The following is a 71,173-nucleotide window of genomic DNA, read 5'->3' as shown; positions in this document are numbered from 1 at the left end:
GAAGGAATGACACCACCTTCAGAAGATGTAGTTCTTGCTACGTACTGCTCAAAAGATAATATAATTTTACTCCAAATTAATTGCCATTTTAAGTAGATTCCAGATGTCTTCATTTAACAACTTATTTCAGAACAGGTTTTCTTATAAAAGCTGGTTTTTTTGAGAGCGTTCCTTGGATGTAGTTAATGAACCAGGCTTACAGGTTCCCAGTGGAGATGGGCCCGACACTTGCAAGAGGAAAATGAGATCTCAGCTCTTGGCCTGCAGTACAACAGGAGAGAAACCCACAGGTCTGACTTACAGAGTCAGACGGCACTGATGAGGTACCTGCTGCCAGGAAGGATGCCTCTGGGGCCACAGATGAGGAATTTTGGCATTTTGGCCTGAAGGACCCCAAGGCTGCACATCCTCACTTGGTTCCCAGCCTTTAGCAGCCCTGCAGCAGCAGGTGGCGGGGACAGACGCACTGGCCCAGCAACACAGAAGGATGGAAATCCCTAAGGAGCCTGGGGACATCGAGATGAGCTCTCCCAGCTCAGCTCTCCCAGTCGTTAACACCCCGCAGCAGACTGGCCCGGGCTGAGGACAGTAACAAATGGCTGCGTGTTTGAAGCTGAGTTTTAAGTCTTTGTGTTGTCACTGCAACGCTTTGTGCTGTTATCTGTGACAAGAGCCGGGAGTTCACATCTTTATCTGGGAATAAAGACTCACAGATCGCGGCAGTGTTTGACAATATGACAGCCTTGGGAAATCTGGAATACAGCAAGAAACAAACAGCCCTTCCAGCAGAGCAGTGGTGGCAGACTGATGCTCCCTTCTCAATCCCAGTCTGGATTACTAGGTTCTTTGAAGTGTTTTAATTATCTACCTTTCATGTACTTGTTACCAACCACTCCAGAAGAGAAGTGAGCTGAGATATCTGCAGGCCATCCCTCTAGGACAGGGGACCATGACCAGTCAGTGAAAAACTGGTAACACAGGCAGAGAGCTCTGGTCACCTTCTGAAGGGCACCAGCATTTGCCCTTCAAACACTGCTCACAGCAGAGCCACCAGTGGAGTTACTGTGTGTCCTGAATTTAAGCAAGGGCTTAAATAGTACTTCAATCAAAGTTTCACCGAACTAGGAAGTCTGCCATGGGCATTAGATTGGACAATATGCACAGAATTTTTTTCTAGTGAGAGCTGAGCCCCTCTGCATAAAGAGGATCTCTATTCAGAGCTGTTCAGCTACTCAGAGAGCCACATGCTGGTCTTAGATCTACAGGAAATTTTAGTGATATTTTCTTACTTCTGTCTCTTTTTTAGACAGTGAAAGTGCCAGCTTGCTCCAACTGATAACTTTTTTTTTCTAAAGACCTGTGACTGAGAAGTGATGTTTCTTCAGTGCCTTTCCACTTCCACCCCCGTATGCTTGTTCTGCAGTTTTGGACACGGAACACACAACTTTTGTACTGCTAAAATGGAGACAAGATTCCCTTGTCTTGTGCCCTGGTGCTTCAGGGATGTTGTGATAGGGAGAGAAGCACATAGAAATAGGTCAAAGAAATGGTGTTATATTTGTCTGGGAAGCAAGCATCCACCTTTATTCATTTGCTAAAATAAAAAAAAAAAATCAAGCCAAAAAATATCCAGGGTGTAAGTGGCTCAGATAGCTTTGGATCTAGAGGGGCTTTTGATGGAGAAGGAAAGCAGACTCTGGATGTAGCTTGTACAACCTTTATCCTGGCAAGAGCTATAGGAATGTGACATATATTTAGCCAGCATGCCTTGAACTTTAGAGGACGCTGCTATGTAACTCATCACTCCCATTCCCTCATGTTTTTATTGAGGAAGGCTCCCAGAAATTGCCAGACATCTGATGTATTCCACTGGGAGTGAAGATAGTCCTTCTGGCATGGAGACACCTTTTGTTTTCACAGAGCGCTGCTGGGCTGAGTGCTGAAGTGGCTGTCACGCTGCAGCGGCCGGCTGTCCCCGAGCTGAGTGACATTCCTGTCCCCCTGGCAGCAGAAGTCATGTTTCCCTGTGGTGGGAGCATTTGGAGTAAAGCCCTGCATGCCTTGGCAGTGCCAGCTGGGGACCTGGTGAGGATCAGCCGACACCGCCTGCCCTGGCTCCAGCCCACACGGTGGTAACGGGAGCCTGCTGCTCCTCCCGGCCCCAACCAGGACAAGGGGAATTGCCTCCATCTTAAGCAAAGGGAAGCACATCACTGTCCAGAGGGATGAGTTACAGTGGCTCGGGACAGAGGGAACAGACCACAGTTCCACCTCTCCAGTGCACAACCAGTGCTCTGGTTTCAGTATGAGCAGGATTGATTGGACAAAGGCAACAGAGCTGCCACTGCACATCGAGTTACCACACAGAGGTCCCACCAGTGCAATTAAGACTCTAACAGAAGCAGTTAAAGATGTTTTTCTACACCCCACTACTGATGGGCAGAGATTTAACATTGGCATTTGGCTGCCAGCTCACCCAGGAGTTGAGAACTAGTCTGAAAACACCTCCTGTGTTCCTCTCTCCAGCATTGAACTGAATAAGTTTCTTTTTCCCCTAACCAGAGCTATTTTGATTTAGTTTAACAGAGAAGGATGACTTTGAGGAGTTAAAAACATAGTATTGCTTTGTTCTGCAGCTTGTCTAAGTCAAATCTCATCATTTCAGAATAGACATATCTGCACCAAGCCCACCAAGACAAGAACTGGTTTTTGAGTTCCTCATCTTCAGAACCCTCTTGCCCCAGGCCTGCCTAGAGCAGTAGTGTTGCTCAGGTGGTGGCAATGTCAGGTAATGAGCTGGCTGCTGTGCGAGGATCACAGGGCTGACACCAACTCACCAGGTCTGAAACATGAAGAAAGCTGGAAAAAGTGCATTAAACCCATGAAACCTCAGTTAAGACACCACGGGGCTTTGCCAATCAGTAATTAACTGGCTGCCATAGACCAGAAGATCAGCTGCAGTAGGTTACTACACACCAGAGCTGAATTGCTCACTGTCACACAGGCACTCAGCTTGCCACAGCTGTGACAGGAGAACCAGTGAGAGCCCTAGGATTATGTCCTACACATGAAAAAACGCCCACATTATTAATTTAATTTGATAGAAGATGGCTATAAAGCAACAGGAAACAACATGAGAAACATCCAAAACTGTCATCAGGAGCCACGGGAAGGATTAGAATAAGAATAATCGCTTTAAAGTGCTCAGCTGTTATCACAACAAAACTACTAAAGCAGCCAGGACTGCCTGCATCACCCCAGTAACCCCAAGTACAGATAAATAGCTACAAGTACAGCTCAACAGGTGAGCTTCCCTAGGCCTCTCCTGCCACAGCTGAGCCCAGACACCCTGGAAGTGCCCTGTCCTCATCAGCAGTTTGGGAACAGGAGCAGGGAGGTCAGACCCTGTCAACACAAGGGAAGGGAGATTTCAACCTTCTCCAACAATGAATGAAGCACCTCTGGAAGAAGCCAAGGTTACTTCAGACCCTGAAGCTGCACACACAATTTAACACACTGCAGGGGCCCCAGGCAGGAGCAGGTCCATGGTTTTCACTCTCTCCCTTGTCCTGAGCTTGCTTGGACTCTGAACCTCAAATGCTGCACACCAGGAGAGCAGCAAGTGCTCACATCACTGCTGCTAAATGTAAATGCTCCATCACTGGAGGTTGCTGCTTACCTGAGCCCACCTGGGGCCAGCAGTGCTTTCATCTCCCTGCTCCAGCAATGTCCAAGCACCCAAATAACCTCCCCCAGGGCTGGGGGACATCCTGCTCATGTGCCCACTTCTCATTTGGGCCACACAACATTGATGGAGCATTCTCTGCTCCCTGTAGGGAAGCACAGAACTATTATTTTATGCATAATTTGTAACTGTCATTCATTGCCACTTTTATGAAGTGACTCCAATCTACAGAGAATTTAGCTGTAGTGAAAAATAATTTCAAGTTCCACTTTCATTGATTTAACTTTTTTCCAAATAATCTTCCCGGTCCTTACATTGTTTCCCTACCTGTCATGGTCTTCTTTTAGACATAATTTTGTTATCTATTACTTTAATCCCAAAATGGTGAGGGAGTGCTACATGGAAAAAAAAAAAAAAAAAAAGAAAAGGGAAATAGGCCCGGCAAATAGAGTTAAGGAGAGATAGGAAGGAGCCAGGGTCTGTCAGCTCCCCGGGGCCCTGCAGGATGCCTGGGAATGACAGACAGCATTTCCCTCAGACAGGGCCAAACACATTTCTTGATAAACTAATTAAGCAAATGTGTTGAAACAATGTGAGTGTGACTCGGTGTTCGCTCCTTTGTGCATGGCTGGGGCTGCTCCCAGGGCAGGAGGCAGCCCTGAGGGGAACAGAGCATTCTTCCAGGGATGTGAGACCAAACAAAGTGCAATTTGGGAGTCAGTCATGACCACTGTATCCACAGTGCCTGCTCCAGGTACTCAGTGGGCACCCACCTCTGGGACCATCACCCCTCTGTGTGGAACAAGGATCACCTTATGGGGTTTGTCTGATAGAGAGTGGGGTGCTGAGTTGGACTGTGGCATGTCACTGTCCCCATTAGCTGATGTAGCCCCCCCAATAAGAGTTCAGCCCCAACAACAGATGTGGCATTTTGTGGGTCACAGCAGCAGATGAGTGAAAGCTCCTGGCCTGGGGCAGCTGAGCACTGGCACCAGGAGTATCGAGGGATGGGTTGCAGGGACTTTTGGGCAATAGCTCTGGGTAAAACCAGCTGCGGGTATATTGAGTTACTGGTTCTGCTGGAGGTCCTGGTGGGAATGAAGAGGAGGATGGTGGTGGTACCCTGGGGAGAAAGGAAGTCCAGTGCACCCATCAGGTGAGCTGGGAGGCAGCTGCTTTGGGGTACCCTGAGCTCATTCTGTGTCCATCACTTCAGTGCTGTGCCTACAGCCTTCCTCCTCCACTCACATCTGGGCTCTGGACCCTGACCATGGGACATTTGTACCTTTAGGCCTTCTTGGGCTCACAAGAAGCATCACTGAGTTCAGCTTGATGTCCCCAGCATTCCCTGCCCCTGTATTTTTCCTGCAGCCAAATATAGAGAGCAGGAGAGCGGTGCCAGGGCGGCTGCTCCCTGCCTGGGCTGGGGACTCCCTTCCTCCACCCCGTTGGAGCCAGACCATCAGCAGCAGCAAAATGAAATATTGCCATCCCACATGCTTGCTCTCAGGATGAAAGATTACATCCTATCCTTCCTTCTCCTCCCTCTTGGTCCTCCACTGCCTTCCAAACATGACGTTGAGCCACGTGTATCCGGAGCAGCGTTCGCTCAGACATGACAACCTGGACTTGACCCCTGAGGTTCTGGCTCCACCGAGTCTTCCTGGCCATTTTGGGCAGCAGGAACCTCTGTCAGCGTCGGTGATGGATGGGTTCAGTGGGAGAGAGGCCTTCAGACAAAAAGTCTCTCAAACACAGCGACAGAGAAAAGCAAAATAGACTCTGAGCAGCAGCAGCTTGTGGCAAACAGGGTTTGTGGTTCACAGCTGCAAAGGGCAGTGACACTTGGTTGTCACCATCCTGTTCTGCAGCCCATGGTATGCTTGGAGAGCTTTTTCTCTTGCCCAGGCATATGTTGGCTTTCAGGCTTTCCCACTCTTCATCTTAACCACCAAGAGTTGGAAATAAAGCAAATAGCAGCAAATCTTTCTCTAGTGTGTAAAGAAGCAGAGGTGTTGAGGGACTGCCCAGATGGAGGGACTGCCACCACAGACACAGCTCCTGCCCGAGGCCACACCTCTGGTTATTCATAAATGAGCTCCCAGGAATGAAGGTGGTCCATGGGTATCTCCAACTAAATGTGATCAGGCTGGCTTGTGCAGCAGATGACTTTATTATGTCAGACAGGGTCAGGACAGCTTCTGGATGGGATCCATCTCCTCAGGGCTGTGCTACTTGCAAGATGTCACTGAACTCAAGGTGATCTGGCATCCCTGCCCAGCAGCCCCCTCTTGCAGCCCTGGCTTGGAGTGATGGATTGCACTGCAGGAATCCCTGGAGAGAGACAACCTGGTCTTGGAGACATTTCTGCAGCATTGGGGAAGCTGGTGCAGCCAGAAGAGGAAATGAGGGCAGAAGAGAGAGGATCTGACCTTGTGTTTCTGCCTCCTTTTCCAGATTAAGCCACTTCCTTATAAGAGGCACACACCCTGCAGTCCAAATATTAGCTGAGTTTCCATTTCAGGCAATGCCATCAGCAGCAAACCCAGCCCCAGCATGCGCCTGTACCTGCTCTCCACTGCATGACATCTTAACATTGAAACCCCATTAATTGTCCAGACAAGTCTTTCATTTGTGTACCCAGTGCAGATGGCAAGGTCATTCATAGCACCAGTAGCCTGAGCCCTGGACTGGGGGAAACATCAGATTGGATGGACAAGTCACAGCAACCCTTTACTGCCGCCCTGACTCTGCATGGATGTGAGCAGAGCAACTTTGTTCCTGGGGACAGCTGAATTCGTGTCCTTCTTTATTCCACCACCTTTATTCCACCACCAAACCAGCAGCAAGCAGCCACATTGTGCAAACCATTTCCTCCAACCAGGAGTTCAAGGATTAATCCTTTGGGAATATTGGCTGTGACCAAGGAATAGGGGTTGCTGCTGGATGGTGACTCTGTGTGCCCCGAACCCTTGCCCTTATTGCCCGTGCCCCTCATTCACCTGGTGCTTTATGATGGGCTTTGCTAACATACACGAAATTTAATTTCCGGTTATTAACCCACAAAAAGGCATTGCTGTTTTCAGAATTACACTGCTTCCAATTAGTGTTGCCCTTTGGTTTATGGTATGTTGTTTTCCTGGAAAACCTTTGAACCAGGCTGTGCACCAGCTGAAAGGCATTCTGGGGCTGTTAATAAAGATTAACTCTTTGGAGCATGTACCTGTTCTGATTCATTTGTGAGGATTGCACCCTCACTAGGGAATGGGATCTCAGGAAATCCTAGATGTCTCTTTGCTTTCCCTTCGATTTTCTCCATATATATTTTTATGCTTTCCAATTCCCATTTTCCTGTCTTCCCAAAGGCATTATCCTTCTTTCCGTTGTCTCAGTAGGATGGTCATGACAAAGTAAGAGTTTTCTTCAGAAGCTGGACATTCATCATCTGCACTCGTGCTGGAGAAAGGCTTTGGGCTGGCTTTGTCCCATCCCTCCGTAAAACTTGTAAAGAGAAGAAAACACTTGTGACAACAAGAGAAGAGAAAGTGCTTATTGTCACTTAGGAACAGTGATACACAAATTTATTTGATGTCTTGCTCATTGTTTACTCTCAGTGCTCACCTTTTCCCATGCAATCATGAAAATTTGTGCCTCAGAGTCAGCTTTAGTGTTTCTGCTTGCTGGCTATCATTTACTCCCCTCCTCACCCTCAGACTACCAAATACAAAGACAAAAGTGTCCTCAATATATGTATTTGCACTCTGACTGGCTTTCAGCTTACGTTTGTTATTGCATTACACTTCTATCATGCTGCCAAATGCTGTAGTCTCCCATGTTTATTTATTTTGTCCTTTCATTGGACCTTCCCCAGGCAAAGTTTTTAAAACCAAGGGAAAAGAAAGAAAATTTACCTTTGGAAATTTAGCTTTCTTTCCTGACTTGCAGCCAAGCAGTTCTCTAGACTTCTTGCAGCTCCCCCAGGAGACAGATGGTTTGCAATGCGGGTACTTGTGCTGTACCTCTGCCAGGAAAGTCCCATCCCTGAAAACTCACTGCTGAGTTCTTGGAGTGCCAAAGTGTGCAGAACTCCATTATCTCTAATTTCAAGTAAAAAAGTGCTAATTACACTCGTTAGTGAACAGGTTTGATGTTTAGGAAGATAAGGTCCACATGGATTTCATTGCAGTTCAGGAGCATCTTCCCCTGCAGACACAAACCCAAGACAAGATCTATGTGCCATGGATCAATATAATCCTTGGCCATGCTCATTCCTTATGGAAATGGGTGCTTCATTCTCTGTCTCTTTGAACAGCCTTGTTTAATCAGCTCTCCTGGACCAGCACTTCTCCCAAAATCTGGTCTATAAAGCAACGAGCCCAAGATTCCTGAGTGGGAAATCTGCGGCGGTTCCCTGTTTGCAGTATGGCTGTATATCTGCAAGGACGTGCAGCGAGCTGAATGACTCCAACCTTGGTGGGTCTGAGGACATTTATTGTGAAAAGCAGCTGGGGAACCATCAAAGTGATTGCTCTGGGCTGATGTACATGTTTCTAATGAGTCTCACTGCAGAGGGACTTACTCAGTGTCTGCGTTATTTACACAGGACAGCACTATCAGTAAAAGGCCTTATTATCTTCTCTGTATTTGTTTCTGTATCTTCCAGTTTAGCAACTCTCAAATTCAGTGTGGCTTGTGTTTTTTTATTGTTTTTTAGCTTGTTTCCTCTTTAGTGATATTATCATGGAGCCAATAAAACTGTTTTCCTTCTACATCTGGTCAAGGGAAGATTTTGCTGGGTACACGAGTCATATTTCTGTAAATGCCTCCAAGTGAATATAAAAAGCCGTTGGAAGCAATTGAGTTTACTGTTGCCTTATGTACTGTCATTAATTAGGAAATAAAGTGAACTGCGTTTTATATCACTTGTAATCAAAATGTTACAGTCCTAATGTGAAGTCTTTCCAAGTGCAGAGTCTCAAAGCAGGCTCTGTTCTCGTACAGATGAGCAGAGGGGAAAAAGGATACAGAGCTTCTTTAAATTTTAAAATTCACAGCCCAGATTTTCAGAGTGCTGCCATGCAGTGAGGCAGGAAGGAGGCAACTGCACCAAAGGGGTGGACAGGCAGGATACCTGCACCTGGATAACCTAGTGGCCATTGTGCTTTATGCCACCACTTCAGCATCCCAGTAACTCTGGTAAGAGGCTGGCTCTGGTATTGGGTACCACAAAGCACCCATCTTCAGCAACCACCCTTTTCCTCTAGTTCAGATTAAATTGATGGTTTCACCCCCTAAGTCTCTTTTCACAGAATTCAGAGTTTTCTTGATCCCCTTTCCTGCCTCCCAGTTTAAAACACCAAGCAAGATAAAATATAAATAATAAAAGAAACACAAACAAAATACTTGAAAAGAAAAGAAAGCAAAAAAAGTATTTCATCAGCAACCTTTTTTTCATAACCTTTAACATTAGGTGCCTTTGTCAAGTCCATTAGGACCATATCTGCACTTTCCGGAGTTTGAATGCTTTCATATATTTGGCTCCATATGAACAAACTGGTGGAGCAAACATATTAGTAGATCATTTGCCATGTACATGATTCAGATACCCAGACATGTACAAAACCCAGGCAGGGATTAACCAAGTCTGACAGCACTGAAGTGACTCCAGTTCTGTGTATGTATAAGCGATAATGAACCAAAGGCCCTGTTTGCCTTCAAATAACACACAAAATGATTAATTAGACAGAGGGCATGAGTAATAATCACAATATTATATGCTCCACCATAATGGAACGTTGCTCTCTTCTTGCTTTGTTCCTCTAATCTCTGAGAAGCAAATATCCACAGGGTGTTACCAGCAGAGTGGGAGGCAGATTGTAGTTGCTCACAGGTTATGAGCAGCCTTCTTTCCCACTGTGATTTTATACCCCCAGGACATACAGAAAACCTCATTGGAAAATACATGATTGCTAAAGGATTAAAGGGATCTGCAGGGGAAAAAAAAGCAAAGAGTTCTAGTTGCAGATTACAGACTTGAACATGTTTCCATTAAATTAAATGGCAAAGTTTTCTTTGATTCAGTGCTGGATCCTGAACGCTTTATCATCAAGATATTCTTTGCTAAAAGTCATAGTTTGTCGTAGACATACATAAAGAAAAGGAGCAGTTGCTCAACCCCTTATTTCCTGTTTATTCATCTCTTTCTGCTGTAAGGCAAAACTGCCCTTTTGAGTGTTTACCAAGCAGCTCTTCTGGCAGGGGGTTCCCACCCTGGCGATGCTCGTGGTGAGCTGGGCACAGGCACTGCTGGGTCTCAGCCCTGGAACTCGCCCCGGCTCAGCCTCCTTCCTGCACCCAGAGTCGGCAGAGGGAGCAGCAGCCCTGACTTGCTCCTGTCTCCTTGTCCTTCCAAGGAGCAGCATGGATGGCAGGTTTCCAGCAGGGACTGGAAAGCTAAAGATGATATCAGGAGCCACTTTACATGTTGGTCCCTGCCCAGAGACCAGGTAGCAGCAACTGCACAAGCTCAGTTCCAAACTGTCTCCTCAATCCCAGCCCTGCCCTCCACCCCTCTCCCCTCCTTGGCTAAACAGCAAACAGGAAAAGGGGGTGAAATCCCCCACTAACACTCAGTGTCTTTATGGTGTGATCCATGTTTCTCCCCAGCTCCCCCATGAAGCCCACACAGCGTACAACAGCCTGAGAAGAAGTGCACACAGGTACAGTGCCAAAAAAGTGTTGTTAGGTTTGAAATTGAACCGACACTAAACCAGCTACCCAACTAAACAGACACACTCTTTGTTTTCCTCATTTAAGCAACAAAACCCATTTTTCTCTATTAGCTATATATAACTTTGCCATCCTCCAAGGTTAAAAATATTATAGGCAAATTCCTGTCTTTGCCTATTTTTAGTTGCTATTGTCCCCTCCGACGTTTTGGTGCACGTATTGACTTGGATGCTCATGGAGCTGGCAGAGGTTCTGCAGGGGTTGTTCAGTAGGAAGTGACCAGGGAACACAAGCTGTGATGCATTTCTGCATTTTAATTCATTAATTAGGGCTCAGCCCAAGGGAAGCTGGTGCACTTCCTCAAGCACTGCTTTATCTTCTCCCCCAGGGAGCCTTGGGTTTGGATGGGGAGAGGAGGCGATTGCACTGCCCGTGTGGGACCCAGCCCCAGATGGGCGGTCTTGTAAATGGAGTTTACAAATGAATATTTGCTTTTTGCTACTGTATTTTTCTCCTTCAAATGACTCCCACCTCTCTTTCCTCAGACACTACCTGGTTTGGGGGTGCACTGTGCAAGCTGTCTGTGTTCAAGTGAAGCAGCATCAAGTTTTTCAGTCCCCAGGGTATTCCTGTTGCGTCATCACTTTTTGGTGAAAACTTCTCTAGGACTGCAAAAAGTGCTTTCTCATTCAGCCAGTGAAGTAAGATGTTTCCAGCATCACCTCTTGGTGCCTCTCCGCCTTTGAAGCACCTTTTGAAGCCACTGATGGACAGTGTAAACGGAGATGTGAGACCCTCACAGGCTGTACCAAGCTTCTGCTGGTTTCCGTAGAATCTGAGGAAATAAGAGTGAAGGTGTCCACCAAGCACTCTAGAAACACTACCTGGATAAGCTTGGGAAAACTGGTAACTATTCATGATTTAACTGTCTTTGTAACATTGCAGCAACCTCTGAAACACAGAGCCAGGCAGCTCTGCCAGCATGACTCATGAAAATCAGATTTATCCTCACCACGTCTTGATGCACATTATCCCAGTCCCAGCCACTTCCCTTTCCACAGCTCTGAAGCACCCTGCATCCCACGACTGCCCTCCTTGCCAGACAAATGTCTCCCTGACATTTGCACACTCTCTCCCGTGACCGACTTCGGCAAAGTTGGAGTCTGATGCAGAGGGGAAAATATTCCCTTCACTTGGCATTCCTACGTGTGGAAATGAAACAGGCTCGTACAGGGAAAAACCCTCGCCCTTATCAGTGTGACATTGTGGAGTCTCACGATCATAATCCAATATTAGTGTGTGATAGAGGTCCTGCTGGTGGTGCAGCCCATGCTGGGGGAGAGGTGGGACCTTGTGAGTGACCTCTGCCTGGCTCACCTGCCTTAAGCCCCTCAGACAGGGGGATTTTTGACTTTGGGAGGGGAGAGGAAGGTCTAAGGCACTCCCTTCCCAGTCACTGCCCCTGTGCAAAGTGCTCCGCAAGAAGGACGAGCCATGGTGTCTTGGGGTGACGTTATGATGTGTATCCCATATCGCTGCCTATGCCCAAAATTAATTTTTGTGCCTTTCTGTGCCTCTAAACTGAGCCTGAGAGGGGGAAGGAAAAAACTGAGCAAAACTTTTTCAGGGCAGTTTGCAGCTTGTTCAAGGTCACACAGAGATAGCAGGTTTTTTTTCAGCTGCGGGAGGAGAGCGAGGAAGCACCCGGCTTGCTGCTTTCCAGTCAGCTTTTGACCAGTTGTTTCAGCTTCTTGTTCTCCGGAGAGAGAGAGACTGAGAGCTGGACTTTGTTTTTCCTTCTCTGGAATTCCGGATTTTCTCCCTTTTATACTGGACTGTTTTTTTTCAACCTCAGAGCACATCGGGAGGACTTTCCACCGGGCACAGAGGGCCTGGCCCTGGCCCAAGCCCCAGCGCCGAGGAGACCAAAGGGAGGACTCTTAACACTTTCCCAGGTTTTTTTTTTCCTCCACAGTGAAACATTTTATTATTTAGCCTTATTTTCCTTTTCCCGTGTGTTTGGTAAATAAATAGTTTTATCTTCTTCACTTTCCTTCGAGGAAAATTTATTTTTTCCCGAACCTGGGGGGAAAGGGGTAGCTGTGCCTTCTCTCAGAGGATATATTTCTAAATTTGGCCAAACCGGAACAAATTTAGTGGCGCCCAACTGCGTGGCTCGAAGGAAAGTGAAAAAACGGTGCTAATTACATTTTGGTTTGAATTTGCTTATTCTGTGTTGGGGTAAAGTAATCACCATGGTGGTTGAGTTCATAATGTCTCTCTGGCTTGATGTACTCATGTCTTTTTGGTCCTTAGGCTTCATTGAGGTACTGGTTTTTTTTTGGTCCCTAGGGTTGTTTGCCTATCCACAACTTGCTCAAATCTTGTCCCTGATATGTAAATTTTACAGAGCAGGGAGACGAATCAGGATTTCTATCTTGCTGTGCTCGGTGATAATGATTTATAAGAAGTTGACAGAGGTACGGGCAGCTGTTCGGAGTGTGTATGATAAGTGGTTTCTCCGTCCTAACCCCAGTCCTAGCTTCAGTAGCCTGTTTTGGGAATTTATTAGTAATTGCACCCAGATTGTTAGAGGAGGAGGAGACGAGGTTTCCCTTCCCTTTAAATTTGATAAGTTATCTTTTGAGAATGTTCAGTTTCCCCTGGATGTTAAAGACATCATCTTCGTGGTATTGTATCTCCTAAGCTTCCTCCATATGTCTCGCAGCTTGTCTAGAATGAGAGCTCAGATTTCCAGGGTGACTGCTGAGACACCTGACCCAGAGGTGGAACATCCTGAGTGGTGTGGGGAATGGGAGGATATGGGCCAAATCTTGAAGAAATTCTCTGACCCAATGGTTTGCAAGTTTCCCCCTGAACAAGTTCAGAAACCAGCTGAGGTGGCGAAATATCTGAAAGAGAAATATAATGACAATTCCAATGAGAACAAGCTCCTTGCAATATGTTGGGCTTTGGCATATGCCTATCGCACACTGCAGCATGTAATGGTAGAGAGACAGGAAGATAAATCAGCAAAGCCTGCAGATACCCCAGTCACTCAGGCTGCAGATAAACCAGACAGCAAGCCCAAACCAGATGGAGAGTCTAAGCCACTGACAGTGGCTCCTGTTACAAGGAAAAAGCACATAACCAAAACTGATCGCCCAGTGAAAGATGAGGATAATGGAGGGGAAGGGACCTCAAAAGATGCAGGGGAAGGAACCTCAAAACCACCATCTGACTCAGGCACAGAAACCATTACTGAGTCCATGTCCATAAAGGACCTTCACAGCCTAAGAAAGGATTACACCCGACGGTCCGACGAATCCATAATAAGTTGGATGGTCCGTATTTGGGATGCGGCAGGTGATGATGTGATGCTGGACGGTGCTGAAGCGAGGCATTTGGGATCCCTGTCACATGATCCAGTGATCGACCAAGCGATGAAAAGGGGGGCTGATTCTACCAGTGTCTGGAGACGAGTTTTAACAGGCGTGGCTGAAAGATATATGTGTGGAGATGATCTCTACATGCAGCAAACCCCATGGAAGACCATAGAGCAAGGGATCCAACGCCTGAGAGAACTAGGGGTGGTAGAGGTTGTCTTTGCAAATGACCCAGGATTGAGGAGTCCAGACCGGGCCAGAGTTATTCCATACATGTGGCGAAAACTCATACACCTTGGGCCACCAGAATACGCTTCTGCTTTAGCAATAATGAAACCGGACTACGGTGCAAATGAGACTGTGAAGGATATGGCAGTGAAGCTCCGAGCATATGCAGACTCTGTGCATGGCCCAACACATGCAAGAATCGCAGCTGTGGAAACACGTATGCAGAAAATGGAAGATAAGATGGAGAAGAATCACCAGGAGATTAAAGAGTGCCTTCTCCGCGGACGTTCCCCAGAGAGAAGGCACATCCCACGAAGTGAGCTGTGGAATTTCCTGTGTGACAGTGGGGAAAACATGAGGAAGTGGGGTGGACAACCCACTTCTGCTCTGGCAGCACGAGTGAGTGAATTGAAGGAGCGCAAGTCTCAGAAAGGAGGATCTACCAAAAAGGAAGTAGCTCCAGTTGCCTGTAGCCAAACTGCTGGAAATGATGGAAAAGACGATGGCATGTCCAATTCCCATGAGGGAACCTCTAAGATACAGGCCCAGGGAAAGAAGGATAACCAGGCATAGAGGGGCCCTGCCTCTAGCCAGGTAGAGGTCAGGGAAAACCGCGTTTTTTGGACTGTGTGGATTCGTTGGCCTGGTACATCAGAACCACAAAAATATGATGCCTTGGTTGACACTGGTGCGCAGTGTACAATAATTCCATCGCAGCATGTGGGGGTAGAATCTGTTTCTATTTCTGGTGTAACGGGTGGATCACAAAATTTGACCTTGGTGGAAGCTGAGGTGAGCCTGACTGGAACTGAGTGGAAGAAGCATCTCATTGTGACTGGCCCAGAGGCCCCGTGCATTTTGGGCATAGACTTCCTCCGGAACGGGTATTTTAGAGACCCAAAGGGACTCAAGTGGGCTTTTGGAATAGCTGCTGTGGAGACAGAGGGCAGTAAGCAATTGAACACTTTGCCTGGGCTATCAGAAAACCCGTCTGCAGTCGGCCTTCTGAAGGTGGAAGAACAAAAAGTACCAATTGCTACCTCGACAGTGCATCGCCGACAGTACCGGACAACTCGAGATGCTGTGATTCCCATCCACAAGATGATCCGTGAGCTGGAGAGCCAAGGGGTGGTCAGCAAGACCCACTCACCCTTCAATAGTCCCATTTGGCCTGTGCGCAAATCTGAAGGAGAATGGAGATTGACTGTGGACTATCGTGCCTTGAATGAAGTGACTCCACCACTGAGCGCTGCTGTGCCGGACATGTTGGAGCTCCAGTATGAGCTAGAGTCCAAAGCAGCGAAGTGGTATGCTACTATTGACATTGCCAATGCATTTTTCTCCATTCCTCTGGCAGCAGAGTGCAGGCCTCAGTTTGCTTTCACCTGGAGGGGTGTGCAGTATACCTGGAACCGACTGCCCCAGGGGTGGAAGCACAGTCCCACCATCTGCCATGGACTAATCCAGATTGCACTAGAAAAGGGTGAGGCTCCAGAACATTTGCAGTACATTGATGACATCATTGTGTGGGGGAACACTGCAGCAGAAGTGTTTGATAAAGGAGAGAAAGTTATCCGGATTCTCCTGGAAGCTGGTTTCGCCATCAAGAAGAGCAAAGTCAAGGGACCTGCCCGAGAGATCCAGTTCCTGGGAGTGAAGTGGCAAGATGGACGGCGTCAGATTCCCGCTGAGGTCATCAATAAGATCACTGCAATGTCTCCACCAACCAACAAGAAGGAAACACAAGCTTTCCTAGGTGCCATAGGCTTTTGGAGGATGCACATTCCTGAGTACAGCCAGATTGTGAGCCCTCTCTACCTGGTTACCCGCAAGAAGAACGATTTCCATTGGGGCCCCGAACAGCAACAAGCTTTTGCCCAAATCAAGCAGGAAATCGCTCACGCCGTAGCCCTTGGCCCAGTCAGGACAGGACCCGAAGTGAAGAACGTGCTCTACTCTGCAGCCGGGAACAATGGCCTGTCCTGGAGCCTTTGGCAGAAGGTGTCTGGTGAGACTCGAGGTCGACCACTGGGATTTTGGAGCCGAAACTACAGAGGGTCTGAAGCCAACTACACTCCAACAGAGAAGGAAATCTTGGCAGCCTATGAAGGAATCAAAGCTGCCTCAGAGGTAATTGGCACTGAGGCACAACTCCTCCTGGCACCCCGACTACCAGTGCTGGGGTGGATGTTCAAAGCAGAGGTTCCCTCTACCCACCACGCCACCAATGCCACATGGAGCAAATGGATTGCTCTCATCACACAGCGCGCCTGTATTGGAAAATTGAATCGCCCTGGGATTTTGGAAATAATCACAAACTGGCCAGAAGGTGAAAACTTTGGTCTCGCTGATGAAGAAGAACAAGTGACACGCGCTGAAGAAGCTCCACCGTACAACCAACTGCCATCAGAAGACACACGCTACGCTCTTTTCACCGACGGTTCTTGTCGCATCGTAGGGATGAAACGAAAGTGGAAAGCAGCCGTATGGAGTCCCACACGACGGGTTGCCGAAGCTACTGAAGGAGAAGGTGGATCAAGCCAACTCGCTGAACTCAAAGCTGTTCAACTAGCCCTGGACATTGCTGAAAGGGAGAAGTGGCCAAAGCTCTACCTCTACACTGATTCATGGATGGTAGCCAATGCTCTGTGGGGATGGTTAGAAAAGTGGGAAAAAGCTAATTGGCAACGTAGGGGAAAACCAATCTGGGCTGCTGAAGAGTGGAAAAACATTGCTGCCCGAGTAAGAAAGCTGGTTGTGAAAGTCCGCCATGTAGATGCTCATGTCCCCAAGAGTAGGGCTAATGAAGAACACCAAAACAACAGGCAGGTAGATCAGGCTGCAAAGATAGAAGTGTCACAGGTAGACTTGGACTGGAAACACAAGGGAGAGTTGTTCCTAGCTCGATGGGCCCATGATGCCTCAGGCCATCAGGGCAGAGATGCCACCTATAAGTGGGCACGAGACCGAGGGGTGGATCTGACCATGGACAGTATCTCCCAGGTGATCCATGACTGTGAGACATGCGCTGCGATCAAGCAGGCCAAGCGGGTGAAGCCCCTGTGGTATGGTGGGCGGTGGTCCAAATATAAGTATGGGGAGGCCTGGCAGATTGATTACATCACACTGCCTCAAACCCGCCAAGGCAAGCGCCATGTGCTCACAATGGTAGAAGCCACCACAGGATGGCTGGAGACCTACCCTGTGCCTCACGCTACGGCCCGGAACACCATCCTGGGCCTCGAAAAGCAAGTCCTTTGGAGGCATGGCACCCCTGAGAGAATTGAATCTGACAATGGGACTCATTTTAAGAACAGCCTTATTAACACCTGGGCTAGAGAACATGGCATTGAGTGGGTGTACCACATCCCATACCATGCACCAGCTGCAGGCAAAGTGGAACGGTGCAATGGATTGTTGAAAACCACTTTGAAGGCACTAGGTGGGGGAACTTTCAAGAATTGGGAACAGCATCTAGCAAAGGCCACCTGGTTAGTTAACACCCGAGGTTCCACCAATAGAGCTGGTCCAGCCCAATCTGAATCCCTGAATACAACAGATGGAGATAAGGTCCCAGTAGTGCATGTCAGAGGTCTGTTAGGAAAGCCTGTGTGGATAAATTCTGCCTCGAGTGCAGACAAACCCACCCGTGGGGTGGTCTTTGCTCAGGGACCTGGTTGCACATGGTGGGTAATGCAGAAAGACGGAACAACACATTGTGTACCACAGGGAGATCTGATTGTTGTGTGAAATGCTTGTATACCCCTGCTTGCTGATTGTCACTGTCACTGTTCGTATATAGCTGTGTATATATATATATGTATTAATGTGTGTGTAGAATTAGAATATCTTAGTTTGGGCATTGAGCCAACAATATGGGATAAGGGGTGGAATGTCTTGGGGTGACGTTATGATGTGTATCCCATATCGCTGCCTATGCCCAAAATTAATTTTTGTGCCTTTCTGTGCCTCTAAACTGAGCCTGAGAGGGGGAAGGAAAAAACTGAGCAAAACTTTTTCAGGGCAGTTTGCAGCTTGTTCAAGGTCACACAGAGATAGCAGGTTTTTTTTTCAGCTGCGGGAGGAGAGCGAGGAAGCACCCGGCTTGCTGCTTTCCAGTCAGCTTTTGACCAGTTGTTTCAGCTTCTTGTTCTCCGGAGAGAGAGAGACTGAGAGCTGGACTTTGTTTTTCCTTCTCTGGAATTCCGGATTTTCTCCCTTTTATACTGGACTGTTTTTTTTCAACCTCAGAGCACATCGGGAGGACTTTCCACCGGGCACAGAGGGCCTGGCCCTGGCCCAAGCCCCAGCGCCGAGGAGACCAAAGGGAGGACTCTTAACACTTTCCCAGGTTTTTTTTTTCCTCCACAGTGAAACATTTTATTATTTAGCCTTATTTTCCTTTTCCCGTGTGTTTGGTAAATAAATAGTTTTATCTTCTTCACTTTCCTTCGAGGAAAATTTATTTTTTCCCGAACCTGGGGGGAAAGGGGTAGCTGTGCCTTCTCTCAGAGGATATATTTCTAAATTTGGCCAAACCGGAACACATGGGAATAATCAGATCTCTCCAGATCTCCTTCGTGCCCCAAAAGCTTCCCAAATTTACATCAGGAAGGACTGTGGGAAATGTGGAGAACTCTGCCGGGGAGATGCAGAGGGGCTGAAGAGGAGGTTGGGTGCAAATCAGTGCCTCTCTCCATCAATCCACCCACCAAATCTGGCCCTTTCCCCCACCCTGCAGGCCACAATCTCATTTGGGCTCCTGCTCTTTATCTTACAGTTTCTCAATTATTCCAGGTTCCAAGGACCTCACCTTTTTGACGCTTGAATAATCCTGTCAAGGGTAATCTCTGCACTCTGTGCCCATGGTGCAGGTGATGGCAGTCCTTGGCTCAAAGGTTATTGTGTGAAGCAGAGTTTGGCCCCTGGTCCTGCTTATGGATAAGGATGTTGGACATCAGGAGGCAGCTTTCCATGGTCACTCTCTGCTCTGAGCATGTCATGGCTTTGCTGAGGAGAACAGAGCTGAAGGCCATCAAATTCCTACATCCAGCTGGGATCCATGATATTTAACCTTGTTCCCTCATCTGGCCATCAAATCCCAGCCAACAGGACCCAAACAGACTGAATCTTTCCTCTTTTTGTAAATAAAGGGATATATATGTCAAAGCATTGTACCTGGATGTGAACCTGGAAAAGCCCTGTGCCAAATGATGGTTTATGAGCATTAAATCTCTACTGGGAGGGCTGCACTTGAGTCCTTCTGGCACCCTGGCAGCCCCCAAGCCTCTCCCAAAACCCTGCCTGTATCTGTCAGAGCCAAACTGGCCACATGTGCCTGTTCTTAATTATTTCTGTGTAATCGCTCTGGCTCGAGGAAGGACATTCAGCATGTCAATCATATTCCCATTACTGTAGTGATTCATTAGTGCAGTGGAATGAAATCCTGAGAGAAATTCTCTTGAAGGAAAGGGGTGGAAAAACAGGCTGGGAAGTCTGCAAGGTTAATTACCTGGGGAATTGCTTTACTTTCTAATTCGATGCAAATTCAATCATGTTTGCCAGCTATTTTAAGGAAAAAACAATTACCTCAGGTGCTAACACACTGCTGAGACAAGAATAACTTGGGACTGGTCTGAGTTATATCCCTAAATACAAACCAGACTGGAGCTGTTCCAAACCAGGGGCAGGAGAAACAGGACAACAAACGGCACTGCTCACACAGGCAGGCACACACCACCTCCCTGGGTTTGAGGTCTAAACCTAATGTTAAAGTTTAGTGTCACATTGGTTAGATGATGCTAGAAAATCTTCTTTTCCTTTATTTTTCACGGTCTGTACCAGATAATTCCAGCAAAACAGCAGCCCAGGCAGCAGCCCTGCTTATTTGCACCCCACACAGAACAATGGGATCCACAAGAGCTCCTGAAAGCCCAACATTTGTCCCTGGCCCAGACTCCAGCAGCTGCTGAGAGCATCCATTTATAACAGAAAGAGTGGAGATCCCTCTCAGCACTACAGAATGGCTCTTTACGTCATAAATTGTATTTAAAGACTCTTTCAAGGAGACAAGCAAATTTAAGAGGGCAGTTAGCTCCTGGCACTTAGATGCATAACTTTATTTGAGTATTTAATTTCCTCCTTCATTCATAAAGTAAACAATCTGAGTTATCTGAAAGTGACTGTATACTCCTGCAGTGTTTTCTTAAAAGAGTCAATAGGAGCAAGGCGACATAAAATGCTTCAGAGAGCATGACACAGGAAAACACGAGCCTTTAAATTATACACATTCAGGAAACGGTTGAATTCAGCATTTTAGATGGAAAGGTTAAAATGTTTGTGCTGAATTGTATTAAATCTTTCACCAGTAAATCCTGTAGGAAGCAGAACATTTGAAGGAACCTACTTATTCCCAGTGTCTAGGAAAGACTCCCAGAGTTTCAAAGGAAAACGTCCATTAATCTCACTGGACAAGTGCAATCTAATAAAAGCTGTTGTTAAGTTAAGGCAACTTGGTTAAGTGTTTTCCAAATATAGTTTATTCTCCCCCACCCCTGAAAAATCCCTTTTTGGTTTGAAATGGAGAAGCTTTGTTGCTTTTCAGCCTGAAATGACCTTTTTTTAGGAAGATTTTGCCAGTCTTTGGGGGACTATATCTGGGTGCTGGCAGGGGTGGTCAGAGCTCCTCAACAGCAGCTCAACTCCACTCCAGGATGGGTTTGTAGATTCAGGTGCCTCAGCAGGACTAACCACTGTCCCCCAGCAGTGGTTTCACTTCTCCAACAAAATCCAAACTTTATTATATGGATTGGTTTTACCCCAATTCCATGATAAAATCCAGAGCCAATTAACCAGGGCCATTTCTGCCACTGACCTCATGCTGGACCTTTTTCAGGTCACTTTGCCTCATGACATCCCAGCTCCAACCACTGATGAAGTACGGATGTGACAGATGACTTCTGACACGAAGACAACACCAGAAAGTGCCCTCATAACTCCAGGGTTAAAAGTGGGGAGCCAAGCTTGGAAGTCTGCTGGAGTTTAAGCATTTTACCTCTGTTTGACCAAAAATCTCTCTGGGGAAAGGAAGGAAATCAACTGACAACAGGGCAAAATATTCACAGCCTCTTTCCAAATTCGAACAGAATTAATAATTTCACTGGAGCACTGAAAATGCACAGCTATATATTTTTAAAAGGAATTTAGCACTTCTGGAGTCCCGAGTGCCTGATGATCCAAAGCGCTGAAATTTGTGAGCTTCCCTATGGTCAGTTCAGCCTTGGCTGGGAAGGGAAATTCTCAGCTTTCTTACAAAACAAACTAAAAGCAAAACAAACCACTTTTCCTGGTGAGACTTTCATTCAATTCTGCAGACTCAGGAAGCTCCCGAGATAAGCCTCCACTCCAAGGATCCGCTCCGCACTGAAGCCGAGACCCAAGCTGGCAATTAGCAGGAGCACAGAATGCTTAATGAATTACCACGTTTGGGCAGCCTCACTCAGGAGGGAAAAATAACCTAAACCTTTGCCTTGTGTTTTCTGCAGACCAATTGTGCACCTCAATAAAACACATCAGTGATAACAAAAAGCATGTCAGGCTCCCAAGAAAGCTTCCAAAGAAGTCGCCAGATTTCCTGCTTCTGAGTAAGATTGAGAAATCACAGTGATTTCTCCCTGACATTTTTTTTTTTCACTCCTAGTTTTGGATTTCAGTGAGACATTCAGAAGCACTTAAATACTGAGTTAAAAAAAAACTTATAAACCTCAAATTAGATTCTGGTTTTGTTTGGATTTGTTTTCTGATTAAGAGGTAAGTAGATTTCTATTTTATCCAAACCAACTTTCCATGAATTAGGGACTGATCTTTAGGCAGCTTTTCTTTGAAAAATCAAAACTAAATTTAATTACATGAGTGGAAGGCAGCTATTTAAAAAATTGTGGGTACCATTGTGGTTTTATTTTTGGCTTTTGCCTCCTGCAAGGGGAAGGGGGTTTGGTTGCTGTTTATCCAGGCTGCCTTTAAAAACCAAAAGCAGCTCCATCCCTGGTGACCTTGCTCAGCTTTCTCCAGATGTATCTGATTTTGTGGTTATGTTCCAAGCCCCACTGACACCACTGTGGCCAAAATGATTGGTGAGGTACCAACCAAGCCACAAAGGCAAAGCAAGCCAGGAAAAATGAAGAGGTATCTCCATTTCAGAGCAACCATAGGCTTCAAAGAAAACTTTTTGTGTGAGCACAGAGACCCTCTGAAACCTGGAGCTCCCAAGGAGAAAGTGTCAACATCTCAAGTAAGCTCGGGGTGTCTCCAGTCTGCCCTGGCTGTCCCAAAATGTTATAAAGCAGTGCTTGTCCTGTTTGCACTTTGGTTTAGACACATCTAAAATTTCCAGGGGTAGGAGACAAGGGCAGGCCTAACACCCCCTCCCCATGAGCCCCCCAGGGTGCTCCTGCTCTCCCAGCCTTGCGACTTCGAGGTGATGGGGCAGATGTGGCTCTTCTCTCCCCAGGTGCGGTGCCATTAACACCACAGAACTGTCACTGTCCCTGAAATCGGAGTGCCCAGGGCACCCCACGCAGCAGGGAAAGGGGAGAACACCAGGACACAGCTCTGCATCTTTTCAGAAGGTGAGGGCAAGCAGCAGTGTCAGCCAGTGACCTCAGAGCAGAGCCTGTTCAAGAAGGAGCATTGTTATTAAAACTGGCTGCTCAGAAATGAGCTATCCATTATTAATATTTTAAATTGCTAAATCCTTTCTAACCATGTGTTAATATGAGGCAAAGCTGCATGATTTAAAAGCAAAGCTCAAGCCACTGTCAATCACTCCTGGGCATGTAGCAAAGCCTGCTGCAGGAATACTGATGAGATCAGCTTTCCTTCTGGGAGAGATGCTTCTGGAACAGCTTTGCTGGGTCCTCAGCCTCCTGCAAGAGAAGCTGAGGGGTCTTTCATGTGTTGGGACTGTTCTGTGAGCCACAGACTCTGCATTCACCCTGAATGCACAGCTCAGGACAAAACTGGCACACCAGGCTCATGCTCACAGACCCTTTTCTGTGAATGCAAGGCTGGATTTGGGATCAAGCTCTGCGATGAACCAAGAGAGGAACACATTCAGGAATGATGTCCTTTTACCCTTTGTTTTTATCATGGGATTTCTACAGACTCCCATGGAACTGCAAGATTCACAGAGGAAGGGTTTTCTCTGGGGGAAAGCCTGGCTTGGGGCATGAACTGAAGAAACCCAAGCTGAACACAGGAAGTTCTGGGTTGGTGTTGACTGGGGTGAACTTAGAGATGGAGGAATGACAGCCTGTATTTATCACTTTTTCCTCCTGAAGGAAGGTTATAGCAACAATTTCAGCTGCACCTGAGTGCCAACTCAACCCCAAATCTTGGCTTGTTGTTATATCTGCATTATTTAATAAGACATATATACATATTCTATCAATAATCACATAAGGTGTTAAAAATGCTTTAGGACAGTAGAAAGGCCAGCTTAAAATGCTTCCAAACCCATTCCCATGGAGTGAGGCTCAAACACCACCATCATTCCTGACTCACCATTAGCTATCACCTTCCCTGTAACTTCCCTGCTCCTGTTTGGTGCTGTGGCATTATTAATCAGAGAGGAAAGATGTCAAGGTCAGGCTCAGGAGTGGCAATCACCCTGCAGTCCCCAAGCAGTGATGGCCTTGCCAGTGACTGAACACCCACGGCACGGGGAACGTGCTCCCACAAAGCAAACAAAGGTGGATCTGAATCAACTGCCTCCCCAAAAGGCCACTTTCTGGTGCCCTTTGAGCAGCAGCAGCTTCCCCGTTGAACATTCCTGTTGCAGATCCCTACAGGCACACACGGAGTGTCTGTTACAGCCTCCAGGGGTAAATGATTAACACCGATTCCACCTTGGCGCTCACCTTAGTCCTGCTCACGCAGGAGGGGTGGGGTCTCCAGCAGTGTTTCCCAACCCCCTGGCTGAGGCCACAGCACTAAAAGTAGCTTTAGCACCCCCCCATTCAGGTGTCACAGTGGGTTCCTGGGGCTAAATGCCCATCATTTCCGTTCATTTCATGAAGTGGAGCTGTTCTTTACTGCAAGCAAGGAGTGAACAGATGGGAGGAATGGCACCAACACCTGCTCCACCAGGCCCTGCTCCACATCCTGTCTGTGCCCACTTCTCCTTTCCTCCCAACAGTCTTTCAGGTGGTCCCACAGAAGGGTCAGTCCCATGCCTGTCCCTAGAAAAGGGAAATGTGAGCACAGGTGAAACTGGAACAAGGGCTGGAAGTTTCTACCGCTGTTTGCTAGGAGCCATTTGCTTGGTTTTGAGGAAAAAAATCATAAGAAGCACTTTACTTTGCTCTTTTCTATCCATCTTTTTCCCCACATGTGCTTATTTGCACTCATTCCCAATATGAGGGCTTCCAAAGCTTTTCCAGAACATGTAGCAACAAGTTTTACACCCAAACCAAGACAGAATCTTCTGCTTGAATGATAAAATTTTCCTACTTCCTCCTGTTTTCTTCTAGGTCATCAGGAAATGCAAACAGCATCCTCTTTATGAGGTTAATTGTTTCTATGGGAGAGTGGCTGAGCAGTATTACCTTGCACCAGCTGAGAAATTGGCCCTGGAAGCAGCTCAGCCTCCAACATTTTCAACAGCAAGGTCTGCTGTAGGCCCCATTTAACACTGCTCTGGAAATGCTTGCTATAAAATCTGTCTTGAAATCCCAATATTAATGCATTTCCTAACGATGTTAAGGAGAGCCTGCAACAACAGGGCAAAGGCTGGTAAACCCCAGCAGTCCCAGGACATTAGAAAACTATAGGTGAGGATGCTTTTTTTGCCATGTTTGACCATAAAAACTGTCCCAAACTCCTCCCCATCCTTCCTCTCAACACCTGTTGTATCCATGACATGTTACCTGTGGTGGTGCTCTTGGGTAGAAATTTCACCAGACCATGGGATCGGGGTTTTTCCAAGAAGAAAACTGGATGGGAAAAACTCCATTTAACAAGAGCCTTTTTGGAACGTGCTGCTGCTCAAGCTTCCCTTTGAGGAGGAACTTCTTTGAAATAAAAATCACTTTGCAGAAGGTGTTACTGCTCCTCATTAAGTGCATTCTATGTAAATTTGATACTGAACAGAAGAAATTCTTGGAGACACCACCTCCTACCAACCCCTGGCCACAAAGCTTTCTCCAGGAAGGACCACCTGATGTGATGAAAGGACCGGTGCTGTTTGCTTTCTTCTTCTATGCATACAATGGTGAGATCGAATATTCAGCTCTGCTTTAGCTGCTGCAGGAGTAAATAGACTGGATATTTAATTACTGCAGCACATTGACCTGAAAAGCAACCGTGAGTTGTTTCCCTGGCTGGCACATGACACCAGCTTGGCAAAAAACCCCAAAACATTGGAGAGGAGCAGTGAAGCAGTGGACAGGGACTGGGAGGGAACAGTGAATTTGTCTCTATGTATCACCAAGCACTTCCAGAGAGATTAAAAGCCAGCAACAGAGCCCTATACCCCTTAATTCCCTGGAGCACTGCTTCCACCTTCTTTCCAGGAGAAATCTCTTGGATCCACATAATGCTTCCTAGATTTTTCAACTTCAGGACCAAGGAAAGGAACTTTGATGCCCCCATCCCTTATAACCACGGTGGGCATGTTCCTCAGCTGGCACAATCCAGCCAAACCAGAGACTTGGCACACAGCTTCTCCTGGGGGCTCTGTGTCATGCGAGGAACAGTCAAACCCCTCTGCCAGCTGGGTGGGATTTGCAGTTTAGGCAGACCCCAGGCAGCAGCTGAGATGCCACACAAGTTGTGCTGAACATTTCTGTGTGCAACACAGGAAAAATGATGTTTCTGTGCTCCAGCATAAAAGTGACACTCCATTAGAGAGTCTGGGGCTTTGGGGGTCCGGCAGACATGAAACCACAACTTTCCATTTTCCATGCAGAAACCTAAAGGAAACAACCTTTTTCTTTTCTTTTTTTGAAAACAACTGCTTGGGTGAGCAATGATTTTATTGTGCTATTAATATGACCATAAACAAGAACAACATGTGTTTATAGGCTCAAGTGCTTCATTACTCGCTCGCTGACCTGGTAGAAATCACCGTGGCATCAGTTTAAAGTGCAAAATGGAGCAAATCATTGTAGTCATGTTGTAAAGTCATCTGGGCAAGCAACCTTTGAACAAAGGCAATTGATAGCTCCAAGGCAGCTGTACAACAGCATTAAACAGAATAGTTGTCCACAAGCCACCAGACCTGCAGGAGAGCAAATACACCTCATGCCTTGGAAGGGGAGGGAGCATGAAAGAGGCTGAGAAAAGTTTGGGAAAGAGAAGTAAAAGTTGTTCTCTGAAGCTGGCAGAGCTTTTGGCACAGCAGGTCGGGCAGGGTCCAACCTGGCTGGAGCCAGGAGAGGTGGGACAGTGCCTGCTCTGGGGGGAGCCCCCATCCTGGTCAGCTGCAGGGTCTGGTTCTCCCAAACCTCATTCTTCTGTCTGATCTTCTTCAATCCTGCCACCCCAAACATTCGAATTCCTGTGACAAACTGTGAGCTGAGCTCGGCTGTGCCACCAGGAGGCTGTAGGAGCAGGACTGAGGATGCAGTATGAGCTGGGAAGATCCAAACTTTCCCATGGTTTTTGTTCGCACCTATTGGGGCAAATGCTCCTCTTTTCCATGTAATGGGGAGTACAAAGGGACATGGATTCCTTAGGGAAGGACTTCAAAGTGGCAACTGGCCGGGGGAATGGATAAATATTGCATGGATCCCTCTGGGTGTGGGTCTGCAAGCCTGGGACCTGCACAGAGGCTCTGGTTCCTCTCTGGGTGCAAGGACCTGGAGGGAAGGAATTTCCCCTCTCCCACAGGGCTGGGCAGACACTTTGCTTCTGCCATGAGGAGACCAAGGCCCACAAGTCTGCAGGATGGCTCCTGCCTTGGGAATGGGAGTGAAAGATTGGAAGATGAGAAATGAAAAAATGGCATTGTGAATGATGTCACCCAGTGAGGGCAGGGAGTGAGCAGGAAGGAAAAATTACACATGTCCCAGTTGTTTCACTTCTTGTCCCTCTGCCTCGTTTCGTCTGTCACCAGCCCCTGGAGCATCCTGACACCCGGTCGACGGTTACCAACAGGCAATAAATAAAACCTCTGGAGCCACTGGTGTCAACATCTTGGCATTGTTTAGGTCTCCTTGTTTGCCTTTAAAATAACTCTCCTCCTCGGGGTCACGCAGATGAAAAAGCAAGGACCCCCTGCCATCATCCATAGAAATCATCTTGCCATGACTTGTGCTGTGCTGCCTTTTTTCCTGTCTGCAGAGTTTGGAGTTTGGGGAGCTGCCCAGGAGTGCTGCTCGTTACCCAGGGCTCTGCTGCCTCTTGCCAGCCTGTGCCGTGACACGTCACCCTGGGCGCCAGCAGGTCGCCTGAGCTCGGGCCACATCACCCATTGCCCTGACTCCAGAGGCACAGTTTGGGCTGGATTTGGGAATGGTGTTACCCTCCAGCCTTGTGCTGCTGGCTTATCTGCTGCCTGGCTGTGCCTGGCTCTGCTGCGGATGTTGGCTGGCCAGAGAGTGGAAAAACAAACAGTAGAGATGCAGATCCATGGCCAGAGCCTGGCCCTGCAAACCCGGTGTGCCAGTGCTGGCCTGGCACTGGAGGGATGCCATTCCATGACAGCCTTTGCCCTGGCACTGGAGCTTGGCATCATGCAGGCTGCTAGGGAAGCTCTGGAGGCACACAAAATACTCCTCCAAAGACAGTTTTCACCCATGGGCTTTGATAAAAGGGTGGCTTGAACCCCCACCGTGCCTGCACAGAGCAGCCCCTGCAGGGGACCAGTGCTCCCTAGTGCCTGGAGCATCTCCTTTCCTCCAGAAAGGGTTGCATGGTGGAAAGCATCATCCTCCGTCTCAGCTGAGTTGTGACTTGATGTCAGATTCACTCTCCCTGATCCTCTTTAGCCTGTTGTTTATAATAAAAATCAAGCGATCCATCTCTTCTGACAAGAGGAAGAGTTGCTCCAGGAAGCCCTGGACAGGTCAACTTCTATATTAAGGAACTATTACTTGACAGTTTCCTGGCCATAAATAGCTGTACAGAGAGGCTGGGGATTTTGTTTAGAAATAATAAATAAAGTAGGCCATAAGTAACTTCATGACCTTGCTCCCCCTTCATTTCCCACTCTTCTCTCCTCTTCTATATGGTCTATTCCTCATCCCCAGGTTCCTTGGGACTTTCAGGATCCCCTTACAGAGCATATCTCCCCATTTCCCACATCTGAGATGCTGCAGAAACATGCTGTTGCCAGCTTTTGGAAGTGTGCTGTGGCTTTTGCATCACTGAAGATTTCTGCTACAGCTCAGCTCCAAGAAATTGTTTTCTACTTGGCCTTCATTAAAATAATTAAAAAGCAATCTGCTCTGCATGGCTGAAAGCTGGAAATCCGCCGCTCAAAACAACCCCAAAACTGGATGCAAACAATTACACCTCTAATATGCCCCTTATTTTTCAGTCCCTCAAGCCTTTCTTTTAAGTTTTGGAGGACTAACTTCTGATTTTCTAATGCTCAGACTTGGCAACATCAAAACCAATCAGGAAATACAAAAGAAAAAACCAGCATTTTAGTATTCTTTTATTATTGGGAGGTTTTGACCATTTTTTTTTCATGTTGTTTGCCTAAAATAATACTAAAAACCTCTTTGTTTGGAGCTGGAAAGGGAAGAGCAGCGTGTTTATTTCATGTATGACTCATCAGCTCAGTGTTGATATGCAAAACACTTCAGAAGCTAACACTCTATAGAGATGATTGTTTTTAATATAAAACAGTAAATGTTTAAAACAACCATTGCTTTTTTTTTTTTTTTTTTCTCTATTCTTCCTGTTGTGGCCAATAAAACATAAGGCAGGCCATGTAGCTTACATTTTAATAAAATTAAGTTATTTGGTGCCATGTTATTACAGTCTTTTATTGGAAAGTGGAATAAATTGCACACAGTGGAGTCATAGGAGGGAGAAATCACTGTGAATAAACATAGATTCTGGGATGCATTTATTTGCTGGTTTCGTCTCAGAGGAGGAAGGCTTTCCCCGGGAAAACGGAGGCGGCCCCGAGGTTCCGGCCTTGGGGAGGCAGCCCTGGGCTGCTCTGGGGAAGGATGAGATTTTGGGGACCTGGTGCCACAGTGGGGCCATCCCAGCCCCATCCAGCTGGCGTTTTCCATGGGCATCCTCCAAGAGAAACCTGTCCTGTGGCTGTGGCTCGGCCCCCACATCCCGGGGCACCGGGGCAGCTCGTCCTCCTGCCCCTCGGACTGCCAAAAACATTGGTCCCGAGGCTTTGTGTTGGAGGCTGGGGGTTCCTAGGCGAGTGCCAGGGCACACCAGGAGTCCTGCCGGAGGGGCACGCTCAGCCCAGGCTGCGGGGCCATGCTGCTGGGGGAGAAGGTGTAGTCCTCGGGCTCGAATTTGAACTCGCCGTGGCCGCTGGCCAGCGCCTCGTCCGACTGGCTCTGTGCCTGCCCCGGGGAGGGAAGCAGAGGGATGTTAGAAAGCCTTAACCACTCTCATTAACCACTGGACCCTTGTCATAATGCAGAGGTAGGACTAGGATAGATTGTGACCAGGGTGGGTTATCCCTGATGCTCCAGTTCCCTTCAGAGCACTCCGGAGCTGGGCAGGAAGGCTGCTGCAACCTCAGTGCAACTACAATGACCAGGCAAAGAGGAGGCATCCCAGGGCCCATCTGCATTTATTCATTGATTAAATATATCCAGTTTGGAGATCTTTAGGTGTGTGTATATTTTTTCAGAGCACAGCACAAACCACCTTTCTTGGTTTCAAACAAAAGATTCCCTACCCCATATGGTGCTGGGGCTGATCTTCCCCTTCATACACAAATGTCCAGCTCAGGGAGGGCTTAGACTCAGCATAAAGACAGTGTTGGGCTACAAAATTTTGATGTGTGAGTTGATTTAGAGCCTTTTTTTCCTATACCAAGATGAAATAGCAACCAGCCCCTAAGAAAAACTTGGCACAAAAGTGAGGCCTCTGACAGCATCACAGCTCTGTGGTCACTGAGCACCTCAGGGCTATAAGGTGCAGATAACACATGCCCAGGAAGCCTTTTCTTGGGAGCTACAGAGGATTCCACCCTGGGCTGATCTCATCAACTCAACAGTGTTGTGCTTTCATGGCAGGAGATGGGAATTAAACTCAGCTCTGCACTGAAGCTGCAGCAGAGCTTGGACAACCCAGTTCCCCACTGCAGGATGAAAAATCCAATGGAAAGCCAACAAGCTGGAGACCTTTCTCATCCACAGCATCTTGGCTCATGCTCCCTGCTTTTCTCAGCCTAAGGGAGTCCATCAGGCTGGTGGCCACAGCACAATGAATTAATTGCTTAACCTCATCAAGGTCCCCCAGGGCAGCGGCGTGTGGATCATCCACCCCAGCAGGCGATGGCTCTGGGCCCTGCTCCTTACCTGGGACACCGACACGATGGTTTGTCCGGGGTACTGGGAGGTTGTGCTGGGCTCTGACTTTAAAGTGACCGTGCTGTCTGAGTTGGTTATGGAAGAAGGGGAATTAGTGGCCGAAGTCGTGGATCCTAGAAGAGAATTGGTAGAGGGCAGTGAAGCAATGTGGGTGCAAACCTGCTCTTAAAGAAATTTCTATTTTAATGGCAACCATGACATCTCACAGCATGATTCTACTATTCTCTTTCTACTATATCTCTGTCAGAAAAGGTTTTGTATTTCTATGTCAAGAGTCTGATGGAGGAGGAGGGAACCCTTTCAAAATCTGGCAGTGGTTTTTCCCCTTTATTTAATTTATCCCAAATCTGCTTGAAGATGAGCACTGCTGCACTGGAGCCAGGTGCCCACAGTCCAGAGGAATCTCACAACAACATGACAGCACTGAGATTTCCTACCAAGCATCCTCCTATCAAACGAGGTCTATGCATAAATACAGGCCCTAGATCTAAAGCAATCATCAGGGAAAAAAAATCCCATTATTTTTAATTGTCATAATTTCCTGCAGAAGACATGTTGAAGTGAACTGTGCTCCAAGGCCCCAGGATGGATCATAGCAGCACTGTACCTGTTGAGGCTTTGCCTTTGGTAATGTTTTTAGGCTTCCTTTTCCTCGTCTGGATGCTTTCCTTTTTCATGGCCAGAGGTCGTGGTACCTTGACATTCATAAAGTTTGGAATCATTAATATTGTATTTTATTCAGCTCCTTCCCGCATGTGTTGCTCTCCTATTTCTGTGCTGTAGCTCATGCAAAGCCCCTAAAGTCCTTGTCCTTCACTAAGAGCTATTTTTCTCTGCATCAGGCCTTGGCTGGAAGATGTATAAGGCTAACAGCTAAGGCTTTCCCACAAATTTTGTTTTTTCCTTTATTTCCTATTTTTCTTTTCCTGATTTATTAGTGACCTTTATGACAGGGCCCTATTAAATTACACTGACAGACTGAGAGCCTACAGGGCTCAGAGGGAATGGGCATGGGGTAAAGAGGCTTCAGCCTTTATGGCAGAAGTTTGAAGAAGCCTTATGGAGGGTTGGAGTCTCCTCTTTGGCTGAAGGATGTGTCACCAACAGATCCCATCCTCTGTGGGTAAATGTTATCAGCCTCCATGTGGGCTCTGCAGCCTCCTTCACACATTCTTAATTAGCACATAGAGAGGAAATAAGCTCCTTATCTCAGTTTGGGTTTGGGAAGCTTCAGTCTCCAGGTACTGGAGCCTGGTAAGCTTTCTTTTCATGGAATCTTAGGATGGTTTGGGTTGGAAGGAATCTTAAAGATTGTCTAGTTCCAGCTCGTCTGCCATGGGCAGGGACAAGTTCCACTATCCCAGGTTTCTCCAAGATGCATCCAGCCTGGTCTTGGACGCTTCCAGGGATGAAGCATCCACATCTCTGGGCAAGCTGAGAGCATTCCATAACTCCCTCAGCCTCACCCTGGAGCACCCCAGTAGACTGAACTTTTAACTGTTCAAGGAGATGGGACTGTGGTACAGCTCTTCTGGGTCCAGTCCAGAGGCTGGTCCTTCCAGAGCTGATCTCCTAGAGCTGCTGGGCAGTGATCCCAAACCCCAGAGGGTCCCTCCCGGTGTGGATGTGCTCCTCACCCCATGGAGTTTCATGTACAAGCCGCAGGCGTTGCAGACGGGCTCTCCCTCGGCGTTCCTTCTCCACAGGGTGGTGTTGGTGGTGTGGCAGTTAGTGCAACAAAGGCCAGCACGTCTCGATGAAGACTTCAAAACAAGCAAACGAACACGTGAGTGCACACACAGGAGTGATGGACTGGGAAGTTTCCTTTCATATAAAAATGACATCTCCAAGTACACCATATTCCCGGGAAATGTGAAACACAAGCGAGAGCCAAATTCAGATCAAAGAAATTGCATTCAAATGAGATCACTCTAATTTGCAAGTGTTTGTTTGGTTTGGGTTTGTTGTTGTTGTTCTGGTTTGGGTTGTTGTTTTTATTTTTTAGATTGATAAACCTGGAAAATATCCTTGCAACTAATTTCACAAACTTCCAACAAATCTGCTGGAAGTGATCAGGACTCAGAGCACAGAGAACCTCCCTCCAGGAGATCCACTTGGAGAAAGAGATTGAAAATGCCAGCTGGGCTTTAAATGCATGAAGAAAATTCATGCTTTGAGTGAGCTCTTCTGTTTTCTTGCACTCAGGACTACCACTAAAGTTAGAAACATCCCAATTTATCTCTGTGTTAAGACAACTGGAATCAGTTGGCTGAACTGAGCAGAACCAAACTGAACTGGTCCATGGTGAGACAAGGGAGGTTATTCTTCAAGTCTCACAGATAACCTGTTCTCTTACGGGCTCTAGAAACACCCTGCAGACATTAATTAATGACATATTTTGTGAGTGCAGTGGTTGCTGGCTCTGAAACATTAGTAATTCCAAATGGAGAAGGAAACATTCTGGCAGAAGCAGCAAACTAATTTCTGAAAACTTCCCTCCAAGCTGCTGGAAAATTCCCATCTCTCTTTATACAGACTTGTCAGCTCAATAGGCATTTCGTTTGAGAGTCTCTTAACACCAGGTATTGAAACCATTTTAATAAAACATCTCACTAAGTGTTAGATACCTGTGGCATAAGTAATATCTCAGCCTCTCCACATTCAGGTGTCAAAATAAGTTCTTCAGCTCTCAGAAAAATCACTTTGAATCCACTCAAAGGCAGACAAAAGGTGATGGAGGCAATAAAAAACTCCCTGTTTGTTTATTTTTCCATTATTGTTTGATATCCTGACTGAGCAATATAACGAATGAGGTGGGGAAGAGTAGGAATAAAAATGAAATGTTTTTACAAGGTTAGCAGTCAAATAAAGATCAGTTTTGAATTTCAAGAGGCACAAGTGACATGCCCTAGGTTTGATTCACTCATTGCTCAGCAAAGAGGTCTCAGCAACTATATGCAAATACTGGCATCACTTTGGGAATTAATCAGCTTGCAAGAAATAACCGGGCAAAAATAATAATACACCAAGGTGTGAGCTGACAAGCCTGGCACAGAGGATGAGACAACAATCTTCGTACCTAATAAGGGACCTGGTGTCACAGCAAGATCCTGGGGCAGCTACAGTGCCCTGAGAGCCTTTCAGCTGCCAGGGCTGTGCTGCTCATCCCTGCAACCAGGAGGGACCTCGGCTCTGATGGGAGCAGAGGCAGGTGATGAGAACCTGATGGATGCAAGGATTCTGAGGTCCAGCTCCTGCTGGAAACACAGGGGAATCTGGAGGCACTCAGCCCTGGGACAACTGCTGCAATTTGTCCTCTCCTGCCGATGGGGAAAGGCCAACACAAAGCCCTTTCAAAAGTCTCAAATTTTCTGGGCCACCACAAGTCCCTGTGAGGGAGGGACACACTCTCCCTGTTTCACAGGATGCTGTGTCCACAGCTTGCAGATGAGATGACAATGAGACCTGTGGCTCTGGTGGCCCAAGGGCAATGCCAGCCCTGCCAGAGGTCTGCCCACCCTGCCAGCACTGCATCACAACCTGCTCGTGGGCTTCCTGATGGGACAGTGACATGTACCTTCTACGCATCCTGAATGTCACTCTGCAGGCTGGCTCCTCCTCACACAGCCAAGGAGAGAAGAAACCATCCTCCACAACCAATACTACAATTTAAACCTCAGGAACCCCATGAGAACCTGCTCTTGCACCACAACCTGCCATCTTAGCAAGCAAGAGACAGTCAAGGCTACCACTGCTCATTGAAGGACATGGGTACAATACATTATTGCTGGTTTCCCAGCAATTCTCTTGAAAGAAAATGCATTTCTGCCTGCCTCCACCCCACTGCCTTTGTACCATTCTGACCTTGTCTAGGAAGTTGTTGACTTCAACATTGTGCTCAGTGTTTATTTATACAAATGCACCATACACTCAAACAAAAACTCTTCACAGACCTGGCTTGACAGCCAAGTGCTGCTGATAAGCTCAAGGAATGGTGAGTTGGTGCCTATTGAATTAACTGTGTGTGAGAGCTGCTTGGAGAGCCCAAAAAATTCAAAGGCAGCAGGGCAGGTCCTTCTGAGGGAGACCAAGCTGTCAGGGACTTTGCTTCACCTCCTTTTCAAAGGTGGAAGAGAAACCACCGAGTTTCACAGGGAAAAAAAAAGGAACTGAACCCCCAGATTTAATCAATGCTGCTCTGCCCCCATTTCCAGCAGATTTGAGGGGACTTGTGGTTTACAGGAAAGAAGTTGTAGCAAAGCATGCTGAGATATCTGAGCTCAGCTCCTGAAAGTGGGGAGATCCGAGGCTCAGAGCCAAAGGCAGCAGCATCCTCTGAGATTTGCCTTTGTCACTACAGCTCTGGGCAAACCTGAACCTTGGAGGATGAGGGAGCAGCAAGAACTGAGAGGCAGAAGAGAACCAAGGCACACACCGTGATGCCTGGGTGGTTCTAGGGTGTGATTGGATTGTCCAAAGGCTGTGATCAATCCCATCCCCACCTTCCCCAAAAGCGTCACCAAACCCACTGTGCGCTGCAAACTGTAAAAAGGGACAGGCTGAAAAAATTCCTCCTGGGCCGAGGTGGAAAAAATATCCTCTGAGCCAAGCTGAAAAAATTCAGATTAGTCCTTCAGCTCAGGATTCTGCTGCATCTGCCCCTCCTGTACTGCAACATGTAGGGCAGATCCCCTCTTAACAGAGGAAATAGCACGAGCCATGAAACTCCACCAGCTGCTCCTGGTTCCAAAAGTGATTTGGCTTTTCAGACTAGGTCTAAGATACCATCTTGTGAAACACACCGAGAAACTTTGGCTAGAAAAGGCGCTGCCTAAAATAAAGTGCTGCCTCCATCCTCCTCTAACAAAAACCTTTTCTGCTGAAAGCCACAGTGCTTTGAATCCAGACACAGGCTGGAGCAGAATGGCTGTCCCTGCTGTGTAGAGGATGTTGCCCTTATCTCGAAAAAAGGAAACAAAAAATGAAGTGGAAACTACACTACTGCTGCTCTCCCTCTCCTATGCACGAGCAGGCTGAGCTGCAGGACATCATTCCTGCAGTGTTATCTGGGCCATGCTGTGTTCTCTTCTGGGGGACTTTGCTTTGTGAAAACAGAAGTCAGAATAACTCCCAGCACAGTGTCTACGTACAGAACAAAGGTCGCAACGTAAAGGACAAAAGCAACCATTTTTTCTTTCCTGTGTCTGTATTTCACTGCACTGTGAAAGCTGATTTCACTGTTCCTGCAGCCATGGAGTCACTGCATTCACTGCTCGGCTCCCAGAGCTGGCACCCTCTTGCCCATCATCAGTAGATCTCTCTTCTTCCAATAGGGCAGAACTTGTTGCAACAAGACATTTCACAGCCTTGGGAAAACCCAAGGTTTAGTTCCTAAGTCAGGATGGAAAGTCAAAATTGCAGCCCCTTCTCTAATCCATAAATCAAAATCACCTCAAATATTTCAACCCTAGGAAAAGGTTTCCTCTGGACAAGAATCAGCTCTTTCATTTGAGATTTATCATTGTATTTATTGCCAAAATAATAAAAATGGTTGGAAGTATTTTGATAATTCCCAGCTATATTTACTCATCTCTGGGAAACGGTCTAATTCTGCAAGCAAGCGTTTTCCATCAGAAAACTTTGGTGAAATGTTTGTTGAAAAATGCCTGACGGGTGCTACCAATGAGGCTCAGGCAGGGTGCAGGCAATGCACGGCTGTCTCCCTTCCCACGTGCTGAAATAAAATATGGAATAGCAGCGAGATGTCTCCAGTTCCCAGGGAAAAGCTGCTCAAAAATCCCCTAGAAATTCATCCAGTGACACATTTGGATGGCAGTCTGAAATGCAGAGTTGGATTTGAACTGGTTTGCACCTCTCTCTGTGCACGGATCGTGTTTGCTCTGAAGAAATCAGCAGCGTAACTCTGAGATCTGCAGCACAGCAGCGATCAGGGGTGCAGATTTAATGTCATCACATTTAAGGAGACAGAAGGATTTTGGAGAGACAGGCAAATCCTGTTGGATAATGCTAAATGTTTCACACAAATGCCTTGATTTTAATGTGATGAACAAAACAGGGGGATTTTCCATGGATCTACTACTCATTTCATTTTGCAGATCCGGAGCTGCATTTCCGAGGGTCGGAATCAGAATGAAACATCTTGCTCCATTGCAACCTTTTCTCCTTACTGATTTTCTTACACAGAAAATTGTCACTGTTGGGTTATTGCTAATAATTTGTTTTGCAATAAAAAGAAATAACTACAGGAATACACCCCGAGTGAAAGCCCAAGGAGCTCCCAGCTGTTCCCCAGCACGGCTCCAACAAACATCCTGTTTGTAATGACGGCGTCTGATGACAAGCTCTAAAACCAAAACTGTTACCACCAAATTTAAACATCCCAAAGCAACTCCACAAAAAAGAAAAAAAAAAAAAAGGACGCGCCTTTCCTCTCTCACCATGGGATCCCAATTGGAGGAAGCCAAATATTACATTGACAGAGGGAATTAATGCTTTAACCAGCAGGGAAACTGGGAACTGCCAAACCCCAAGTTTTCCCCTTAGGCAGGAGAGTGAAGGCAGCATGGAGCAGGGCCCCATCCTGCTCCCATTGTGAGCAGCCACAAACCTGCTGGGCCAGCTCAGGACCAGCCCTGCCTCCTGTTCAACTGCCTTGCCTACACCCTGCATGGAAAACTAGGAAATAATAATAATAATAATAATAATAATAATAATAATAATAATAATAATAATAATAATAATAATAAAAAAATACAAAGCAATGCACCCACTGCAGGAATAGAGCCAGGGGAAGCCCGCAGAGTCCCAGCCACAGGCAGGACTGATTGTCCCTGCTCGGCTCTGGCGCAGACCCTCTGTGCAGCCCTGAGACCCCTCGAGTCCCGGCGGCTCTGTCTCCACTGCCCAGCACTCGTGCCAGGGCAGAAAACGCTCTGGCTTCATCCCATTCCCCCTGTCCCCAGCCGGTTCTGCACCGCAACAAGGGTGTCCTGGCACTTAATCTGTGAGAGGACAGGGGGTCAAACAGACCTAACACAAGTACAGAGATCCCAACAGCACAGGCACTGCTACAGTCCCCCGTCCCCTGCCCTCCAGCCAGCCCCGGGTGGAGCAGGGGATCCCGGCCGTGTTTCCCCCTCTTACCAGCCTCTTCTGCGGCTTGAGCGGCCGGTTGATGCCGTTCATTTTGTGGTAGAGCCCGCAGGCGTTGCACAGGTAGTGCCCGGTGCCGTCCTTCCTCCAGAGCGGTGTGGACATGGCTCCGCAGTTCACGCATTCCCGGCCGTCCCCGGGGAACTCCTCCAGGTACTCTGGAAGAAACACCCGCGGCGTGAGGGTCAGGAGCCATCCCCGGCGCACGGGGACCCTGCGGGAGAGGGTCTCCAATCCTCTGTGCCCAATACTAGGGGAAATCCCTGGCCGGAGGGGGTTTACCTCCGCCCCAGAAGTGTGAACCAAACCCCTTTATTCCCTCCACACCTTAATCTTTTAATATTTTGTTCAAAGACCGCCTATTCCCCCATCCCTTCCCCGAAAGACGCCAAAGGGCTGGATGCGGCTGGGGTCTCCCTGGGATGAGGAGGCGCAGGGTCATCAGCGGGAGAGTGCGATGATGACTCCGGGGTGCAAAAATAAATGGGTGAGGGGACAAAATGGGGTGATTTTCCTGATTTTCATCATGAAACACACCCAGGCGCTGGCCGGGGGCGACGGCCCGGCCAGGGAAGGCTCAGAGCTGCCCGCCGAGCGATGCCGGGCTGGCACCCGCGGGGCTCCTGGGCTCCGCAGGAGAGCATCACCGGCCTCCCGCGCCCCCAATTCCTGCTGGAGAGGCTCTTCCTCACTTTTTCTGTCCCCGGGAAAAAAGAAATTCCCGAGAAGGAGCGGCGGAGCACCGTCCGCAGTCCATCCCTGCCCCGAGCACGGCTCAGCGGCAAACGGGTAGCCCGGAGCGAAACTGGGGCACCTCTCAATCGAGAGTCGGTCTTTTTCCTCCTACCGCTTTTTTCCCCCTCTTTTTAAAAATAATTTATTCTTCCCGTTCTTTTCTTACGAGGAAAAATAGCTTTTATTATTATTTTTTTAAAAATTATAAAATCTTCGATCAGATTAAGAAATGATGCAACGGAAAGAAAAAGGAGAAAGAGCAAAACTTTAAAAGGAGGAAAATGGAAAATAGAAATAAAATGTAAAGAGAAAAGGTAAAAAAAATTGCAGTAACTCATTAAATTAAAAGAAAGAAAGAAAGAAAGAAAGAATAGTTTAGACTACTTGAGAGAGTTTACACTATCCAAGAGCAAAAATAAACGGCAGAGAGGACGGCAGCCGCTATCCTGGATCTTAAAGCACCGAATCCACAGTGCAGAAAAGATCTCTGAGGCATCACCTCCCTCAGCAGGACGATTCTTTCCCGCACAACACATCAGATTTTCACAAAGAGAAAATCCTGGAAAGAAACCGCTGCCCAGCATCGCCGGCGTGGGAGGAAAAGCCGAGCCGGGGAGGCAGCTTGGTGGGGAGGGGGCTGCTTCCCTGCTTTAACTTTGTTCTTGGGGTGAAGATAAGATAATTCGGTTCACCGCAGTAAAGATGATAACGCGCCTGAGATCTTGAAGTGGCTTTTAAAGGACTTTGCAAACCACAACCGGAGGAGGCTGGTGGAGTGCCTCGGGGTTATAAACCCCGCGCACGAAGAGTCCTGTTAAATCAAGCCCAAAACTTTATTTGCTCAGTGCTTGGTTTAAAGGTACTCTCGGTGTGGATGCAAAGGAATTGAAGTTTATTGTTCAACGCCTGAGCGCCTTTCGGTGTCTCCCCAAAGGCCGCAGAGCAATGCAGCTACGGACCTGTTTTGGCGAAGGCGAATGAGGAGACCGAGAGTCTGCTCAAATATAAACTAATTTACCACAATAAATTACTTAAAAGGGAGGGAGCTATAAATCTGCCCCGCTAATTTAAACACAAGGGTAAGTATTGAAGCACAGGCACAAAGTCGATATTGTGGGAAGGAGATATCGCGGGGGTGGTGGTGGGGTGGGGAGGGAAGGGGTTGAACGGCCTCTGCTCCTCTGTCCTCCGGGGGAATTGCTCTGCTTTGAAACGTGGTCTTTGCCCTTCTTGTCACACAAGCACCCCCCTCCCTTATCCCACCTCTGTGCAGGGTCAGCCGCACATACCCCGTTCCCGAACCACCTCCCCATCCCTGGATAAAATCATCCTCTCCTCTCCCGTCCGGAATGCCAGCGGGACAGCTCATCCCGGGGCTGGGCCACCGACAGGCAGTGGGGATGGGGTTTGACATTGGGATGGAGATGGCTCCCACCCGGCGCCCCGAGACGTCGCTGAAGGGCGGCGGCGACCTACCGAAAGTGGACCTGCGGCCGGGCAAGGCCGCCTGCCTCGTCTGCAGGCTGTGCAGCACGCTGCTCTCAAAGTGTCCGGCCGTCCAGGAAGGCGGTATCTCGGGGGTCACGTAGGCGGGGTAGGGGCTGGAGTAGGACCCGTTAACGGAGCGCACCAAGGCGTTGCCGTACTGCTCCCGGCCCCCGCCGCCCAGCAGCAGGGGCCCCTGGTAGGCGCCGTCGCGGCCCGAGGGGCTGCTGCCCGGCGGGCTGTGCGAGTACGAGAAGCCCGACGACGGGTGGGGGCTGCCGGCGTTGAAAGCCGCGGCCTCGCCGCCGCTCTGCCCCCAGCCCGGGGGGTTGCCGAGGTGGCTCTGGTGCGGCTCGCAGCCTTGCAGGTAGGGCAGCGTCTGGAGGACGGAGGGCACCCGGGTGGTGGGCACGTAGACGGGCGAACCGGCGGACGAGTGGAGGAAGTTGCTGGAGTCGTGGGAATAAGCCGACTGGCCATGGTTGGGGGTGAGGGCCAGACCCTGATACATGTTCCGTCCTCGGCGGCGGCGGCTGCTCAGGGCCCGGCCGGCTGCGGCCCGGCGGTGCCGAGGGGCTCACTCAGAGGAACCTGGAGGGAGAACCGAGAGCAGCGGGCTGAGACCCGCACACACCGGCGACCCGACGGCCTTTCCCCCGCCGAAAACGCCTCTTCCCTGCCTCAAGCAGGGGCTGAAATTTGTACGTTTTTTTCCTTTGTTTTCTTTTTAAGCTTTCCTCTCAGCCACGGCGAGAATTAACCTCCTTGGAACGGGCAGCGACCCCTCCGGCACCTTCCCCCGCCCCGCCGCCCGCCTGGGCACCTCCAAGGGGCCGGAAAAACACTCCAACAATTAAATTTTTTTCCCAATAGTATTTCCCTTCCCGTCTTTTTTTTTTTTTTTTTTTTTTTTTTTTTTTCCAGAACCCAGGGCCTGGAGCGCAGCTCGGGGCCTTGTTGGCGAGGACGCGGCCGGCTGCGGCCCCTCGGGTTCCCGCAGGGAACTGGGTCCCGACGGATCTGGGCAGTGGTCCAGGATCAGGAGCATCCCCGGCGTCCCCCAGCCACCAGCGCTGCCGCTTTCCTGTTAAAAAGCTCAATAACCCTCGGGCAGGCCTCTCCGTGCGGACGGAGAGCTCGAGCCGCCGAACCCCGCAAGAGCATCCCGCCCTGGCCCGCTCCTCCCGCACAGGTACTCACATGGCAGCGTGCCGGGAGCGGAGCCGGGCATGGCCGTGGGGGCATGGAGCTGTGCTCAGACCATCCAGGGAAATCCCAGGAAAATAAAAATAATAATACAAAAATATATATAATAAAATTTACGGGCGAGGCAGGAGAAAAAACAACTCAGCCGCACCCGCTGGCAGAGAGGGGCTGCCCTCCCCCGGTGTCCCCCCTCTCGCCGCCCCGTCTCCCGTGGGTGCGTCCCTGGCTGCGCCCGGCGGGGAAGTGGCGGCGGCGGCGGCGGCTCCGGCTCTTTACGGCGGCCCGGTGCGGGCCGGCCCACGTGACGGCCGGCGGGGCAGCCCCGGTCCCGGCCGGGATTGGGCGCCTCCCGGCAGGAGGGGACGGGACAAGTCCCGCCGGCTCCGCTCCCGGCGGGGGGGACGCGCCCGCAGCCTCCCCCTGGCGCGGGGCGGCGGGGCCGGGCGGAGCGGGGGCAGGATGCGGCCCCCAGAGCGCCCAGCACCGCCCCGGGCCCCCGGCCGCCCCCGCAGCGAGGCTGGAGGTGTCCGCCCGCCCCCGGGGAGGGCTGGGGGTGGCTCCCTCCTTTGCGGGCCCCGCTGAGTTTCTGGGGTTCACTCCCACACCCCATCTGGAGGCGATGCCCCCCCGCCCGGGGCCGCCGGGAGATGCTGGGGAACACACCGAAAACTTCCCGGCGGGGATCTGGAAGCCGAGGATTAGAGCGGGTGGTTTTCTGCTCCGAGCGAGCGCTCCGGTTTTGTTTTGACATAAACCCCATCCTTACGGGGAAGGGGCGTCTCAGCCTGCCCCCGGCTCGCCCTGACTTTCTCAAGCGGCCCACGGGTCCGCCGAGGATGCGGCGATGCTCGCAGCCTGCCCGTTCCAGCCGTGCCCGGGGCTCAGCGCGGCTTTGCCACGTTCGGAGAGCAGCTCTCCGGCCCCTCACGGTCCCGTCGGGGCTGCCCCGCTTCCAGGTGCTCTGCTCTTCCCCGGGGGGAGCAGCAGACAGAAGGGTCCTTCTCCCTGCAGCCCCCCGGGCGAGTCGCTCTGGCCTTGCGACGGGGACAAAAAACCTTTCCCCGCCGTTCCCCGTCGGTGCGAGCCGGGAAGGGACTTCAGAGGGAAAGGAGCTTTTAGTCCCAGCAGCCCGATCAGCCCGGGTAATTCAGCCGATTTAACTCTCCTCCGGTACCGGCCAGCGAGGAAATAATTCCATCGTTACAGGGATTTGTCCCGGGGAATTAACTGCGCTTTTGCGCAAAGTCGCTGTGCCTCTCTCTCCTCCCCGGAGAAACGGGGAAAAACCCTCGGCGAATTTCGCCCGCCGCTTGCTCCATCCCCGGGCGGACAGAATTTTGTCGCCCGCAGGCCTCTACGGACTGGATCGGGCCCTGCCGGGAGCCCTCCGGTAACGCAGCCCAGCGCTGCCCGCCCGTGCGGTCCCGGCGCCCGGGGGAGCCCGTCCAGCCTCGTCTCCGCAGGGAGCAGCGCTGCGGGAAGGGTGGGAAATTTCAGCTCCAAAATAAACTGGTGCAGGAATGCCAGCTATTTCCCTCGGAATAATGCAACGCAACTGGCTGGAGATGTATTTATTTGCTCGGCAAAAGCGGCCGTTTACGGCTTGCAGGGTATCCCTGTGTCCCTGTGCCCGCGGAGCAAAAGAGGAAAACAAAACCAAAACAACTAATTCCCCCCCCAACAAACAAAGAAAAAGGAAAAAAGAAAAAGATAAAATTGAGGGAAAAAAATGATATTAAAAAAAAAGGATATTAAAAAGGGATATTAAAAAAAGGATATTAAGAAAAGAAAAATAATTTTTTAAATGTGAAAAAGCTATAGAGAAAGAAAATAAAACCCAAGGAAGCCCTAGCCCCGAGGCGGCACGGATAAAAGCGTCCCTATAGAAAATCAGCCCCAAACCCCTCGTTGCTGTGGCTGAGCCACCGCTGGAGATTCCTTCGTTTCGTTTCGCGTGGGTTTTCAGTTTTCACAATTTCAAGATGTTACTTAACTGTAATTTATTATATTTATTTTTTTTTTAAATGCGTACGAACTGCCTTCTCCGATCGCTTCTGGCGTTCAAAGAAATGTGAAAACGTAGAAATAAACGAGGCGCTGCTCAATCCGGAGGGATGTACCCGGTGAGCGTGTTCACGGCGGAGAAAACCACCGTGCGCGAAAACCTGCCCGTGGACCTGTGGCGTGTCTGCGGTCAGATCCATTCAGCTGTTGGATTTTTCTGTTTAATTTTTTTTTACCTAGTTTTTCAACGCATTTTCTCCTCCGGTGGTGTCGGGGCTGCCGGGCTCTCGCCCCACCGAGGCCGCGGCGAGGGGCGGCGGGTCTAAAGAGCGGCTCCTCCCGCAGCCGCGCCAGCAGCGCCCGCGGGCGCGGAGCAGCGCTGGGCAGGTGCTCCAAACCCGGGGCTTCCAGCACCGGCCGCCGGACGGGCCCCACATCCCAGTCCCCGCTGGGCGCCGGCCCGGCTTGGTGTCACCCACGCGTGAGGACTGCGTGTGGCGTCCACGGCGTGGGAGGTCCCGTGCTTTGGGTGTTTGTAGGATTTCGGGCTGCGATCGGTAACCGGGAGGCAGGCAGGGGGCCTGGGGGTACTCCTGTGAGGAAGGCCCCTGTGGGCGATGCTCAAATGAAGTGGGAGGGAAGGTGCCAGCGTGGCAGCGGCGATGCCCCGTCCGCAGCCCTCGCTCTGCGCCCGGGGAAGTCACACCGGAGTGGGGGACACGGGGAGCCCGGGGCTCTCCCGGTGCTCGCTGCCCCACCGAGGGCACCCCGGCGTGGCGGCCGCACACCCCTGCGAGGCTCACGGAGAGGATTAGATACAAAATTCGTAACACAGCACCGGTGAGGGTGATGCCCAGAAACCCCGATCCCTCTTTTCCATCCCCGTTTGGCGGTGGGACAGGCGGGAAGGCCTCCCGGGAGAGGTACCCTGGCGGTACCCCCGGGAGCTCTGACCCCGGTGCACGGCCCTTGCCGGGCTCACGGTCCGTTTTCTGGGCTGAGTCGGACCCGGCTCCTCTCTTCCCGGGGGATTGGACCACTTATTTTTGAGGGGGCTAGGAAGGGACCGACCGCTTCCTAAGGGCTCCCCGTACCCCCTCACCGCACCGTCCAAGCGGAGCTTGGCTCCGGCTGAGTTCCAGAGGGGCCGGTGCCGCTCGACGCGGCCCCGAGGGAGCCCTGACCCCTCCAGGTGAGGCTCCCCCGGGCCGGGACAGACTGCCCGGCGCCCCGGCCCCTCGGCCCTAATCCTGCTCCGGCTGATTTGTGAGTCCTGCGCGGGGCGGACGCGTGGGAGCGTCCCGCGCCATCCCGGAGGGGGCTTTTAGCTGCCCCCTCCCCCAAGGAAAAGCCAAGGAGAAAAAAAAAGAAAAGCCAAGTGGAGGAAGAAGGGCAGAAACGTTCCTGGTGCACCGGGCAGGGCAGCAAGGCTCACCCCGAGCGTGGAAACTATGGTTACCTTTCCCCTCAGTACACAGGGAGGTGACAATTAATTACGTCCCCTTTCCTTCCTCTGCCTCCCCCGAGCTGCAGCATCGTCCCCCGGGGTTCAGAGGAGCCTCTCAGCCCCCTGCCCTCGGGGATGTCGGGGACGGTGAGCTCCGATGTTAGAATCGAGCCCAGGCGGTGCCCGCGGCTGGGCTCTGCCCTGGAGCGCCCGCCCAGCGGGCACCGGGCCCCCTCCGATCCCCCCATCCCGAGCCACCCCGTGCAAAGGGAAACCCATGGCATATTTAGTCCCTTCAGCCCTGATGGACGGCACCGGGCTGCTCTCTGACTCTGAACAGCAAGCTCCCGGGAGATGCTTCCCCAGCCTGGGAAGGGCGGAGATGGACAGGAGACCAACAGGGTCTGTATCTCCAGCATCCCCTGGTCTCCACTGCCGACACATCCCCAAGCCCACATTCCCCTGTCTGTATCCCTGCATCCTTCCCCCAGCCCCTTCCTACCCAGTCTCCAAGGGATGGGCTGATCCCTGTCCAAGGACCAAGCTCAGGTACCTCCTGCAGTCGAGGCCAGGCTGATTCCATAGGCTGTGCTGGAGAGAAGTGATGGACACAGCCAGGGCTGGGGGAGGCCCTGTCCAGCGAGAGGCTGTGGGCAAGGACTGAGCTGTCCCAGCCCAGCCAGGCAGGGACAGACAGGTTTTGTGCCTCAAAGAGTGAGAGGATGCCAGAGGGCTGTGTCTCAAAAGGGTTAAATAAACAGCAGGCTCTGCCAAAAATATTTATCTCCTGTTATATGCATGTGGCAGTGCCTCTCAAGAAGGGGGGCTGTGATAGAGGTGGGGGTATTTGATTTCCCCCCCCTCTTGCTCTGAGATCCTGTTTTCTTCCTTAGCCCACAAGGATTTCACTGGCATGGGAAATAAAAGGTGTCCTGTAGAGATGATGTTGCTTGCTGTCCCCTACAGATCCTTTACCCTGGGATGCTTCAGTCTCAGCCATTCCTCCAGCCTCTCATGAGCCAAAAATGGCTACACAAATCACCACTTTTCCTTCAATATTTAAAGGGTACAAAATGCCAACTGCAGTGTGTGCCCCCCTCAGATGGGTAATTTGGCATTTGCCTCCTAAAAGTGACCTATGCCTGAGTGATTTGGACCCAAATTGTTTAAAATTCTTTTTCCTTCCAGGCGGATTTAGCAGAAGATCCGAGTTGCAGAGTGGTCAGGAAATCCTCAGGCTGACATGGCAGGCCCAGTGAGCACAGGCTGGGGCTGCAGCTCCTGCTGTTGGGAATACCCTGCGAGGGACAGACCACATCGCATTTTTGCAGATGGGCAAACTGTGGTCTCCATGGTTTTTTTATGCAGGGAACACTGAGGGCTCCAATTTTGCCCCAAACCCAAAGGACAAGGACTTCCAGCCCAAGAAGGACACACAGACCTAGGAGGGCTCAGATCTCGGGGGGGGTGAGGGTCTGACCCCACTGGGGAAGTCCTCCAGGACTTTTGCCATGGGCAGGAGCAGCGGGTGACTCAGGATCCAGCCATGTGGGCACGCTGGGGGACACCTTGGGTAAAAGTTTGTGGGGTTGAAGCTGGAGGGCACAGAGAGGCACCAGCCAGGCAAGGAGAGGCAAAAATCTTCTCTACTGTGTAATGGAAACTATTTCCCTGTACAAACTCCAGCCTGGTGGGCTGATGCTGGGCATGCCAGCCCGGACCTGGCAGAAGTCTGGTGTCAAACCACTTCCAGAGCCTTTCCAGCTTCGCAGGGTTTTCACCATGCTCCCCGCAGCCATTATGGGCAATAAATGGGGGAAGAAAAAAAAAAAAAAGGGTTATTTTGGTATATTAACCTCCTTGTGGCCAGGTGAAAGGTTAAATTCACATGATTCATTGGCGGCTGAGAGACAGCACTTTGTTGCTAGGATTTTGGGGAATGCGGAGGGCTCCAGCGAAGGAGTCTCGCTAATCTTTAAGGGAGGGAGCCAGGCTCCTGTCTGACGGCTGCAGGCCCAGCAGCTCTGTGTTTCATTTCAGACTGTCACTCTCCTATCTCTCAGCTCACTCCCAGCTCCAGCTTGCTGCCAGATCTTGGGAACTGTTAACTCAGACAAATTTATAGATGGAAAAAGAACAGTTAGCCATTGTTCCTGGGGTGGGGGAGGGAGGAAAGCGAGGAGCTTCGGCCACCAAAGTCATGATGTAACCTGGTTGTTGCTTGGTTGGGAGAAACGTGCAAAGGATCTTCCTCTTTCCATGCCAGGGAAGGGAAAATTGGGACCATTAGGTTATTACTAAGTGTTGGGAGGTGGGATGTTGGTGCCCAAGTAATTTGGAGGTATTTGTACTGCGTTTCCATAAAGTGGAATCTCCCAGCTGGACATCTCTAGGGTATGAGCTCATTTTCTTCATTTCAAGTCTCGTGATACTGGGTGTTTTTCCTTAAAGCTTTGGGCTCTGGAGTAATGAGCTCTAATATCAACAGCAGTGTTCTCATAAACAGAGCCCCTTGCTATGTGGGATGCTGCAAGGAAATTGGAAATGGGGACATCTCAAGGATTAAAAAAGAAAAATCCATCTGGGAGACCCTCAGATTCGTTATTCCATAGAAGTGCAATGACTTTGAGGAAGCATTGCTGATTTCATCTACCTGGGGCAAAAGTGGGAGACTGAGAAGTTGTTGTCTGACTGGTGCTGTGCCCCTGCTCTCCAGCTGGATACACTTCCAACCAGCCTTCACGGTGGAAAGACTTTAATTATTCAATACAATGTTAAACCCCTTATCTTGAAAATGAGACAGCACTCACTCACCTCAGGATTTGCTTGATAGCTTTTGGACAGTCTATGGCTTCTGAACATGAGTCTCTTTTGGAGATTTGTCTTCCCCAACTACCCAAAGAACAGAGGTACAACTTTTGGGAGTGCTCACCCCTACACAAACCTCCCTGCAGCAGCAAGGCTGTACCTGTGTTACCCCTCCTTATGGTCCCTGTAGCCCTTGCTCGTCTGGAAACATTCCCAGTTCTTTTGAGCATTCTTGCTTGGAGGGAAGGATGGGAAGGGTCTGGAGGGGTCACCTGAAAGCTGGTCTACCTGGCCACTTCTGCATGTAGTTCCGACAGGAGTCCCTCCATCACAGAGGGATAAATCAATTGGGATTTTTATAGCTGCTTTGAATCCAGATCTCCACTTTTTTAATCCTTACGTAAGTGTAGAAGGAAGCAAGACATTTTTGATTTAAAATATAAATAGTGAGAAGTTATGCACTTAGTAAATCCAACCGCTTGAGAGTCTGGCTGCATGGAAGGTGGTTTCTTCTTCCAAGGTCTGAAGGTTTGCAGAAGTCTGTTGTTTTAATTAGGAGACTGCATGGATTTGATTCTGAAGGCCCAGAATGAGGCACGGTCCCAAAACATGACTCTCCCTCATTTTACTTTCTGGAGTTTTATTTAACTCTGCACTAACAGGGACAGAATTTCACATCTTATAAAATTTCTGTCCTAAATCACTTGTGATATTGATGCTTGCTACAACTAGAAGCACTTCTTTTTTTCCCATTTCAGGCTTGATGTGAAGTTCCTGACTCAAAAGCCCAGCATTGCACAGATGTGCACTTCTAAATACAGGTCTGAATGAACCTCTGGTGGAAGTCTTCCACTGCAGTTGATACAGGTGCCCTAGAGATGAATTTGGGACACTCTCTGAATTATGGGCTAATTTTCATTTTGCATCTCTCTCCTCATGTGTTTTATGGGTCTAAAAACAATCTTCCATGACAGAGAAGTGGCACTGTGACTTCTCATAAGCAAGGTACTGAAAGGATGTGAGAAATGAATGGTGCAGCCTTTCCTACCTATTAGAACTAAATTTAATGATCCCTGTCTTGCTTTGCTACTCTTCATTTAAATACCCCTGTGCCCAATATTCTTCCTGCCTTCAGCAACTGGAGGGTGTGCTTTCCTTTCGCAGCTTCCCTGCCACGTCTCAACTGCTTTGGTCTGGGTCAGCAAATCTCCTCCACCTCATGGAACTTCCCTCTCTGGCTGCATCCCTGACCTCTCCAAGCCTCATTTTTCACCTTCTCAACAACCTCTCAGCCCTCACCGGCTGCATTTTTCATCTGCTTTGGCATGAAAACATGGCTCCAATTAGTTGGAGAGGTGGTATGGAGAGGGAGAGGTGGAGAGGCAGCTGGTTTGGCCAGAGTGGGAAGCAAAGCACTTCTTTGTCTCTCTGGGCTGCCCAAGAGATGCAGTGGCATCCATGGTTGAAAGCTCTGGAGTTGGGGAGGGATAGAGGAATGTTTTTTATGACTTTTGCAAATAAAAAGTCAAGCCAGAACCTGGGCTTTGCACCATGTGAGTTTTAGGCCTGGATCACAGCTGGTCCTGCCCAGCTGCTTTCTTCCAGCACAGTGGAAGCCCACCAGTGCTGTGGCCAGGGAGAACACGGCAAAGGGCCACTCACAATCTCCTGATCACTCTTGAGATTCCGCAGGAACTGCCTGAGCTAAGCCATGTGTTATGAGAAACCTCTGGAACGGTTTTAAGAAAGCAGAGATATGCAGAAGCAGAAGTCCTGGCAAGCTTTCATTCCGTTCCCCATGGAAAGGAAGAAAATTATGAGCATGTATATCCCATCTGACTGTACCCAGGCCAATCTCTAGGTAGAGTTTAACCATTGTCCAGCTCTTCCAAACCTTCAGCCTCACATCTGGTCAGCTGGTCCCTTCCTGCAGCCAAAAGTTGGGGGTCTTCCTTTCAGGGGCCATTGGCCAATCTGCATACAATCGGTGCTGTGGGTTGAAACGGAGGTCACCGTTGAAATCGTGATTGTTTCCAAGAGTTGTTTGATCAAACAGAATTTACAGACCAGGACAGTTATTGACAGAGCTGACAAAAGAGATGCTCCAATGATTTACAGTCCAGGTGTGTTGTCAGAGCAACATATTTACCTGAGATCCCAAGAACTGTTAAAATTTAATCCCTAGAGACCTTCTCTGCAGTCCCTTGAAGGGTCACACCTCCAGGACCATTTGAAGTCACCATGCAAATAGCCCAAAGTTTAGGAACTTCCAGGGGAAATGAGAGCAGATACAATGATTTAAAATGGTTTTACTGGGTATAAAATTGGAGAGGTGAGCTGATACAGGATGTCCTTTCCCTTAATCCAAATGTACAATTCTCCACAATAAAACTCTTCGAATATATACACATTAGTCAGGATTATCTCTGAATGTCTAGCAGGCTAAGAATATGGATCCTGGAGACATCAGCAGGAGGATTCATTAGAGGAGACGGCAAGTGCTTGGAAATGGGAAATGTATTCTCTTATAAACACAGCCTGCACTGGGGCTGACCTTAAGACTGAACAGAATTGGCTGGAGAGACAGGGAAGGCAGGGAAGGAAAACAATGTTCATGCGCAGTTGTCTCCATTTTTTTTCAACAAAACTCCTTATCGAGGTTTCTGTAACTTCTTTGTGTTCCAAATTAGGGGAACTCTCGCCATCAAAGCTGAGACCACTGAAAACGCAACGTCAAATCAGCCCAAGCTTATTCTTTCCTGGTGAGACAGATTTTGCAGGATTTGGGGGTGCGTGATGTGACTTTTAGAGGGATTCCCCCTCTACCGATGTGCTGGAGCTTCCACATGGCTGAAGGACTCCCCACCTCCTGTCCCACAAACCAGATTACTTGTTATTGTCTCTTGAATCCCACTGTCCATTTCAGTTCTTGGATATCAGAGTTCAGGTATTTGAGTCAGTTCTTGTACTCAAAGTAAAAGTTGCTGGGGAATTCAAAACTCCTCTGTGTGTGCTTGGGCTGGCTTCCCCTTTATTGCTGCCTCTCCTTGCTCCCTGATTTGCCTACTGAGCAAAATGAGAGGAGCTAGCACTGAGTATGAAAGGAACTCAGTGAGCCAACATTGACTCCTACCTCATATCTATTAGCTGTAAATTACTTTAACATGAGTGACATCACACTTGACTCTTGGTAAAACAGTGTTAAGTTAGTGGGTAATAAAACAGCTTGACACTAATGATGGGTTCTGTGTGATAAATTACTGTCAGTGATCAGATAAGGGTTCTTGAGACTAACCTTGAACTAAATCTATTTTGTTGCTACATCTTGTGTGCAGTGTTCCACTTCTCACTGCAGGGATTAAGGGCTCAGAGCCCAATCCTGCTCCGTACTTGGGGCTGAAGGGGCAGCTTGTGTGCAGGAGCATTTCCAGAAGCTGCTTCCAAGCATCAGGCTGCTCCCATGAGTGGAGCAGGGAGGGTTTGGCCATAACCTTGAGAGCAGCATCCAGTTCCATGGGCCTCATGGTCACTCAGATGCCGGAACAGTTTCCAGCAGTGACTTCAGTATTCAAATCTCTGCTATTCTCAATTAAAAAAAAAAAAAAAAACCAAACCAAAAAAAGCATTGCACAACTGAGGGGCGAATCCTGAAAGTTTCATTTTTTGGTGAGTTTTATGTGATGGATTTCAATATGGAATATTTTTTTGACCTATGCATTAGGTCTGTCCTGCAAACTGTGGATGTTGATAACCTCAGTGAGAATGGAAAATGCTCAGCAGCTGGCTGGATCAGGCCCTCATTCAAAGAACTTGTTTTACTTGCAAAACTTTGGGAGAAAGCTTTATACCCAAGAACTGGGAGCTGGCCAAAGTCAATGTAAAGCATGGGATTTTGAATATTTTTTTGCATGTATTTTCTTTGGACTCTAACCAGGGTGCTGCTTAGAAAAGGCTTCCCAAATTGTTTTACATTGTTATTGTTATTTGAGGCTCTGTTTTCATTTATCATTCAGGTAAGATGCCTGGGAAATGTTTTTTTATACTACTTCTCGTGTAAACCATTATATTAAACTGTTTACCATTGTTCATTTTCATGGATAATCATGGTTGTCCTGGCCTGTTTATTGCCTGGAATAATCCTGGCATACTTGTGTGTTATAAATGGCTCCAACAAAGAGAAGTTTTCACATTCAGATACCTCATTCATCTGTGATTATGACAGAGCTCATATTAAGATGCACTGGCTTTAATGCAAGCTGTAATTAATTTTGGAAAAAAAAGCCCTTGAGAGGGTGGCTCCAGTGCAAGAGAGAGGAGTGTGGGGAAATGGCTGGATCTGTCTGGGTCTTCCATGGCACAGGCTCTGCTGAACCAGGGACACCACCTCAGGGATGCAGTTAACATGCTCCTGCTTTCAGTTCTGAGCTAAAACACAAAATATTTGTTGGTGCTTCCAACCAAGCAGTCAAGTAATGAAGAGCCCTGAGACACCATTTAAGTCAAATTATTAATTAATCCCTCTATTAATCCATGGGCAATGGTTAGTTCTGCACAAAGGGCAATCTCAAGGATGGAGATGATGGCTGGGTTCTGTTTGTGTCCCCCTCTCAGGGCAGGTGGCACAGGAGCAGGGGCTGGAGGAGTCACAGGCATTCCTGCAAAACATCTCCAGTGAAGAAAAATCTATTTTGTTCCATGCACTTCTCCCATTGAATCCCTTTTTTCTCAGAATTTTCTTGGCTGTTCAGTTCCATTTGAAAGGAGTGGGCCTTTTCCTGCATGATTCAATGCAAAAATAATTTCTCTTGGCTTTTTGTTTGTTTGTTCATTTGTGTTCCTTCCTATCCTGTATCTTGATTCCCTCTGGAAAAAAAAAAAAAAGGTAAGGAAAGAGAAGGAAAGTAACACTTCTTCTTGGAACAAAAGGGAGGAGTCTGTGTGGGAGATGTCAAATGGAGCAGAAAATCCCTGGACTTTTTCCAGAAACCCCCATCCACTTGAGCTGTGGATACAATCAGTTTATCAAAACACCCTCTGGTGCATTGCTGTGAGGGAGTGGAGTCGTCCCTCCATCGGGAAAGGTTTTTAAATGGTCCTGTGGCTTTACACAGCAGAGGTGAGGTTCTCATCTCTATCACAGCCCCTGTATGCAAAGCAGAAAGGTGCAAGGGGAGACACAGAGCAGCTGGCACACTCTGATGTGCCCCAGTGGAGCTGGGAGGAGATGTGGGTGTGTCACTGGGGACACAGGGGACACTGGCACTGCCACTGTTTGCTGACCTTCTGTGGAGATGCAGCCCTGCTCCCTCCTGCTGTCCCTCACAAACCCACTGACTCCAAAACTCACCCACGCCCAAACCCTGATGGTCCTTCCTCTCCCTCCTCTGCCTCCTCTGCCCTCTGCTTCCCAGCCAGATGCTGTCCCGAGGGGAGAAGCCCAGAGCTCTCTTGGTCACTGATAATTAGCTCCCATCAGCACTGAGGACCAGCTTGCAGCCCATCCTCCCACCACTCAGTGCTGACCTGGGTTCCTGCAGTGAGGGTTTGGGGGGCACTGGAGACGTGAAATCCTCCCTGGGAGCTGGTCTGCACCCCAGACTTCCCTGCAGCTCCACTGCTTGGAGGGGTGGAGGCACGCCAGCAACATTTGGGCAAGATCTGCAGGCATAGCCAGAGCTGAGGAATTCCTTCTTTCTTCCATTCCACCCTTTGATTTGCTGAGCACGACTGGGGGCACAGATTTTACCTCCCTGCTTCTGACAAACCAGCCCATGAATGTGTCACACACATGCTCACAGACGTGTCCGGGCTTAAACGCTTTTGTCTTCAACATGCTCCTTTTTTTCCCCTTTCTTTCCCTTCTCTTCCTTCCCTTCCCAGACATAACTTACCCCAACCGACCAGAGACACTGCGACTACCATGATGTAGGAAAGAAACAATCCCTGCTGGAGCAGCAGGCTCCAAACAGCTCATCCAGCAGATGCATGAGCAGGAAATGCAATCTCATGTCCAATTTCTCATACCTTATCCATGACTGCTGCACTCACAGAACACATGCAGCCCAGCGATACGAGCTGCAGAGTGGTTTTGGTGTGAGCCTTTCCTCTTCTGTTCCAAAACAGGCGCTTTTTCCTGGGACGGAAGAGGGCTCCGGAGAGGTGCTGATTTCGCTGAGATGGGAAATACCCGCGGGCTTACGTAAAACAGCCCAGGCACTCGGAGTGGAGCCGTGCCCACATTTGCTTTGCTAATTAGGCTTAGCTTGGGCTCAGAGGGACTTGTTTTGGAGGGGTAAGTGAGATGAGATGGAGCAGAGCCCAAACGCTCTGCAGAGCTGCCTCTGGAGCTCAGGGAGGTATTTTTCTTATCCTTTTGGACCTGGATCTGGTCTCTCTTTCCCCAGGAGCACCCTGAGTCCATCAAGCAGTGAAAACACTTAATGTCACGACTTCCCAAGGCACAAGCATCACCTCCTGTCCCAGACAGCCCAACCTCTCCCCAGGCAGCCTTATCCTAAAGACAGAGCAAGGAGCAGAGGCCAGATTTCCACAACAGCAATGCACCATGGTATTCCTGGATTTGTGCAAAGAAAATGTTATTTATCCCCATCTTCTGCACGACAGGAGCTTCAGGTCAGGTACCCAAGCTGCATCCTACACAAGCTGTTCCCCTGCTTTGCAAAAGGAGCTTTTCAAAGAGAAGTAAAAAATATTTTGGTTTGTTGGGGACTCTAATGTAGTCTGGACAGAGCAGGATGAGGCAGCACTTTAAGGAACAAACTGGGACCAGTTTCCGTGCTGGGATCTGCATGAAAAATACCCTTTGGGGTTGCCTCCGTGTTTCCCTGACCTCTCCAACATCCAGTTTCAGCAAAAATCTTTCCATCAATCTAATATTTTTTTTCCTTATTATACTGTGCCATAGAAAAAAAGGATTGAGTGACTAGTCTAATCCAAATGAAATTCCTCTGGCAACAAGAGCAGGAGAGCAAGGATTGTGCCCTGAAACACAGCACGGTGCAAGGCTGCAATAATAAAATCATTGAGAACTGTGGGAAAGATGAGTTTAAAGTTTTAGAGAAATCCCACCTGGGTGTGTTTGTGTGGGAACACCTATTTCTGCATGTCAGCACCACTTGCACAAAAAAAATTTAGCAAAGCTCAGCCCTGACCACTGTTTTAAAACCTTATTTCTGCAGTTTAACCCAAGTGGTGAGGTTTTCTTCTGAGTAGAGTTCATGGTGCTTTGAAAAGGTGCCCACAAATTTAAAAATTATCGTGACAAAGTTTCTACATTCTTGCCCAGATTCCAGGGTTTTCCTCTAAGCTGGCTGGCCATACTGTAAAAGTTGGTCATAAATATCTGTCTTTGGTATAATAAAAGCAATGTTTATATTCTTGACAGAATGCATTTGTGAACTTACAGTCATTAGAGATGTAAACTGAAGGCAAGAAGATAACCTCTCTCCCAAACGTTCTATTTATTTCTGTAAAGTAATTTGTATGATTTATCTTATAGACTAAGGTTTATGGTTCACTTTGAACTCCAGGTTCTTAACTCAGCAATTGCCTGTTTGGGCTGAAGCATATAAGTGATGGCATGACCCAAAGTGCTAGATGAAAGGAAAAAGACAAAAACAAGGCAGGCTTCTGGGATTTTAACCATCATTTCTATATTCCATTGACATCCCTGGGTTAAATATTTTCCTTTGGAGGCCAATATGATCATTCCATCTGTGTGCCATATCTCCTGGTGACAAGGCAAAGCGCGGAACACGGGCATCTTCAACGAGCCATGCCAGGATGTGTCCGGCTGGGAACGCCAGGAGGTCAAACGCTGGCTTCAGTCAGAACTCCCAGTTTACAAATATTCATAAGCATTAAAGCAGCATCTATTTTGTGATTCATAAAAAAAGAATTTGATGTAGCCCCGTGTGCTGCTGCTGTGCTGGGCTGGAAAGCCCATGCTTTTTAAAGCCCACGGTTTTTAAACAGGCTCCTAAGTCTTGTTTACAGGAGATAATATTTAATACTGAATAGACACCTGACTTTGCAAAGTCTGAAAAGAAACTGAGAGCTCTGATCTGCCCCATTCATCCAACACCAGCCAGCAAAAGACGTTGCTGTAGCGGGAAAGCTCCTACAACGCCCAGGTTTGGGGCAGATGGTCCAGAGCAGTGGTGGGGGTCTGCAAAGCTCAGCACAGAGCAGTGTGGGAAAGGTGGGGTGACCCCAAGTTTCTGTTTGGTTTTGCATTTTTATCACCTTTTTATAAGTAATGTCTCATTCTGACACCTTGTGAGAAGGCAGTGGATGTGCTGTGCTAAAATATTTAAGGTTGGTTTAACTCTGCCCACCCCTGAGTGTCTTCCTGTGAACAGGAGTGACATCCTCAGGAGGAATTGCTGCAGGCAATGTAGGACCTGGTTCCCACCATGCTGTGGGTGCTGAGTGCAGTTCCTGGAGAAATGTTTGTTTTCATTCAGCCCAAGTTTTAGCAGATTCCTGATAGAAGGACGGAATTAAACAGCTCATTTCTCAGCGTCTCCACTAGTGCCATCAGAAGGGATGAAGCAATTTCTCCATCACTTAGCCTGGCAAAAATGCAAGAGACTCAAGTGTATATCATGACATTTATATATATTTTTTTTTTTTTAATAAGTGAGAAAACCTGGAGTAGGAGGAAAATTATCACTCCCAGACCTGGCTGGAAGGTGAAGTTTATATTCTGTAGGAAACTTGGATTATTCAAACCATTTTTCATTCCAAATCAGTGTCAAAAAGTCACCTCTCCTCCAAGAACAGCTCATAAACTGGAAATTTTGAACATTTTCCATTGAGAAACATCTGAACAGGTCAATAATAGAACAATATATATCATATATAGATATGAGATATAGATATGAAATATATACCAAAATAAAACCATGAAAGTCAAACTATTCATTTTGTTGCATTCCTCCTGCCTGCTTTCAGAGCAATGGGGTATCTTCATGTTTTCAAGATGGCTAAAAACAAGAACAGCTGACTTCAGGAAGATCATTGTTCTTTGAAAAACAAAATCATGTGAATTTTTAGTTGTTCTGGGCAGCTCTGACACAGGACAGTGAGATGGCTTTGAGATCTACGGGTAAATTCAGGAGTTACTTGTAAAAGGTGCTGGCTCAGCATGCATGGGAAGTGTTCAGCCCCCAAACACACCCAGGGTGCTGGGACAACTTCATTCTGTCCACAACTCTGCCATTAGTTTAGTTTAACAGCAGCACTTAGTTGTGATTTTATCTGGTGGCACCAGAACATATTTCCAGTTGGGAACTGTCAGGGTCCCTGCAGAAATCCCTCCCAGACGCTGCAGGATTTGGCCCCCAGCTCTCACCAGATTAACAGGAAAAGGTGCTTTTTGTACCAGATAGGCAGCAAGGCTGGAAGTTACTGAAGCCATTTAATCTCCTAATTGTTCTCTTATGAATTACCTGCCCTGCTGGGCACTTCTGCTGTCTAACTCAGCTGAATGTGATTTCTGAGAGTGAGGAAGAGCTGCGTGCTAAGTGCTGCCTATATTTTGGTGCTTTTAGTTATCAATATGTGGAATTCTGTCCAGTCCTGGACATGAAAAATCCGTATCTTATCTGGCCTCTGCCAGGTCAACATTACTCACAATTCAGACACCATTTACTCTGCAGGGCTGAGACCTATGCGATGCCTGGCTCTGACCAGTACTATTATTCACTTACTCTTGAGAACACTATAATTAATCAGAAATACATGTTAACACCCTGTCTTCTCTCCCCTGCCTCCATCAAAAGTCCCCACCAGCCACCCAGCTTCTGAAAACCACCGGATTAAGCCCTTACTGAAGTTAATGGGAAAAAGCTCAGCAGGAATTCATCATGCTGGGGGTCAGCCTTCTGCTTTTTTGTCTCCTAAGGTAGGCAGAAAGCCTGGAAAATGGGAGCAGGGTTAGGAGCTACCAGCTGCCTGTGCCTGGTGCTTGCTGTGCTGGATGTGGCCAATGCTTGCTGTGCAGAAGTGAAACAGAAACTTCCCTGGAGTTGGGCTACTTAGAGGCAGAGTTTGATACCAAAGCTGATGTCATGTCAATAAATTATTATATAGTACAATAAAAGCTGTGAAGGGAAGGTGGTAACACACAGTTCTTTGCAGGTGTAAAAATTACCCATTTTTTTTTGGTGAGAAACATAATCCACTGATATCAAAAATCTTACTTCAGAGTTTTCCAGCTGCTGTAGCATCTAAGATGTTACTCAATGATTAATAGGGCTGACAAAAAGGTCACCTGCTTGCACCCCAGGGGCTCCCGGCTCAAGGACACCCATTCCTGCCCCAGGGACCTTCTCCACCCAATTTCTTCAGCCCTACCAGGAAAACCATCCCAAAGCAGGGGGTGACTGAGGGGGCCCCCCCTCAGGAGCACAAGCTGTCCTACCCACATTTCTCTTAGCACATGCATTTAACCTGAAACATGGAAAGTAAGAGGCAAGACCTGGCCTCAGCACCGGGTTCTTGGGAGCCGGTGCAGGCAGGAGCAGAGTGTACAATGGACCATCTGTTTCCCTCTGTTTTTATTCCCAGATTGGATCAGCTGGGCTAAAGGAAAATAGAGAGAGATGGAGCACCAGCACTGCAGCCCTGCATGAGGGGCACAGGCACTGGGGAGGTGCAGAACTGAAACAGCCCCTTACAGAGGCAAGTGGAATGGAGACAGTTCACCAGAAACCAGGAAAAATGACAAATCCTCCAAAACACTGGGTGTTGCATTCATTTTAGACAGCTGCTTTACCCCAGCTCTGGATGATACCGAGTTTTCTATAAATCCCAGGCTGCTTCTCAGAGACGGGGTTGTTTCTCCTGAAACTGTGTCCACTTGCCCCAAAATGTCTCTGAGCAGGGCTGGGGAAGGGCTCTGCCTGGATCCCAACACAGCAGGCTGTGACTTGGTGCTCCACATGGGAATAATTCCTTCAGTGTCAGGGAAACTACTGGTGGCCTTGATGTTAAGCACATGATTAAATGCTTTGTTCTTTTAAGTCTTCCATACATAAATAGTCGCAGGTTGCAAGGTGCGTGAGAATAAAATTGGGAGAATTCAGAGCCTTCTATAGGGTTACCCTGTGCATCAGCAAAGCTTCACTGTCTCCTGGGTCAGGCATGAAAATGGACATAATTCTGGCTCGAAAAACACCTTTTTTGGGTGGGGCAGTGTATATTGGCTTTATATCAGAGCTGTAAGGATGGACACCGAACGGGATTAATCTGCCTGGAGCTCTCGTTCCCCTACGAGAGCTGTTAGGTGGTAACCCAGGGGTGACCCTCGGGCCATCCCCGCGGCCCTTCCCCTGCTCCCACCCCACGGGTGTCTCTCCACCCGCCCCGAGCGCTGATAAGCGGGAGGCGATTGCTGTTTTCTCTCTTTGGGGCTGACCTGCAGCTGACCCTGCTCTTGACAGGTCACGCTGCAAAGCTGGCGAGGACAGCGGGTCCCCGTGCTGGCACTCGGGGGCGGTGGGACAGGAGGACAGGGGATGTCCAGGCTCGGGGATGTCCCTCGGAGGCTTTCAGCGTGTTTGCTGTGCAGCACATGGGCATGGTTTGGGGAACTGGGGCTGCCCGCTCCATCCATGTGCACCTTCCCCATCCGTGTGTGTGTGTCACTGGCATTCTGCAGCCTCCCAAAAGCACTCGCCCCTCTTTAAGGGGTATTTGAAGCTAAAAAAACCCCACCGGTTCACAACATCCTGGCAGAATGCACTGATTCGGGATCTCAGTGGACATCTCACTGCACTCAGAGGGTAAGGGCAGTCTGTGGGGCACAAGGCTGGACCCTATAGCAAATTTGGAGCCAGGAGCCCCCAGTGTTGTAGAAGAACCCCAGAACCTCCCCTGGGATCACGGAGAGGGCCCCCTTGCCATCTCTCAGCCGCATGAATTCTGCCTTGGGACCTCTCATTTCTCAACACCTTTGAATGCCTGAAATGTCAGAGTTCTTCATTTCAAGCTCTTCTTGGCAGCCACAAGGTATAAAAGATGATAACAAATAAAAGCTGAGATGATTGCACAATCACACAACTCTGGGAGTAGTGGAAAAGAAAAAAAAAAGAAAAACACTTGTTGCAAGATTTGGAGTTTTATCATCAGAGCTGGAATCGTTATCATTAAAAGCAAATATTGTAGAGCAGAAATATCTCTGTTATAAAGTCAGATGGGAATTTTGCCCTAAAAATACCTGCCATCTCTCTTAGCTGTACTATGGGAGAACCTCTGGACCTGAGCTGTAAATGTGTGAGGTGCCCTATAAACAAATAATATCAATATCTCCTTTGTGGTATTTATACCCTGCATAATACAAGAGAAATTAAAGCCTTTGCAAAAGAGGGTGAGGAAGCATAAAGAGATTATAAAACGTGGGTGAGTGTTTTATCATTAATATCGTTCCTCTTAGAGACACAGACTATTTAAATATGTTTTGAATGCAGCCAAGAAATATTAAGGTGACATAGAAAAGTGATTTTGAATAAACAAGTAATAATAAATAGCTTGAATATATCAACAATGAAAGCACAACAAAAAGGCTCATATAAACGAAAGTATTGATGGCAGAAATGCATTTTGCACAATGGTGAATATGATAGAAATGCTAACACTTATTAGTAGCAAAGAAAGATTTGCAGGAATACAGATGGGGGGCCAGAAGGTTATTCATTTCAGAGCTTTTGATTGTCAAACTCCTTCAGAAAAATTACACACTTTCATTTCAGCTCCTGAAAATTACATATGCTTTTTTTTTTTTTTTCCTAAAAAATAATCTCATTCATGTTTTCAGAAATGGTTTTTTCCTGTAAGTGCTTCAAACAAACTTTCACAAATAATCCCTCATTTTGGCTTGTATTGCTCTGATAAATCACTGAAACAACACTCTAAATTATTAGAATCAGTTGACTCAAGGAGTTCAACATTTAGAATTGAGATAAGAACAAAAAAGTCACCGAAGGCAACTTTGAGTCCAAGAGTAGAAAATCTGTAAAGGGAGTGTGGAGTTAATGGAAACACCACTTGAAATATTTACCCTGTCACTTAACAGCTTTTTCCCTATGGTTTTTTTGCATGTTCAGATAAATACCAACCTCTCTGGCTAACGACCTTTTCCAGAGCTTATCTCCTCCAGCAACCCTCTGTCCTTGGATCTCTGATCCTGCTGCCTTTAGACCCCTTGTGCACACTCCTGTGCGTGCTGTGGGAGTGCAGGGGGCTCCTGCCTCTCCCAGGACTGCGTTCATGGCCACCCCAGCTGGGTCCAGCCCAGAGACCCCCAGCCCTTGGAGGTGGGATATTGGGGGGCAGCTGGGCAGGGGTCCGTGGAGTGACCCCGGGGTCTGCCTGTGCCTCGCTCCTCTCCATCCCTGGGCTGCCTCTGGAGGGAGGAGAAGCCGTGTCAGGCAGCTGCTGGCAGCATGGCTGCTCCTCTCCTGCTGAGCCACCCCATGTGAGCTCCAGGCGGGTACTCAGCCCTGGATTTTGCCCGATGAGTGGTTTCTCCCAGCCATATCCTTTCATGACCCCATTTCCAAGGCTTCCCCCGCACCCAGGAACATGTGCGTCCCTGCTTGGGGCTCGGGAGAAACCCACTGACTTATTTGAACCAGATTGAGAGGGTGTGAGCGGATTAGGGGAGGATGTAAAGAGGCTCTGCTCAGGCTGCAGATGTCCTTCGTATGGGACCCCGTGGAAAATGCAAGAGCTGCTCTCTGTTCCTACCTTTGACCCATCCCCAAACCGATTCAGCTGGAGGTACCCATGGAAACCTCACAGCCCACAGGTGGTAGGTACCCATCATACCCTCTGCACTGCTCTGACTCCAAGAAAACCTAACCTAACATCATTTCCTGGCATCTGGGAAGCCTGAACCCATATCTATTCCTGCCCTCTGCTTTTTATAAATTAGTTCCCAGCATCAAAATGTGTTTTCAGAACTTTCCAAACACTTTATTTATCCAAAGGATCATGCAGGAATAATCAATCCCCTGAGCATCTGGTTTCTTTTGATTTCTTTTGGATTTTTCCCCCCCTCTAATCTGGAAACCTGCTGGGGAACCAGCGGGAGATGTGTATGATACTGAGCGACTTCATTTATAGGGCTTATTCAGTAAAAGCTCTTCCAAATGCATCCTGCTGATAGAGGCAACAGCCAAGCAAGGAAAGAAAGAGAAGGGAAGGAGACTGGGCAGTGAAGAGATGTTCATCTGAGATGGAGGGTTGAGAATAGGCATGGATGTAGAGGAGAAATTCAGGACACCAAGTGTGACTGTGCATGGGCAGGGAGCAGCAGAAAGGTGAGCACTGGGAGGGACACGCAGGCAGAAGGGTGGGGAGGAAATCACTGAGTGATAACAGGGTTTTCCATTACAAGCCTGGTGCACACAGTGTGGGGTGAAATGATACTCAAAGCACTGGAGACTCCAGGGATGGGGCAGATCTTTAGTCCACAGCAAACGTGGCTGCTAGTGCTGGGTGAGCTCATGCAATTTTTCTGCCAGAATTGTACAAAAACAGGTCTGTTATGATGGCAGCACCTTTTTCAAATTTAGCTGATATTACTTCGAAAGTGGATTAGGATAAGCCAAAAAATACCACTGTGAATATGGAAAGGGCATCCATACAGGGTGTTTGTCGTTTCAGATGATATAAACACGAGGGCTTATGCTGGTGTTAGAGAAAAGTCCCTTCTTGGGACTGTGAGCTGTGGTCTTTCCACCTTGAAGAGATGAAAATAACTCTTAAAAATCTCATCCCAGCTGAGTCACTGAGTATCTGACCCAGTGTTACCCCGGGCAATGGAGCTGCCATACATCCAGCCCTGCTCCAGCACATCCTCCTGCCTCATCCTGTCGCATTAATTGGCTGTACTTGGGCAGGATTCATCAGCCCAACACATTTGAAGGTTAAAAAGAAAAAGTCCCACCCACTCCCTCCAGCTCAAGGGCTTTCACCCCGTTTTCTTGGAAGGTCGATCTCGGTGAAATGACTCCCATTCAGCCGTAAAATAAATACGTATGTAAATCGACGTGGCACACTTCAGACTTTGAACCGCAGAGCCGGGGAGCCCGGACCGGTGTTTTCACAAGCTCATGATTGAGCTCTAGCCCTTTGAAAACTTTTATTGGATTGCCTTGGACGTGGCAGGAGCAAACAGTCTGCCTCAGCAATTGCAAACACCCAGGGAGGCTGCGGCGGCCGGGGAGCCGTGCATGGCACCGCCAGACACGGGCCGGTGACTCACGCCCTCCCCCGGCCATAAACCCCGAGAGACTGGTAGGAATTGCATCCTGGAGGGGCTGGGACCGGCACCGGGGCCTTCGGAGCAGCTCCAGCGAGAGGGCATCTGGGCGACGCTGCTGCTCCCTGCGCTGCCTTATTGACCGCTTAAATCCTCTGCAGATCAAAGCGGGGCTGAGAGTTTCTTCCTAATGCTGCTTGAACTACACTGACCTTTTCCTCTGGAACCTCTGTTAACTCCTGCCCATTACTCATTGTAAACAAAAGGGAGATCCAAAGGGTTTCCAAAGGCTGAGATGGATGGGAAATGTTAGGAAGCTGGTGAAGGATGCTCAGGCAGATGACATGATTTAGGGAAAGCAAGGAATTCAGACCCACATGGGCCTGGCAGCCCCACTCCCCATTGTGGCACCTTTAACTTTGTCCATGTCTCATGCAGAAATGGCTCAGAAACCAGGATGAGTTAAAATGCTGGAGTGGCTCAAATATGAACTTTATAACTCGGTCGTGGGTCGGACTGGAAGGCGATCCTCAGCCCTGCTGAGCACATGCCAGTGCCATGGCATGGTTTGCAGCTATAGCTGACAGAATCATGCCATCAAGCTGGAGGGACCTTGAACTCTGGAGCAGCTCTGCTTGGAGCTTTTGAACTTTGTGTCTTGTCTCTGCTTCCAACACAAATGCTGAGCTGCCATATGGATGCTTGGCACCGTGGTTTATCCTCTCCTTTCATATCTTATCCTCTTTGGGAAGTCCTCTGGTAATACATCACATGCTCTTTTCATTGGGAAGACCATGTGTACAGGCTTGCAATAACATTAAACCCCATCATGGTCCATTATTCTTGTCGTAAAAATGCCTTTTTTCACATAATGTATCAGAAATATCTGTTTAAACTTCAGGGATGTTTCTGCACTGGCTGCAGAGGGGAGGAACAGCAACATACCCAACTCCCCAAGCATAAGCCTGTGGTCATCCTGCAGCATGGAGGTGACGGCTGCTGATGGACAGCAGCCACAGCCAGTCCTGGACTGGGATCCAAATTCTCCTGAGCCCTTCCTAGTGGTCAGGAAAGTGCTGGTAACAGACAGTGAGATGCGTTTTGTGTGCAATGGCTTCTCAGGTTCACATTCAGGCATGTGACTTATCTGGCAGTTCAGATCAATTCTTCACCCTCTCCAGTGAGCTGATGTCGAGCTGAGCCTGGCAGGCTGTGCTCCTGCCAGCTTGTTCTGCCTGCAGTCGAAGTCCTGATGCAGGAGGACTGGGGGTGACCTCCTGGAGCGACCATGCTTTTCCCGGCCACTTCCAGCGGCCCTGCTTCCCGGTTAGGATTTAAGGAGGCCTTGTCTTTCCCTGGCCATAACCCCCACCCACTGCCTGCGCCGAGCCCTTTATCTGCCCTGCCTGGAAACAAAGGCGCGGGGTGTGACACGGCACCAGCGACGGCTGAGATAACGCGGAGCCGCTCTCTCGCTCTCACTCGCCACCAGCCGAGTGGCACTGGCCAGGCTGCCCAGTGCCCGGGCATGCTGCCTCCGCAGGGCCCCTCGTGGAACTGGATCAATTAATCTCTGACTTTCCCCTATTCCTCCCTGTTGCCTCCTGGCCCTTGGCCCAGGAATTTCCCCCTGGCTGCCCACGGAGTTCTGCTGGAAAGCCTCAGGAAAGTGCTTTTGAAACATCTCTGCCTGGGCAACCTCAGGGCTGTGGGGATTTTTGGCATTAATGCCTGGGGATTTAGATTATTTGGGAGCCACGGTTCCTGGTCCAGTATAGTGGGAAGGAGGTGATTCCCTGTGGGAGGCTGGGTAGTTTGGTAACTCCTTCCTGTTGTGGCTTGTTTTAATGGAGCTACAGGCATGGGATAGGGAAGGGCAAGAGGGGGAATAACCATCCCACCATGCTGCTGCCCCGAAATGAGAGGGTTTCAGATCACTTCAGCCCTGCAACTGCACCCTGTGAGCTTCTGCGGTGCCACTTAAGGGGAGAAACTAAAATTGCTGCTGCAGTTTCACCAAATCAGGAGCAAGACGGATGAAACTCATGAACACGGAAGGCAAGAGGCCGATTTTGCTTTGGGAAGCCCGAGTTTTGCAGGGAACAGGGAGAGTTCAGCTTTCTCCCGAAGATTTGGGGTTTGTGTCTGTCGGGCACACAGTGACCTCTGCCGTCCTTCCCCCCCAGCAGACCCCGACCCGGCAGGGGACGGCAAATGGACAGGCATTTTATGGGGAATAGGAGCTGGGATTTTTGGCCGGTCAGTGCTGGATTAATCGCTCCGAAGCCGCCGGGACTGCGGCCGCACGCTCGCCCCGGCCATTCTGTAGTGCCATCTTCAGGCAAAGCCTCACCATTGCTGAGATCAAAGAGCCGAGCGTGGCACCAGCCCGGCAGCCCCTGCCTCGTCCTGCCATGTCCCGGTCGGGAATGGCTTTGGGGTCCGCACAGGGGACTGGTCAAGGTCAGCAGGGACTTTCCAAGGACTTGGTGATGGGCATAATGTCTCTTGCTTGAGATTAGATGAGAAGTTTTTCCAGGAGCTGGAGCCCCCAGTGAGATGGAAGCTGGGGTAATGTCAATGTCATTTCTGAATAAGAAATTCCACAACAAAAAACTGCCCTTGGGGTCCTGTTTAGAAAGGAGGTGGCATAAAGGATGGGGGATTCCCACTCTGCTGCCTCCATTCAGCTGAGTGGGATCCAAGGGGTGGGATGAGGGGTTGGGCAGGATGCAGCCCTGCGTGGGCTCCAAGGACAGCAGCCCTGGCACTTCAATCCCTGAAACACTTTATTGCACCTCGCTTCGCTCAGACTGCTCCCAGGAATATTTGCAGGTGTGCTTTAGTGATGCAGGTCTGGCTGCACAGCCTGGATGGCCGGGAGTGATCTCTGCTCCCTCAGGGACCTCTGAGGCTCTGGAGCAGGCAGGGGTTGTGGAGCAGCCACACCACAACCTGGCACGCACATGCTGGGAGCAGCATCCCTGCTGGGCGCGGAAGCAGCACATGGAGCTCAAGATTCCATCCTGATCCAGAGCTTGTAGCAGCTCCTGGAGGGCACCCCAAAGTTGCCAGGGCTCTGGAATGCTCATGTCTTAAAGCTGTGACCAGTTTTGCCAGGTTAGGGATGCAGGATGAGGAAGACTCCAGCCTCCCCTGCCTGCTGCACACATCTGGCACAGACATGGAGCCGATCCTGCAAACTGCTGCTCATGTTCCCCTTCCGCTCGAGGATTTTTCAAAGACCAGGCTTCCTACAGCTGATTTACAGCGCTTTTTAGAGCAAAGGGGTGATTCCAGAGAAGCCACCAATTATGTTGATGAAGAGCCTGACAGTAAACAGTGTCTTTTCTCCTTCTAAAAGAAAAAGACACGGAGGGAATTCAGCATCTTCCCAACATCAAAGCTAATAACAGAAGTGAAGTGAGACTCTGACCTTTAACAGCCTGCCTGTTAGTGTGGATTATATCATGTCAGCAGCCATCTGCAATATAAACTATACCTGGCTTTGATGAGACCTCTTACAGACCTTTAAATGGGTGGAAATACTGCACAGCTTTCTGCAGAGAGGAAACCACTGGAATACCAAGGCTTTAGCTCTGCAGCACATGGGATGAGGGTGTCCTGCCGAGCTGCTGGATCAGCAGGGCTGCTGGGATCCTCATGCAAATCTGTCTGGGAAGCTGGAGCCAGAGCAGGTTGTGGCTATGCCTGCCAGTCCCAAGGTTCAGATATTAGGGAGTATTTTGGCCACTGTCACCTCCTTGGCCTTTTCCTGAGAGCAGAATGAGGTTGTGTCTCTGCTCTCATATTGAGAGCTTGGATATCTGGAGACGATAAGGGTTTGTCAACTCTCTAAACAAATTAGTCTGTTTGCCAGCCAGCATCCTTCATCCCTATTTTTAAATTTTTCTGGTCTTTTCTCTCCACCCAAAACGCCACCCTTCAGATGCTTTGGGGATGGACAGGCACCTGAGATTCAGCATCCATCTCCCTGCAGTGTCATCTCTGAATCCATCAGGTGCTGCAGTAAACCTCGAGTCCAAACCCAGCCTTTGCCCCCACCCTGTTTTTTCTGGGCACTGATTTGTGATCCTGGCAGCTCAGTAATGGGGCGTCCTGGCACTGCTCTAGTGCAGTGAGCAGGGTGTAAAAGGTCTGAATTGAGGCTTGGGGGTGCATAAGGGCAAGGATTGTAGGAGATGATGGCAGGAACTTTCCTTCCACCCAGAAGCATCTCAGTGCATTGGAAGGTGATAGCCAAGGCTCCCCAAAGAGGATCCAGAAATAGCAGGTCTGATGGAGCCACAGAACATCACTGAGAAGCTGATCTAATTTCCTAATATGTTGAAATATCTCACTAACTTCTCAGGGGACTTATGCCTAGAAAGGAAGTTTTCTTAGCCACATCAGGAAGAAAAGAAAAATGGAGGAATGAAAAAAGTCATCATTACTCTGACACCTGGAGATAACATTCAAAGCTCAGTGTTGGACAGGATAACTCTGCTCCTAAACAAAGCTGATTTATTGGGAAAACTCATCCGTTTACAGTCCATAAGTTAAGGGCTCAGGCTCTGTGCACAGAGGTGCTTCAGTCATCAAGGAATATGGTAATAATGTTTTATGGAAATGTCTAAGACTTCCTCTCTACAGGGCCCTGGCCATTGCTGGTATGAAATACACAATGCTTTAGCATCTCAAAGTCCTACACATTGAGCAATAAAGACAAACATGAGTGATCTTGTATCTTCTGGGGCTTTATGGCGTTATAAAATATGTTTTATGTTCCAATCAGCAGCGACAATTTATGAACAGAGAGGCTCGAAGAGATATAACATCAGACTATGTATTTTAATATAGTTTGAGAGAACTGTAATGCCTTGAATGACATTTGCTCTCAGCACACATGGAAAATGAATAGTAATGCAGTGGAGATTGATGGTTTACTTCATCACGAAGGGTCTTCTGTGCAAAGAGTTTTATGAATGTTATAGACAATAACTAGTTGGCTTAAGGAAGAGGATTTATTGGCTGTGTGGCCACCTTCTCCTGGAGTGCTCACATTTTCTTAGTGCCTTGTTTGTGAAATTTGTTAGCATCACTTCCAGGAGGTTTGGGTTTTTTTCCTGCCTGTAAGTATTCAAATTAGAGCTGGAGATAGACACCAACCATTTTTATTAATGTTTCATTTTATTTACACAATGTATCAGTTATAAGAACGTATTATGGAGTAACACTGAAATGATGTATTTTATATGCAACTCCTCTGGGGAATGAAAATAAAGCTGCTCAGAAGTGGAAGTAACACAGGTGTCAGACAAGAGTTAGAACATGCTCTTTGTGGAGCATTGGTCACATTTAAGCATCCTGTTTTTAAGATTAAGCTGAGAATTTATTGCTAATGCTGGATTTTTGTGAGTTCAGCATGTTGTGGTAAAAAATCCTCAACTCCTCTGTTGTAATTCATCTTTGGTTAGGCATTGCTGCAAAGAATGGATGCACAGGCTGGTGGTGGATATAGGGATTGACTCTGCCAACAGAAGGCAGCTGTTGAGCCTGCAGTGACCAGCTTGTGCTTCTGCTCCTGTGCCCAAAATCTGGGATGCACCCAGGTGTGGGGAGATTTTTCCATCTCACACCTGTCCATCTTTTTTCTTCCACTTACTTGTGCCCAAACCACCGGCCAACACCATTTCCAAGAGTCCTGTGACAAAAGAAGTCAAGTCCCCAGTCTCATATTAAATTGCATCCTTTGGCAGGGAAAAATTGGAAAGTGTGTTTCTTTAAAGCCTCCTTGTCAGAAAGCAGGGAGAAAGACAGCAGCATCGAGCTTTTGGGGATCCTCTGAAAGGTCCAGCTGTGATTTGTGGAATGCTGGGCACCACAGATATAATTTTTTAGTCTGCAATGAAGCAGAGGAGAGGGTTTCCATGGAGGAGAGAGGGTTTGGATGCTGGTGGGCCATTGCACAGGCAGGGATGGAGGGAGCAGCATCGTTTTTGTCTCCTCCTCCTGCTGCTGGCACCAGCTGCGTGCTGAGGATGGCCAGGACCTGTCCCATCACAGGCCTGCCCTGGCTGTCACCTCGGATGCATTTATATGAAACTTCCAGCACCAACTGCAGCTCGGTTCTTGAAAATTAGTGGGAAATGGTGTCAGGAATCAATGAAGAGAATCCCAGCCCTGTGGTAAGGGCAGTATTTCAGGCACTGGGGGATTTTAGGCAATAATGGGCTTGGTCAACAACATCTTCACAGGAGAGAGATGTCCATGAAACACCAAAGGGTTGAGGTGTCCCCTCGAGGCAATGCCAGAGGTGAGCGTTTCACTCCTCAATGTCCCCCTTATTGTACCTCCTGATTTATTTTTACTCTCAGAGTTTTATTAATGCTGTTGACTCTCCTGTGCTTAGTACCTGCCCCTCTGCAGTAATTAAGCATTAGCTGATACCTGCTCATTGAAAACTGTAAGAGGGCTTTATTACCGGGCAGGAAAAGGCTTCATTGATTTAGAAGACAGTTCACGTGGTAATTTCCATGCCACCTTAAAAATCACTGCAAAGTGATCTCTGGAAGGTAATAAACAAGATGCAAAATCACCATGATAACACAAATCACCTTCAACTCACTTGATAAGGACCATGCCATGGATCCATCCAAGGGAATTGCTTCGTAATGCAGTATCAATGCCCCATTATTTAAAGTGTTACTAAAGTAAAAGAGAAAATGGGATTCTTTATAGGGTATGTGGGATTTTATTAAGCTCTTGTGTGTGGAGAGGAATGGGGTGGATGTAGCAGTGATGACATCTGCCAAGGGTGATCAGTTTGTCCTTTCAAACCTCTGTCACCTGGGTCCCCCCATACAACAGCCTGTCCTTAAAGCCAGGGCAGGAGAAGCTGAACCAGAGAAAATAATCCTGAACAACAACCTCCTGGCTCCAGAGCCCAGCACTGACAGGGAAGGGCCTGTGGAAGCACCTCCTTCCCTGCTGCCTGCCTTGGGTGCTCACAATGCGGCCCCAGCTCCCGCGATGTCATGAGGAGTTAGGAGCGGAGGAGATGGATTAGGCCCTTCTGGCTGGCACGCCATGAATTATGTGTTTGCTCTACATCCAGCCATTCATTAGAGATTTACCAGCTGCTTTTTGCCTAAATATTTGCTTAAAACCCTCAGCATATTTCATTCCATAGATTATTTTTTCCTACCAGTTATGAATCAGGGCTAAAAGCGTTTTAGAAAGAAAACACACTTTGCTGAAGTCAGATATTACATTCAATCAAAATTCATGAGAAACTTAAAACCAGTTGGAAATATGAAGGGGGTTGTGTCCAAATTTTGACCGGGACAAAGTCAGATGCAGATGGAGCAGAGATGAGCTCATTTCTGCAATTTTCAGGCTCTTCTATTCCAGCCCAACCGGTAAGAAAAGCTGTAATTATTATTTTTATTTTCACTGTGTAATTTTTCCTTTTCAGTGGTCTAAGCCAAATTTTCTGCCACTCCTCCACAAGGATTTAGCAAATTTTGCTGTCAGTCTGGGAACCCTTCTCTAGCAGCACTGGAGCTCTCAGCTGATGCCCATCTTTCCTTGAGAAGGGTCTGTTGAAGGCAGTTGTATTGACCCAAACTGTGGTTGGAATCACTGTAATCAGGGATGTGGGAAAGCTGCTCTGTTTTATATCTCTATTTAATTTTGTTTCTGTTGTAAAGTCAAAATTTCAAACTTGCACTGAAGTTCTTAATTCTGCCCAGTAGTGGCAAACAAACCTGTAAGGGGTTGAAAAACCTGTGCACGTGTCTCCGCTCTCCTTGGAAATTTGTGAACAGAGCTAAGTTTGCAGCAATGTTTAGTTTAATCTGATTTTAAATTATTTCAGGATAATTAGATGAGTAAATAATTTTAGAAGTTTTTCTTTTTAGTACAGCCTGAATTTTTATGCTGTTCCAGCAGAATAAAAAGGAATGGAGACAACTCAGAGAAACTTCGTATTCCCAATAAAAACTTCCAGAATTTGCATCCAAAGTCAGGATTGGTTTCCAGACTTCTATGAGGAGTCAGACTTTCCTCTCATGTAAGTCAACACAACCATCAGGCAATGAACCTGGATGAATTAATTTGTGGAGCAACACCAATGCCCCCCCCCCCCCAGTAAGGGAACTGGTACCAGTGTGTACTGCAGGAGCTTTCCCAATTCAAACCAGCTGCGAATCTGCTCTAAGTGATTTTTTTTTTTTTCCTTAGAGGTCCTTAATCCACTGGGTTAAAGCTTTACAGTGAACAGAGTACCAAGCAGGACAGAGCAGCACTTCAGATTGCAGCTGCTAAAGGCAGTCATCCCACTCATCTCAGTGTTTGAAATAAATCCTTACATGGGGATCTTAAAGAGCTGGACTAACTCCCCAAAGCATTAATGGGTGTTAAGTGGTGTGCTGAGATAAGAGTACATCCCATTGTTAGGAGTGACCGATAGAG

General features: G+C 48.5%; 1 protein-coding gene across 1 annotated transcript; it reads right to left on the bottom strand.

The window, feature by feature from the left end:
• Window positions 1-29,005: 29,005 nt before the first annotated feature.
• On the bottom strand, window positions 29,006-41,358 carry GATA5 (GATA binding protein 5). Its single transcript, XM_069034204.1, has 7 exons — window positions 41,142-41,358; window positions 39,933-40,532; window positions 37,713-37,879; window positions 32,186-32,311; window positions 31,156-31,243; window positions 30,537-30,661; window positions 29,006-29,570 (listed from the first exon to the last, which is right to left on the bottom strand). The coding sequence occupies exons 2-7, from the start codon at window positions 40,450-40,452 to the stop codon at window positions 29,415-29,417; spliced, it is 1,182 nt and encodes a 393-aa protein (XP_068890305.1). The 5' UTR covers window positions 40,453-40,532; window positions 41,142-41,358; the 3' UTR covers window positions 29,006-29,414.
• Window positions 41,359-71,173: the final 29,815 nt, after the last annotated feature.

Source organism: Aphelocoma coerulescens, chromosome 20, assembly GCF_041296385.1.
Source record: "Aphelocoma coerulescens isolate FSJ_1873_10779 chromosome 20, UR_Acoe_1.0, whole genome shotgun sequence".
Lineage (NCBI taxonomy): Eukaryota > Metazoa > Chordata > Aves > Passeriformes > Corvidae > Aphelocoma > Aphelocoma coerulescens.
The sequence above is the reverse complement of the archived record's forward strand: the minus strand, read 5'-3'. Positions and strand labels throughout refer to the sequence as shown.

Bases quoted from the DNA above. Each gene is read 5' to 3' on its own strand.
- GATA5 (XM_069034204.1), bottom strand. From the start codon at position 40,452: ATGTATCAGGGTCTGGCCCTCACCCCCAACCATGGCCAGTCGGCTTAT. The intron at 32,312-37,712 runs GTAAGAGGGGGA...CTTGTTTTGAAG, and splicing joins TCAAGCCGCAGAAGAGGCTG to TCTTCATCGAGACGTGCTGG. The intron at 31,244-32,185 runs GTGAGGAGCACA...ATGAATGTCAAG, and splicing joins TGTACATGAAACTCCATGGG to GTACCACGACCTCTGGCCAT.